Raw genomic sequence first — 72,089 nt, forward strand, 5'->3', positions numbered from 1 at the left:
TGGTTACATTTTCCTTATATCAATTTTTCATCTATTTCAAAACAATGTCAACTAATATTGAAGAAAACTATCTCAATTAAATCAAGATTTATTGATACTCACTAATGTTTTGCAAATGTCTGCCTGTCAGCTATTCAAGATGTAGAGATCTTTGGCTGCAGTTCAACCTGAATCTTTCCTCTCTTTTTGCATTATTACCCAGTCTTGTAATTAATATATATCAATGTATTCACACACTCATGGTGAAAACTAATGGAATAAAATCTTTGAGATAGAGGTTTTACATAAGTAGAAACCTGTGAATACACTAAGACAGTCAAGGTTATGTGCAAATACCTAGCTATCAAAAGCCCTAATTTTATAATTATTTTTTAATCTTACAATACTTCACTTTTTGAGGAATCTGTCATATTTTGAAAAGTTTATAAAGTTTGATTTTGTTTTCTGAATGCCGTAGCAAGCAAAATTCCTGATTACTGCCTTGATAGCTAAGATAGTTTCAGGAAAACACTGATTTGGCTCATGCTTACAGGCAAGGATGGTTTAGTTATGTGGTACAAGTAATAATGAATAGGTGGCTTGCATATTTTCATAACTTCTTAATGTGTGAAATAATGAGTTCCAGATTTGGAAAGTGGTCATTTCAACATTCTCTCTGCGAGTTAGCCAGTGTAGCCACTGCAACACAACACGAATAATTCAAGGCATCTTTTAGCTGTTCTTTGGCTTCTGGGCAGCTATGCTTGACAAGGCAAGGACCCGTCAATCTTTATCATTCTAGTTGAAATAAAAGTAATGGATCTCTTTACTCTTACCTTGCATAACTAAAGTCTAGACTGTGTAATTTTCACCCTTTCTATTTTGAGAAAAATAGCTTGAATTTCAAATGCTCCAAGAACCATTTTCTCTCAAATTCATCTGTGGATCTCCCTTTCCCCCTTTCCTTATTAAACTCAATCAGCCACCATTAGTCCTAAAACATAGAAGAGAGAAGCTCATATTCTTCCCTTCATAAAGCATAATCCTGGAAGGGGCTTTCAGATGAAAGGGTTTAACTTCTGACAGACTTCATTTTTGTCCTAAAGAAGGTTAGCAAGATTTAGCTAAAATCTATGCAAGTTTCCTTTCTATGCTTTTCCTTTCAGTATACTCTGTCACTAAAAGTACTTGCAACCTTTCATTAAATATCCTTGCTACCTCAGGACCTAAGTGGAGAAAATCTGTCAAGATTGTTGCACTTTTTAAAAAGTATATAAGTGTTTCACACCATTGCAAAGTTATAGACAGACAATAGTTCTGCACTGGCTAAAAAAGTTTACCTTAAAACCAGTATCACACATTGGAACATTGGATTTTTTGGAAGAACATCTAATTTAATGTCAGATACAAATATGTAGAATTCATAGTGAAACAGTAGGGAAGTGTTTTCTGAATGAATAAATGTATGATTGTCTATAGCATACAAAAGTGGTATTGAACCTCACAAAATGTAAATAAGAGGTAGAAGGAATGTTCCTGCCCTGGACACAAATTCATTGAGTAGAAGAAAAATTGACAAAATTAGAACTACACATACTTCCATGAATACAAACAGAATGGCTTGAGAATTAACTGATAATTTTTATAGTTGCTTTCCAACGTATCATTACATTTTATCTTCACATCCAGACAGAAATGATTATCCCCATTTTACGGAAGAGGGAAGTGATACCCAGAGATTTAAATTGTTTGTCTTAAATGGTGAGGGGCGGGGGCACAAATCCACATTTCAACTTGGTCCAATCATCTTCCAACTATAGAATATGTTGTCCTTTGACCCTAAAGTATCTGAGAAAAAAAACTGCTTCTTCTCTGGATTCCTTTTTAAGGTAGATTTTTTTTTTTATCATTTTCATTGTTAGGTTTAAATAAAAAATGAATTGCAAAAGTTACACTTAAAACTGAAAAGTATTTTTTCTATTACTTTACAGATGCTTTCAATATATAAAATGTGATTTTATTCTAATAACATTTTCCTCATTATTGAAAACATGAATATATAAAATCACTTAAAGAAAATAACAAAAGTCTCCACAATTCTATCACAACCTTCTCACAAGAATTGAGTATCATATCTTAGTTTTTAACAAACTTTTGCTGAATTGATAGCCAAAATTATACATCTCAACTCTTGTTGATATTGGTGTATTTTTCCTTTGATTACTTATAAGGTTGAATATAATTCCTTTTATTTTTATGGTCATTTGAATTTCTCCTTTTTGAATTATCAATGCTTTTTTTTGCTGTAACTATGGACATGTTTATGTTTTTTCAAAGCTCTGTCATATGCTGTAAATTTCCCCCTTTGTTGACACCTTTGAACTTGTTCCATGATTGGTGGCACTTAAGTTTAAAGTTTATGTGGTTTAACATTTCAGGTTTTTACTTTGGTTTGGTTTTAGTTTCATGAAACCAAAAGTAAGTTTACAACTTTCCATCTGAAGATCAGTTGGATATTTGTTCATATTTTCCAATAGTTATGATGTTATTTTCTATTTAGCCCTTTGATCAAGCTCTAATTCATTTTTATATATCATTTATGACCTTTTATCCCTAAATATTTACCCTATTGTCTTAATACCATGTTTTGAAAGGTCATTCTATCTTCACTTGTAAGAAATACTAAATTTATTGTCTACTAGGTGCTCCTGTTTGCAGTGATAAGTTCTGTTTAGTTTCTCTCTCTCAGTTGTTGCAACACTGGCACTGCCTTTAGATATTGTGAATTGGGCATTATTTTAGCAACTGTATGCAAGGGTTTTCTATCATTCTCCAAAATGTTGTGTATTCTTTCCTGTGTGTTACCCCTTAATGAGCACGGGTAATTTTCTGACATATCAAAACTTTGAGTTTCTTATTGGAATAAGCATTTTTTTATTTGTTTTTTTTTTATTTTTTTTAAATGTTTATTTATTATTGAGAGAGAGAAAGCATGAGCAGGGGAGGGGCAGAGAGAGAGGGAGACAGAGAATCCAAAGCAGGTTCTGCGCTGTCAGCACAAAGTTCAACATGGGGCTCAAACCCATGAACTGTGAGATCATGACCTGAACAGAAGTCACTCAACCAATTGAGCCACCCAGGTGCACCTTCAATAAGCATTCTTTTTAAGTTTATTTATTTATTTTGAGAGAGAGAGTCAGTGCATGCATGCAAGCTGGAGAGGGGCAGAGAGAGGGAAAGAGAGAATCCCAGGCAAGCTCTGCACTGTCAACACAGAGCCCAGTGCAGAGCTTGATTTCAGAAACCGTGAGATCATAACCCGAACCGAAATCAAGAGTCAGATGCTTAACCGACTGAGCCACCCAGGCGCCCCTGGAATAAGCATTTTGAATACATTTAATGTGAAAGGACTAACTGAATTTCCCATGTAGGAATATGATATCTCTCAACTTATTTAGGACTTATTTCATATTGTGAATTAAGTTTTATAATTGACTTTTTATGGGTTCTACACATTTCTTTTTTGGGTTTTTCCTAGGTATTTTATGTTATGGAATATTAATATGACTTATAAGTATTTCTTATTACATCTTCTTGTGCTTATGGCTAGTTCACAGAAAAGTCACTTATTTTTATTCATTTATCCTTATTCTATTTAATGTGACAAATTCTTGTTAATATAAGTGAATTTTTATTCTAACTATTTAAAATAGACAATAATATATTCTGAATCCAAAAATTTTGTCTGCTTATTTTTTAAGCAAAAACAATATATAATTATGTTTATAAAGCTGTTCTACTAGAATTACTGTATATTATTCTCAAAAGTATAAACCAAATAGTGTACCATTGAAGTCTAATGTTATTCTTTAATTTAGAAGTTATTTTGAAGAAAGTGACAAAGTTTTAAGTTTTTATATTTAAATATTTTCAGTGATGCTTATTTTTATTATTATATTGTGACCAGAAAATGTGGACAGCATGATTACTATTTGAGCTGCTTTTAGAAGGTTTTCTTTTTGTTTTATATGTGTTGAATTGTGTGAAATATCACTGCACACTTGAAAGACAGTGAATTATGTGCTGTGTATGACACTAAAAAGCAGTGTATTCATCACTTTTATATTCTTGTTACTTTATGCATGTATTTTATTTTTTTAACTTTATTTTTTATTTTTTAAAATTTACATTCAAATTAGTTAGCATATAGTGCAACAATGATTTCGGGAGTAGATTCCTTAGTGCCCGTTACCCATTTAGCCCATCCCCCCTCCCACAACCCCTCCAGCAACCCTCAGTATGTTCTCCATATTTATAAGTCTCTTCTGTTTTGTCCCTCTCCCAGTTTTTATATTATTTTTGTTTCCCTTCCCTTATGTTCATCTGTTTTGTATCTTAAAGTCCTCATATGAGTGAAGTCATAGGATTTTTGTCTTTCCCTGACTGACTAATTTCACTTAGCATAATACCCTCCAGTTCCATCCACGTGGTTGCAAATGGCAAGATTTCATTCTTTTTGATTGCCACGTAATACTCCATTGTATATATATATATATATATACATATATACTGTGTGTATATACATATACATATATATATATATACACCACATATATACATATGTGTGTATATATATATATATATATATATATATATATACACCACATATTCTTTATCCATTCATCCATCGATGGACATTTGGGCTCTTTCCATATATTGGCTATTGTTGAGAGTGCTGCTATAAACATGGGAGTGCAAGTGTCCCTTTGAAACAGCACACCTGTATCCCGTGGAAAAATGCCTAGTAGTGCAATTGCTGGGTCTAGGGTAGTTCTATTTTTAGTTTTTTTGAGGAAAATCCATACCGTTTTCCAGAGTGGCTGCACCAGCTTGCATTCCTATATTCTTGTTATTTTATATGATTAACTGTTACTTATTTATAGAGATCCATTAAAGTCTCCCTCTACAGTCATTATTTGTCTATTTCCCACTGGATATCCAGCTTATGGGTCTTTTGTATATTGTGGTGCTTGATTATTGGGCACTTAAAGATATATGATTGTCTAGTTTTCCTATATGAAATTTATTTCATCTTTTATTTTCATTGAATTCATCTTATCTGATATTATCCTTCTTTTTTATAGGTCTGCCTCAAATTTGTTGGCCTGAATCATTTTATAGTTGAATTTTTCTTACAAACAAAATATTATTAGCTTTCATCTTTACCTAATCTGGATAGTTGATCTGGGTATCTTTCCTTTTTAATAGGTGAGCTTACCTTACAATTTTAATTAGCTTCTTTAAATATCAGATTCCATTATACCTGGACCAAAAATTTTTCCGTGTTTTCTTATTTCTTCTTTTGTCACTATTTTTTGACACTGATGGATAATTTCTTGATTTGTTTATTTTTTGATATTATAGCCAAGTAGAGTTGATGTGTATTCTATTAGAAATTGATATAGATCATTGCTTAAATTTCTTATCATTTCTAAGATTGTGTGGCCTGATAGAAAGTGAAGGGAACAAATGGTTTCAAAAGAAACTTCTTTCATCAAAATGTCATCATCTATTCCATTTGATGTTACTGCCCTTGCCACAATAAACTTCAGTAGTGTCCAATTCCTTGCTTGGCCAAATGACACATTTCTGGATTAGCATGCCTCTCAAGGCTCCAAGGAAACAGCAGGTATGGGAATAATACCTTCCCTTCCTACCCAAACTTTCTTTTGCTGCCATTACTTTACCCACATGTATGGTATGTCAGATAGAGCCTGCTAGCACTCTCTTTGCTTCATTCATCCCAGATACACAGCTTTTCTGAAGGAGGTAAAATTTTAATTACTTTTCACTATGCCTTCCATCAGATTGATTCACACTATTTCAAGCAGAAATTCCTGAAATTTGTGCCAGGAAGATGTCAGGTATCACTAGTTTTTAACAGTAGCTCAATCATTTTCTTCTTTACTGGTTTATAAGTTATTTTAATATGAACTCAAGTGGGCAAAGAACTATATGCAATCTTGTAAAGAAATTCCTCAAGTTGTGGCTTTGACCCGGTTTATACATCATATGAAGAAGGATAAATTGTAACTTTGCACAGGTGTTATTAATTTTAAGAAGCATTTGGCCAGATGTGTATACATTGAATTCTTTATCTAGCTGAGATAGAGCTTCTGTCAGGTCTTATAAGCTTAGAATACTAAAACTTTCTTATTTTCCCCCAAATGATCTAACTCTTTTTTAATGTACCAATTGATCATAGACTAGGTACTCATATATAATCCTGATTTCAGATACTTCATTAACTTCTCTCTTCTCATAGTTCAAAACGGCTACTTACTTCATACTCCTTAAATTCTCAGTTAGGATATTTTCAGTTATATGTGAACAGGGGTCATAAAATTAGGACTTATCCAACACTCTGGCTTACTGCTTCTTTAAATGATTATTTTTAAATCTTCCCTTGCAGTTCAGTTATTTTTGGATATTCAATAGAGTTCTGTTGTGAAAAAAGCATTCCTACAGACAAGTTCGGAAACTACTTGAATTCAATAGTTCTTGGCACAATGACACATTTAAATTGCAATTTGAAAAAGGAGCAAGGTAAGGTTATGAGTAAATAAGGGGAATAAAGGAAATTGATGGATTTTGTTTTGTAATAGTGGGAAGTCTTTGCAGCATAAAGGATATGACAATAATATTTCAAATGTCAACTGATGAAAACTCAGCTCTGAAAGGTATGTAATAACAAAGGAAAGAGATTAATATTAAAATTATTTTTAAAAATGCTTTTAAAGATTCTGGATGAAAATGTTTGACTAGTGGTGTTCCAGTGAATGTTAATCAACCAACGTTGGGAGGGAGAGCAAGAGCCCAGATTTGTAAAGTTTGCCGATTTTCCTATTGCAAACAGTGTATCATGATCAATTTCTTTTTTTTTTTTTAATTTTTTTTAACGTTTATTTTTTTTTTGAGACAGAGAGAGACAGAGCATGAATGGGGGAGGGTCAGAGAGAGAGGGAGACACAGAATCTGAAACAGGCTCTAGGCTCTGAGCAGTCAGCACAGAGCCTGACGCGAGGCTTGAACTCACGAACCACGAGATCATGACCTGAGCCAAAGTTGGACACTTAACCAACTGAGCCACCCAGGCACCCCGTATCATGATCAATTTCCAACTAATAAAATGAAGTCACTGAACACATTTGGGAAGAAATGTTCCCAATGGTTTTTGGCCAGTGGGAGCTAAGTCCAGCATACCTCTAGTATAATCTTTTTTTTTTTTTTTCAGTATAGGAAGTTTATTGTCAAATTGGTTTCCATACAACACCCAGTGCTCATCCCAAAAGGTGCCCTCCTCAATACCCATCACCCACCTTCCCTTCCCTCCCACCCCCCATCAACCCTCAGTTTCTTGTCAGTTTTTAAGAGTCTCTCATGCTTTGGCTCTCTTCCACTCTAACCTCTTTTTTTTTTTTTTTTCCTTCCCCTCCCCCATGGGTTTCTGTTAAGTTTCTCAGGATCCACATAAGAGTGAAACCATACGGTATCTGTCTTTCTCTGTATGGCTTATTTCACTTAGCATCACACTCTCCAGTTCCATCCATGTTGCTACAAAGGGCCATATTTCATTCTTTCTCATTGCTACGTAGTACTCCATTGTGTATATAAACCACAATTTCTTTATCCATTCATCAGTTGATGGACATTTAGGCTCTTTCCATAATTTCGCTATTGTTGAGAGTGCTGCTATAAACATTGGGGTATAAGTGCCCCTATGCATCAGTACTCCTGTATCCCTTCGATAAATTCCTAGCAGTGCTATTGCTGGGTCATAGGGTAGGTCTATTTTTAATTTTTTGAGGAACCTCCACACTGTTTTCCAGAGCGGCTGCACCAATTTGCATTTCCACCAACAGTGCAAGAGGGTTCCCGTTTCTACACACCCTCTCCAGCATCTATAGTCTCCTGATTTGTTCATTTTGGCCACTCTGACTGGCGTGAGGTGATATCTGAGTGTGGTTTTGATTTGTATTTCCCTCATGAGGAGCAACGTTGAGCATCTTTTCATGTGCCTGCTGGCCATCCTGATGTCTTCTTTAGAGAAGTGTCTCTTCATGTTTTCTGCCCATTTCTTCACTGGGTTATTTGTTTTTCGGGTGTGGAGACTAGTATAATCTTAATAACATTTTAAAAAATGATTACCAGGCTATGTAAGATCTAACTGGTAAAAACAAAGGATATTTTATACCTGGTACTCTCATATTTAAAGTAAGGAACAAGGCAGTGTGATGCAATTCAAAGTGATCAAGACCATTAGGACCAGAAACTGATGGGTTTGAATCCCAGCACCATCACTTAGTGTGTGATTTTAGCAAAATTACCTAATTTATCTAAGCCTTAATATATTCATCTGTAAATTTCTGAATAACAAAACCTATTTCACTAGCATCTTGTGATGACCAAAAGATATAATATGTAAGAATGTAGCTCATATATAAGTAGATATTAAATACTTTTTTCTCCATCTTCTGTACTACTCATTTCCTGTCCTAACTCATTAGAAAGTAGTAAAATGAGGTCAGAATTGATGTAATATGATTAGTAAGGAAATGGTCATGTCTCTAGTGTTGGCACACCTATGTAGCAACCTGAAAAATTGCTTTTATATAGGAGGGAAAATTCTTTTCTTTTGAATGTTTGTTTATTTTTGAGAGAAAGAGCATGAGCAGGTGAGGGCAGAGAGAGAGGGAGACGCAGAATCTGAAGCAGGCTCCAGGCTCTGAGCTGTCAGTGCACTGTGAGATCAGTATGAACTGTGAGATCATGACCTGAGCGAAGTCAGGTGCTCAACCGACTGAGCCATCCAGATGCCCCTAGGAGGGAAAATTCTTGAGAAATGTAGACACCACCACAAGAGAAGAATTACTTACATGTTTTCCTTTCCATTTCTGAAGTGTCAAAATAAAATAAACACAAAACTTTGAGGAATTGAGGGGACACGTGCCACACGGATAATCTTTACAACTTGATGCTGTTGCTTATCATTTTGGAGCCTCTCTGGTGAAAGAAATAGAAGACAAAAAATGTAGAAAGGGTATTGAGTGGATCAACCTGTGGTATTTGCCACAAAAATACAAGTCTGCAAAAGGTAGGAATAATATGTCATGGGAATTCATGGAAGAAAATAACTTTTGGCTATCATAAAGGAGAGACTTAACCTCATATCATTTGAAATGATAGTTGCAGGATTTTGGTGAGTAGAAATTGTCAGATTTGGAGTATTTTCAGTGAATCAAACAAAAAAAATATGAATTGACACAGAAGTATGAGAGATTTTTTAAATAAAAACTTCTGCCCTTTTTTTAAATTTTTTAAATGTTTTATTTATTTTTGAAAGAGAGAGAGAGTGGAGGGGGGAGGGACAGAGAGAGAGGGAGACACAGAATCTGAAGTAGGCTCCAGGCTTTGAGCTGTCAGTACAGAGCCCGATGTGGGGCTTGAACCCATGAACTATGAGATGATAACCTGAGCTGAAGTCGGATGCTTAACCAACTGAACCACCCAGGTGCCCCTGAAAGATTTTTTTTTTAACAGAAAAGTGAGTAACCTAATGTATTTCAGTTGCAAACTAGACCCAGGGTAGGATCAGGAGATACACTACAAAAGTAGCTTGGTACCTAATTAACAAATGAGCCAATGTGAGGTTTTCCATTTCCTATGAAGTTAACATATTTGAAGATGCATGCACTATATTAGCTGCTTTACATATGTTTCTGTTTAATTCCCAAATCAATACTAAAAAGAAAGCATCATCTCATTTTATGGAAAAGGAAACTGCTGCCAAATTGAAATTAGATGACTTAAGGTTATACAACTTATCAGCAGAGAGACATTGAAAAGTTTTGACCAGGGAGGTTACATGATGGGGAGTACAAATTCCTATAGTTATTTGATATTGGCTAATTAAAATTCTTAACTGAATTTTACACCAAATGTAAAATTAGAAGCTATTGATTACTGCAGACACAGAAGCATCATTCTTCAGTAGCAGATGATAATGTCATAGTAGCTTTCCTTATGGAAGCAAGAGTGACCAACCTAGCATTTCACTTCCTCCCTCTTTACAGCATATCATTGAAGGTGTTTTTGTCCTTTCTGGTATATTAAACAAGCTATCTAGGCAATTATTTCAGGATTTTTATCTAAGTTTTCTTTGAGGAATACATTAATCCATCTACTCTCCCTCAATGACTTAGTTTGGATTAATTTTTCAATGTCATTTGAAGACAGCCAAGCCTTGAGGAAATTTGAAACATGACAAAAGCATGTGGTTAAGCAAACAACAACATATGCAAATATATGATTCTAGTGGAGGAGAAGGACTTAGTTGAGTGGCTAGGGAGATAATCATTCTCTGTGGTTGTTCTTACTGAAATCACCAGTGATCTCCAAATGGGTAAATTCAAAAACAACCTTCAACTTCCATCCCATCTTATCACTTGGCAGTATCTGCTATAATTTATAGAAGTTACTTCTTTTTTTTTACAACCACTTCATTGAGGTAAAATTCACATGTAAAAAGCTGTAAATATTTAAAGTATGTATACAACTTGGTATCTTTGGACATAAGTATACATCTGTGAAACTGTCACCAAAATCCATGCCATAAACATACCTGTCACTTCCAAAAGTTTTATCTTGCCCTCTTCATTATTTCTTGGTAATAAGAACACTTAACATAAGATCTACCGTCTTAGCAAATTTTAAAATATACAGTACTGTGTTATTAATATAGGTGTTGGGCTCCTGGGTGGCTCAGTCGGTTAAGCATCTGACTTCAGCTCGGGTCAGGATCTCATGGTTTGTGAATTCAAGCCCCACATCGGGCTCTGTGCTGACAGCTCGGAGCCTAGAGCCTGCTTCGGATTCTGTGTCTCCCTCTCCCTCGGCCCCTCCCCCACTCATGCTCTGTCTGTCTGTCTCTCTCAAAAATAAATAAACATTAAAAAATTTAAAAAATAAATAGGTGTTATGCTGTTCAATATGTCTTTAGGATGGATTCATCTCCCATAACTGAAACTTTGTACCCTTTGACTGATACCTCTCTGTTTTCCCCTCCCCCTAAGCCCTGGCAATCACCATTCTACTCTCTCTTTATAAGAGTTTGACTATCTTAGATTCTTCATATAAAAAGGATCATGTAGTAGTTATCCTTTTGTGACTGGCTTTTTCCATTAAGGTAATATCCTACAGGTCTATTCATGTTGTTGTGAATGGCAGAATTTCCTTCTTTTTAAGGCTGAATAAATAGTATTCCACTGTGTGTGTGTGTGTGTGTGTATGTGTGTAAATATATATATATATATATTTACACACATACACACACACACACACATATGTGTGTGTATATATATATATATATATGTATGTGTGTGTGTATATATATATATATGTATATACACACACACATATACATATATATATATATATATATATATATATATATATATATATTCTTTATCCATTTGGGTGGTTTTGATCTTGGTTTTGTGCATAGTGCTGCAGTGAACATAGGCATGCAGTTATATTTTCAAGATTATAATTTTAATTCCTTTGGATAGGTACCCAGAAATGAGATTGATGAACTATATGGTAGTTCTGTTTTTAATTTTTTAGGTACTCTTCATGCAGTTTCCATAGTGGCTACAACAGTTTATTTTCCCACTGCAGTGCACTAGGGTTCCCTTTTCTCCACATCCTTGACAGATTTGTTATCTGTTGTCTTATTGATAATAGCCATTCTAACAGATGTGAAATGGTATTATTCTGGTTTTAATTTGCATTTTCCTGATGATTCATAATGTTGAGTACTTTTTAATATACCTGTAGACTCTTTGTATGCCTTATTTGGAGAAGCATCTATTCAGATGCCCAGGGTTTTTTGTTTGTTTGTTTGTTTGTTTGTTATGTTTGCTTTTGCTCTTATGTATTTTGGATATTAAACCTTTATCAGATATATGACTTGCAAATATTTTCTCCCATTCCATAGGTTGCCTTTTCATTCTCTTTATTGTTTTCTTGCTATGAAAGATTTTTAGTTTGATATAGTCCCAATTGCCTATTTTTGCTTTTGCTGCCTGCACTTTTGATGTCTTATCCAAGAATTACTGCTAAAACCAATGTCAAAAAGATTTTTCCTTATGTTTCCCTCTAGAAGTTTTAGTGTTTCAGGTCTTATGCTTAGGTCTTTAACCCAGTTTTAGCAAATTTTTGTGTATGGTATAAGATAAAGGTTCAATTTCATTCTTTTACATGTGTATATTCAGTTTTCCCAACACCATTTATAGAAGAGACTGTATTTTCCCTGTTGTGTATTCTTGGCACCTTTCTCAAAGATCAAGTGACACTTATATGTGGATTTTATTTTGGGGCTCTCTATTCTGTTTCATTGGTCTATATGTCTGTTTTTATGCCAGTACCATACTATTTTGATTATTGTACCTTTGTAATATATTTCAAAATTAAGAAGCATGATACCTCCATCCTTGTTCTTCTTGCACAGAATTGCTTTGGCTCTATAGGACCTTTTGTTGTGCCATATAAATTTTAGGATTGTTTTTCTATTTCTGTGAAAAATGACTTTGGGATTTTGATAGGGATTGCACTGAAATCTGCAAATTGTTTTGGGTAGTATGGACATTTGAATGATATTAACTCTTCCAATCCATAACACAAAATGTCTTTGTAGTTATTTGTGTCTGTTTTTTCTGTAATCAGTATTTTATGGTTTTCAGTGCACATGTCCTCTACCTTCTTGGTTAAATTTATTTCTAAATATTTTGGGGTTTTTTATCCTATTGTCAATGGGATTGTTGTTAGAATTTTCTTTTCAGATAGCACGTTGTTGGTACATAGAAAAATGTAATTTTTATATGGTGATTTTGTATACTGCAACTTCGCTGAATTCACTTTTTAGTTCTAATGAGGGTTTGTGTGTGTGTGTGTGTGTGTGTGTGTGTGTGTGTGTGTGTGTGTAATCTTTAGGATTTTCTACATATAAGATCATGTTATCTGCAAACAGAAATAATTTTACTTCTTCCTCTCTCATTTGGATTCCTTGCATTTCTTTGTCTTGCCTGATTGTCCTGGCTAGGACTTCTAGTACTATGTTGAATAAAAATGATGAGAGCAGGCATCCTTGCCTTGTTCCAGATCTTGAAGGAAAAGCCTTCAATTTTTCATCATTGAGTATGATACTAGCTGTGGGATTTCTGTATGTGGTCTTTATTGTGTTGAGGTAAGTTCCTTCTATACCTATTTTGTTGAGGGTTTTTATCATGAAAGTGTGTTGAATTTGTGAAATGCTTTTTCTGCATTTGTTGAGATTATTATGGAATTTTTATCCCTCATTCTTCTAATACAGTATATCACATTGATTCATTGACATATGTTGAACCATCCTTGCATACCAGGGATTAACCCCACTTGGTCCATCTGTATCATCCTTGTAATGTACTGTTGATTTGGTAGGCTAAGAATTTGTTGAAGAATTTTGCATCCATATTTATCAGAGAAATTGGCCTGTAGTTTTCTTTTCTTATGGTATCTTTATTGGCTTTGATATCAGGATGATGCCGGCCTCATAAAATGAGTTTGGAAGTGTTTCTTTCTTCTTCTATTTTTGGATGAGTTTAACAAGGATGAGTATTATTTTTTTTAATGTTTGGTGGAATTAACTTGTGAAGTCATTTGGTCCTGGACTTTTTCTTTGATAGAATATTTTTTATTTCAGATTCAATTTCCTTATTTGTTATTCATCGATTCATGCTATTTTTTCTTGATTCAGTCTTATTGTATTGTGTGTTTCTAGGAATTTATCCATTTATTTTACATTTCCAATTTATTGGTATATAATTATTTGTAATAATCTCTTATGATCCTGTTCATTTCTGTGGTATCTTTTTTTCTTGATTAGTCTAACTAAAGACTTTGTTGATCTTTTCAAAAAAAAACCCAACTTGTTGGTTTATCGTTTTTTATTATTTCTTTCTACTAACTTTGAGCTTAGTTTGTTCTTCCCCTTTAATTCCTTGAGGAGCAAAGTTAAATTATTTAATTAAGAACTTTCTTATTTTTTAATATAGACATTTCCTGACATAAAATTCCCTCTTTATACTGCTTTGCTATATTCTGTAAATTTTTGTATGTTATGTTTTTATTTTCATGTGTCTTAAGATAGTTTCTAACTTCCCTTTTGATTTATTTTTTGATCCAATGGTTGTTCAAGAGTACATTGTTTAATTTCCATGCATTTGTGAGTTTTCTCATTTTCCTTTTGTTATTGTAGTTTTATTTCATTGTGATTGGAAAAGATACTTGGAATGATTTTAGTCTCCTTAAATTTGTTGAGATTCATTTTGTGACTTGGGATGTAATCTGTCTTGGAGAATGTTCTACATGCACTCGAGAAGAATGTGTATTCTGCTGTTGAGCGAAACATTCTGTATGTGTCTGTCCGTTCCATTTATTCTAGTGTTGTTCAAATGAACTTTTGCCTTATTGATTTTCTCCATTATTGCTGGTGGAGTAGTAAAGTCTATTACTATTGTATTGTTGTCTATTTCTCTTTTAATCAGTCAGCATTTGCTTCATGTACTAGGTGCTCCAGTGTTGAGTGCATGTATATTTATAATCGTTATATTTTTTTTGGTGAAATTGACTCTTTTTGATAATATTGCTAAACATTTTGTCTTTCAAGACAATTTTTGGCTAAAAATCTGTTTTGTGTGGCTTAAGTATAGCCAGCTGCTTTCCTTTGGTTACCATTTGAATGGATTATATTTGTCCATCCTTTCACTTTACTCCATGTGTATCTTTAAATCTAAACTGAGTCTCCTATGGACAGCATTCATTTGGAAATTTTTTTCATCCATTCAGCGACTTTACATCTTTTGATTGGTGAGTAATTTGATTGATTTGAAGTAATTTATTGATAGAAAAGGACTTACCATTGCCATTGTGTTGTTTTCTGTTTTGTAATTCTTTTATTTTCCTCTCTTGCTGTCTTCCTTTGTGATTTGGTGGAGTTTTTTGGTAGTAATATACTTGATTCTTTTCTCTTAATCTTTTTTAATCTACTGTAGGTTTTTTCTTCATGGTTGCCAAGAGGCTTGCACAAAACTTCTTATAATTATAACAGTATGCTGCAAACTGATAACAACCTAACTTCAATCATATACAAAAGCTTTACAGTTTTATCCTTTCACACTTTATGTTATTGATGTCAGAATTTACTCCTTTTTATATTGTACGTCTTCAATCAAATTTTTGTGGTTCTACTTATTCTTAATACTTTTAGCTTCAGAAACTCTTTCTTAAAACTCTCTTTGATTAGTTTCTACAACAACACTTTCCTGATTTTCTGGCTTATAAGTGTTATATATTTTATATAATTTGTTAAGTTGTTTAATATTTTGGATAGTACTTGGGAGGCAATAGGTGTGGCAAAAGCAAGGGAGTAGAAGTGATAAAAATCAAGTACTTTTAACCTTTAACCCGATCTAAAGATTCTTCACAGTCTGGCCTCTGTCTACATTTTCAACTTCATCTCTAAACCAGATTAACCTGCCATTCCAAATTTCTCAACCAAGAGCCACTTAGCAATCACAGCCTCAATAAAATCTTCCTAGAGTCTCTCTAGAAATTGTTATTCAACTTACTGGCCTCTCACAGCTCTTATTTGTATGTATTTATAGTTGAACGAATTGTATTTATGTGCAATTATGTATAAAAAAATATCTCCCCCACTCTCATCATGTCATGAGCTTCTGAAAAGCAAGGAATATGTCTAGTTATTGTGTACCCAGTAACTACTGATAAAAATAAGGTTTAAAAAATCAGCAAATGCATATTTAATAAACAAATGAAAGTTCAATGAATTAATACTCCCTGGGCTTCTTATTATTTTCCACAAAAGAACTATAATAATTCTTTTCCTCCTTAAAACTTCAAAATTGTTATATCGAACTAAGAAAACGAATTACAGAAATATTTTTATAAACAAAAAGTATATGCACAAAGTAGACCAATTTGAATGTTATGAGTCCACAGTTCTTCTGATGTTACAAATAGCCACACCCATGTATACAGGCACCTGCACAGAGACACAAATGAAACTAAATGCTAATTCTTACATTTCCCAATGTACAGAAAAGTATCAGTTTTGCTGATTTGGTAGCCCTGCAACTGAATGCTATCAAAGAGGTATTAACTTTGTTCAACATAGCTTTTTTTTTAATAAGATGGTTTATATTTATTTTTTAATTTGAGAGAGCGAGAGAGAGAGTCTAAAACAGGCCCCACGGTTGAGATCATGACCTGAGCTGAAATCAAAAGTTGGACACTCAACCAACTGAGCCACCCAGGTGCCTTCATTCAACATAGCTTTTTGAATTGTCTTAGACTACATTTTATAAATGAGATGCACAGCTGGAATGTGACTTGACCTCTGTTTCTGGCAAGCTTTCAGATGCCTCTACTCCAAGTAACATAAAGGAAGTGTTTGGTTTTTTTTAAGGAAGTTTTAATCTAAAAAGTTAATACAAAGGATAAGATTACTAAGATATTTTAAAATATGCGTCAAATTTTTCATCATTCATTGATTTTGCAGATGTCGCCTCGGTACTATTGCTCATGTTGCTGATGAAGCTATGCTATATAAAGCACAGCTCTGTCAAATTCGAGAGAGTTAGTAGAAAGATATTCTTTGTCAGAAGTTTAATTGATAAGTACATATTCCGTGAAAACTGTCTGATAACCTCCAGAATGTCATGCTGCTTTTGTAGGGTCTCAAAGAGACACCATTATCAGGAAGGAAAACAAGAGTTCTTGTGATTTATTTTTGGTTGCTCTAAAGAATTATACAAATGCAGTAAAACTCTGAGAATTCTGCACATATTTATTGCTTCGTGTTTGAAGAGATCTCACCAGAGACACCTTAGCGTAGATGTAAAACAACCCTCTGAATGAATGAGAGAAACTAGAAAGAGCTGTACTAAATACATGCATATGTAAGACACAAATCTTCAGATTTTTCCCCCAAATATTGACAGTACTGATAACAATTGATACAGAGTCTACAGAACTCTAAAAATAATCCATGTACAAGGCAATGGGACTGAAGGCAAGGTGATAGTAAAGAGTCAAACCCTCTGTTTAGCATAGCAAGGTTGCATATTTTTTATGTGTCAAGAGAAAATCTGGAAGATTCTGTATTTGTGACATTCTGCCAGAACCACACCAGGAAGGCTGCTCACAGAATAAGGTAACTCCAGAAGCAGAAGAATCTGCAGAACAGGAGGAATGGTGGAAGATGACAGATTAGACCTAAATGTCATCCCAGACCTCCACTTGATGCACAGGAGACCTGCAATCCTCTTGTGCCAAATAGTGGCTTTTAGACTCCTCTACCACCACCCTTTCTTCAGCCCCCTATTCCCTATCCCTGCCTCTCTCTAACTATGCTTTCCCCTGTTTATGTATCACACAGACATACCATCGAGCCACTAGGCTAAACCAATCCAATCAGGAAAGGAGTCTAAAGCAAAGTATTTAAGTAGGCATTTACTCTCAGGGCTGTGTATGTACCTCCTTAAATTTTGATCACTAGAAACCTTACCTGTCCCATCTTAGCTCCAGATGTGAGGGAAGAGTATAATGGGGTATCTTAGTTCAGGATGCTATGACAAAGTACCATAGACTGGATGGCTTACAAACAACAGAAATTTATTTCTTGCAGTTCTTGGAAGCTAGGAAGTCTCAGATCAAAGTATTCACAGATGTGGTGCTAGTGTGTTTGTTTCCTGGTTTATGGATGGCTGTCTCCTCTCTTCTAATCCTCCCAGGGGAGGAAGGGAAGAGAGAGCTCTCTGGGCCCTCCTTTTTAAGGGATTAGTGATCCCATTCATGAGGGTTTTACCCTGGTCACCTAGTGGCTTCCCAAAGGTCCACCTCCTAATAGTATCACATTGTGGATTAGGTGTCAACATAATGAATTTGTGGGAGACATACACATTCAGACTGTGGCATAAGGTACTTTTAGAATACTCTCTGTATGCACTGCAGGAGTTTGACTAGCGTCAACAACTTATTGAAATTTATAGAACCTTATTGCTAGATTTATAAAGTTATATATTGGTTCTTGTTGCCTTTCTGTCTTCAGCTTTGGCCTAAAATTCTAGGGAGCAGGAAAAATATCCTTTAACTTCTTGTTACCCATAGAACAACAAAGAGAGTTTACTTGGAGTTTTTCACTGTTATAAACAGTTTAATGAGTTGTCTTATACATGTACTATTTTACTTTATTTAAATTATATCTGCATAATAAATTCCAGCAATGGGATTACTAGTCAGATGTTATAAACGTTTTTGGGACATGTTGCTTACGGCCAAGGTTCTTTTGAAAAGAATTTTACCAACTGTCACTGTAAATTTGTATGGTTGTGTTCACTTCTCCACAACCTGATGTACATATAAGTATTTTAATTGCTAATCCAATTGGCATAAGATGATTAGATTTTATTCTCAGCTCTTCAATATTTTTACCTCGTTGTGTCAATTGTTTTAGTTTTTGGCTTATTTTTATAGGACAGTTTTATTTTTTTATCTGGTTTGTGAGTTTGGATTATTTAAATTCATAGAAGAATGCTAGTATTTTAGTAAATTACCTAATTTTAACTAGACTCTTTGTTATTATTTTTTCTCTTCTTTTTTTTTCTTTGACATCACCATTATAGTGCTCTTTCTTTTCAAAATATCTTCTGATTTCCCCCCCAACCCATTTATGCTGGGTTTGGTAAGTTGTATAAAGAAATAAAACTGGAAAATTAACTTATTTATTGATTAAAAAAACTTCATATTGACCAGTATCTCCATCATGCCAACATTTAAGATCATAAAGTTTTAATGTATATAAGATAATAAAAGAATATTAGCCAATATGAAGTTAAATGTTTTTGTATTTTATAAATTCCCTAAAATGAGATTTAATATTAATTAGTATTTCAATCAAAATCTATGCTTAATATTAACAAACTACAGACGTTAGTAAATTTAGGAAAAATTTAATATTGAATGTGAAAAATTTAATTCAAACTTACTGGACCTCTTTTCAAGGATTTTGCACTGATAATTATAGTTGTGTGTGTGTGATAATTTTAATTTTTAACTTTAACATTCTGCTTTTTTACATTTCTATATGGATATTTTAATTTGTTTTTGAGCAGTAGAAATACTTCAACCCAACTTTGGGAAGTAGTAATTATGAGCAAGTCTAAATCTTAGAATCTGATAGACAAAAGCAAAATAGATAGACATGAGTAAATATTTCAATAACATTGGTTCCCTAGAATTATGAACCACTTTACCATGATTTATACTTGTATGCAGAGAATTGGATGCATTGCTTACTGCCTGTCTCTAAGAGAAATATGTAATAAGATGGTCACATACCATCAAAGATGCAATTAGATACTTGGGAATATAATAATATGTTGTTTTAGAATAATTACTTAATAGCACTTCATAAAATGATGGGTTGTATTTTTACATTCTTTAAATTTAAGAGGTAAATTTTAAGTAATGAGTTTGAGAGTTGATACTGGTACACTTGGTTAAAATCAATATTATAAATTTGTTACTATTAATGTTACTAGTTTTCTATCTTGAAGGCAATGGAACAAACCAAAAATGAAGTGGCTAAGTCTTACAGGTTTGACTAGCAGTAGTATTTATGTTTTGTAAGTTTTGCATGACCATGTGAATACTAACTCCAGTTAATCAAATTTTAAATTTATTTTGAATGATGCTAAATATGACCAAGTCAAAAGTCCATGTACTCATGGAACATGTCAAGCAAAACAATTAATTTTTTAACTGAAAGTGATGTCCATTGATTTCCTGACTGATCTAGACAAGCCGTAGAAAGATTCCCAATGAGTAACCCAAAGGCTTAAAATAAGTTACATTTATACAATCCTTATATCTTCCAAAGTATGTACAAGTACATTATTTTCTTTGATTCTCTTATCAACTCTATGCATTAGGAAAGACCAAAATTATTAGTTTCTTTTTTTTTCCCATGAGATGTTGACCCCAGCTGACATAGCCAGCAATCTTATGGTATTCTACCCTTAGTCCCACAAAGAATGACATGTAGTATGCTACTAACTTATTCCATATTAAATGTTAACAATTTGATGTCCCATGCCTACTAGAAAAGGGCTTTCACATAACGCCTCAAATCTCAAAATATTTGTGATTGCCTTTCAGTTATTGGTAAACACTAGTTTTGCTCCCCAGGTAGAATAAATTTTGTCATAATATTGTAGAATAAATATGTCATATTGTCATATGACCATTCTCCCGAGTGTCATAATGAAACTTGCTCGCAATTCTCTAATTGATTCTTTAATTGTCTGGTAGATATTGATACATGTTAATTACAAAAAGAACTAGCCAAATATCCTTATTTAGTTAGTATGCATTTCATAACACAGCTATTACAGTTTATATTCATACACACACACACACACACACACACACACACACACACACATCTTTTCTTCTTCTTTGACTTCTAAACCTGTTTCACTTAAAAGTGGCTATGAGGGAGCACCTGGGTGGCTCATTTGGTTGAGCTTCAGTCTCGGTTTCAGCTCACTTAATGATCTCCTGGTTCGTGAAATCGAGACTCCCCACTGACAGCACAGGACCTGCTTGTGATTCTCTCTGTCCCTCTCTCTCTGCCCCTCCCCTGCTTGCTCTTTTTCTCTCTCTCAAAATAAATAAACTTGAAAAAAGTGGCTATCGGTAGCAGAGGAAGAGCTACAGCTGCATCAGTACATCAAAGTCAGCGTGTATTTTGGCCGAAAAAGTTTCAAGAGAATAAAAAAGAAATCATTTGTTTCTTTCTTTTTTTCTTTCTTTTTTTAAGGATGAGCTAAGAAGAGCCAGTGAGATTAAAGTAGACTGTGAGCCTTTGGCGGACTTCTCACAAGAACAGGAACTTGAGGAGGCAGAGTGGTGATGAAAACCGATCATTTGATCTATCACAATATGGTGAGCATTCTCAGATTCAAATCATGAAGAAAAATAAGTTGTAAGTTAGGGAAAATATGAAGAAAACAATGTGGCAAATCAAGGAACTAAAAGCAGAAGTGGCAGTGGGGGGATGAAAGTCGTGAGTACTGTTTCCAGAAAAAGCCACCACCATTGACTAATTGGTTCACTAGTGGCCAGAGGTTTAAAGGTGAGGGGAGAATAGGTCTAAGAACCTGCTGGAAGAAGATAAGGTAGAAACTTAGAAATGTTGGTAACAAAACACTTGAATAAGTGAACATGAATCAAAGAAAAAGTGAATTAAGAGAAATGCTTCTAGAAAATGAAAAATGGACATTAAATACTATACTGAAAGAAAACCTGCAAAATTTCAGATTTAGCAAAGAATTTTAATAATCATCAAGACTTAGAAAATTCAATTTTTCATTTTTATTATTTGGAGGGATTATAATTATCTCTAATAGAATGACAAATCATTTTTACCTCTTATCTCTCCATGTTTCTGAGGCTATTTGACATAATAGTCAAAGTAAAGTATCATTTTAATCACAGTCACTGCTTATCTTGTTCAGGCTGCTTACTGCCCAGTGTGAAGGGGCCATTCATAGATTACCCATGCAGGACACAATCTGCACAACCCTTATACATGCCTCTGATTCTAAGTGTAAATAAGAAATCAAACTACATAATAAATGGTGGGATCCTGGGAAGAGCAAAGGATTAAGAGCCATAACTTCCTAGTTCAGGTTATATACTCCTACCTGGAAGACATTCTTCAAATCAGTCAACCTCTCTGAATCACAGTGTGCTTATTAGCAAAACAATGATAATAATATTTACTTTCCAAACCTTATACAGTTGTCTGAGATCATCAAAAAATGTTTCATAAAACATCAAGTTTTATAGAAATGCATATTATTATTTAGGATAGTAATGTAATCATAAGGTAACTCTGTTGCCGTGTATATGAATTTTAATAGTTATTAGGAGACAGCCTGGCATACTGTATCATGTCAGCTACAGTTCCAAAGCTAGAAGTAGTTGTTTAATAAATGAACTATTTCGTGTATGTGTGTGAAATGGATACCCAAAATGTTACCATCTGTGAAAAATACTTTTAAGTTTAAATTTTTTTAAATTTTTTTTTCAATATATGAAATTTATTGTCAAATTGGTTTTCATACAACACCCAGTGCTCATCCCAAAAGGTGCCCTCCTCAATACCCATCACCCACCCTCCTCTCCCTCCCACCCCCCATCAGCCCTCAGTTTGTTCTCAATTTTTAAGAGTCTCTTATGCTTTGGCTCTCTCCCACTCTAACCTCTTTTTTTTTTCCTTCCCCTCCCCCATGGGTTTCTGTTAAGTTTAAATTTTTTTAACGAGAGAGAGACAGACAGACAGAGCCTGAGTGGGGGAGGGGCAGAGAGGGAGACACAGAATCTGAAGCAGGCTCCAGGCTCTGAGCTGTCACCGCAGAGCTGGACGCGGGGCTCGAACTCTCGAACAACGAGATCATGACCTGAGCCAAAGTCAGATGCTTAACCAACTGAGTCACCCAGGCTCCCCATAAATACTTTTAAGTTTGTACTAATTTGTAATTCTCTATATTAGACTTAGAAATCCTGGTGGTCCCCATTCTCCTTACTATTCTTTTTAAAAGGCTTTTATTTTCCCAGTGCATTGATTCACAGTTATGATAGAGAGTATCAACAATTTATAAGCTGTAGTGGATTGCCAGTTTGAGTTTCAGAGAAGTAACATAGAGAGCAGAGGTGTTCTGTTGCAAAAGCCTCTTGCCATGCAGTCTATTTTCCAGATGGTGGAATGCTCTAGGAATTTCAGCCCTCTTCCCTTCTTTATCCACATTCATATTGTCTCAACTGTTCCCATGGCTGAAAAATTTTTCAATGTTTTCCGATTATAGTCCCAGTCCTGAATTTCCCATGACCTCTAGACTTAGCTATCACATGACTCTGCACCATCCTTGTGTGTCCAACCTACATCTCCAGATCACCAGATCAACCTCTCAGTCTACCTAATTTGTTTCTCCCCAAATTTTCCCTATTTTTCTTATAGTGCTACTAAACCCTTGGTTGCTTAAGTCAAAAATATGGATGTCATTCTTGACCCCTCCTTTTCCTTCTCATCCTCATCTAGTCCATCAGCAAAAGTCCTATTGATTCTACTGTAATATATATACTTTATCATGTCCTGTAAAATGCTATATGATCAGATCCCTGGCCATTATTTTAAGCTCACTCATCTATGTAAAACAGGCCTTTTTACTTGTTACTCTTCATAGCTCAAAGCCCTCTTGGAAATTATATTTCTACTTATGTGTTTATTTATTGTCTGTCTCCCCTGTTAGGAAAGGACTTGTCCAGTTTTATTCACAGATCTGTACCTACAATGCTGCCTATCACAATACTTGTGAATGAATGAATTCATAACCATAGTATGAATCCATCAGTGGAAACGGGCTGGGAATCCATGGGAATCAGACTAATAGCTACACATGATCATCAGTGTGCTAGATGTTCTTCCATAAATGCATTCTTTGTTAACGAAATACATTCTTGGCATTCCTTTTGAATACAGAGAGCCAAAAATATCGTATTGATTCAAAGAAATAATTCTACCTATTTTCAACTCAAGTTAATTCTGTAAGAATGGAAGCTCTAAAAACTAATAAAGGGAAAGTCATTTTTGTTTTTGTTTGAACTCTTCATCTCTCAAACTTCCTTCCCTATATCCTGAATGTTTATACTTAGGAATTCATTTCATCTTTCCTCCCATAGTCAAACATGATGTTCAGACTTGATGATGGCGATCATAAGAAGTAATATTATGCCAAATCCTTTCAAATTGTGCAATAGCTAAGGCACATAAAAATGTGCCATGGTGGTAAATCTGTTTTTCTACTCTTCAAATGTCTTATTTGCCCTAACAACTTTTCAGACAATACCCTTAATCGATTAACTTTGCAGTGTCATTTACATATCTCTTACCAGAAAAGTAATGTCTGCTTCAGATCCTAAAATTGCATTTGATATCTTTAAATGATCCCAGATAATAACCCTCAGAGTTCTCTGGACCTGACTGATAATGAATTTTATAGTCCACTATAGTGTTCATTTGCTCGGGCTTGCAATAAATTAACTACCAGGAGATGTATGAAATGTGCTGTTGTAAAATCTCTGGTTTTTCTCTCTTGAATTTATTTGAATAATTACTGAAGTATGTCTCTTTTTTTTCAGGTCAAATTTAAACTTCTAATCATGGAGTTTATACCTTCTCCCATATTCTATATGTTGGTTGAAGTTACCTTCTTTTATCTACTCTCTCAAGCCAGAAGATTCATTTCTTAATGCCCAGCTTTCCTTCATTTCATATATCAGCTGGGTTACCAAATCCTCTCAGTTCTGCTTACAAAATATCTCTGGCACCTACTCCTTTTTGTCTTGAACTGTGACCTCTTTGAAAGATTGACCCATTCTAGCCTCACAGAGATGTATTGACCTGGTTTCTGACTGTACCACACCTTCCCCGTAAAACCAGAGTTAGCTCAGGGTCATGTCCCAAAGCCTTCTCCCTGCAAGGCAGTAAGATTTGGCAATGGTGGGTTGCAGAGATTCTACTTTGAGGTAGGAGATTCTACAAAAAGAGTGTTAAGAGGTGGTATCAGACAGGTAGGGCTTCAGATCCTGTCTCTGCCTCTACCAGTGGTATCATCTTGGGCAAGTTCACCTCTCTGGAACTTAATTTAACCATATGTGACTTTGAGATAGTAGTGCACACTTCATAGGGTTGTTGTGAAAACTACATAAGATCGTGTTACTTAAAGATATTTCCTGACGTGTGTTGGATGCTCACCGGATGCTAGTTCTCTTACTGCATTTTCCTGCCACTCTGGGCACCATCGTATGTTACCCACAACACACTTGCAGAAACCCTGCATTGTTTCCTAGGCCTCTTGTACTGATCTCTTTTGAGTAGCAAGGATTTCCTTTTTTTCTCAACAAAGATAATGGGACCTAATGAGACCCTATTCTGTCTCAGGGAAACTGTTTCATTCTATGCTTCTGAAAATCCTCATTCTAGAATAGCTGGAAACTATTTCCCTTCATGCTGTCTTCTTGTTTTGATATATACATCAGTGACTCTTTTTAGATGAGAAACAAAAGTACAGATTTTTTAGCCTTCTCTATCCTACTCTTGCACATGTTTCCAAACTCAGTTCTGACGCTCACTCTTTTTCACTGTTTGGCTTTCTCATGAAGTTCATCTTTTTTCATTCCTTTGTGCCCACATGACCAGTCTCTCCGATTAGAATGCCCATCCTCACTTGTGCTTATATGTTTGGCTAATGCCTGATAGTTTTTGCTAAAGTCCTTTAGAAAACTTTGTCAGCCATGGCCTCATCTCAGTCAATTTTTCTCAGCTTAGTATTCCCCTTGAACTTTCGTATGTCTCTGTAAGTATGCATCTTGTCATATTTGTGCTGTTTATGTACGATTTGTCTTCCCCACTATCAAATAAACTGTTTGAAGAGAGGTAGTACCACAGCACCTACAATATGCTTAAAGGTCCATAAATAATTACTGGCTAATGGAAGGTGTTATTATCATTTTTCCTATTGCCCTTACCTATTTAAAAATTTCTTTCCAAGATTTTATTTGTCAAACTGTACTACCATTTTGTACCCTATGTCATAAACAAATATGATTTTTATGTAAATCTATTTTCATGTACTCCTGAACATCAAGATTTAAAAATCTAGATAAATACTTTAGTATGTGTGCTTTTCTCATTTGTATGAAAATAACATTCTGCAATTGAGACTTTAAGCTGAAATATTTCAAAGCCTTTTTCAAACAAAATATCAAATCTTTAGAAAAATTAATTCTATTTTAGTCAATTTATTAGATAAAGAAATTGGAAAACAATGGAGCATAATTTCATCAGCCTTCAAAATAAGCACTCTCCTTTTTCTTCCCAAATTTATTTTATATTACAAAATGGTGCACCAAAGTATATTTACCGTGATAGCCCTGAGAGAAACTCCTTACTTGAAAAAGGATGAGGAGATATGGGAATAACCAGTATCCAGCTATTATACACATTTAACCTCAAGACAGCCAGGCCATAAGAAATCACACTCATCCAGAATCTGTATCCTTCTCTCCTGGGATAACTTAATGAAATTCTATGGTTCTCTGCATGGAGTCTTCACCACTAAGGGGAAGGTCAGAGAGAGCAGAGCATTTGAACATATAGCCGGTAAGCCTACTCTATGGTAGATCTAGACCAGATCTAGAAGGCTTGAAGATTTCTCTAATTTTATCTGAGGGGGGGGGAGGGTAATTGTACTGTCTCTTTCCATATATGTACTGTCTCTTTCTGTATATGTGATATATTATTTACATTATTTTAAGATCTTTTAATAAATTTTGTCCCATCTCTTGAGAAATTTGGAAGGTAATCTATATCTCTACAGTCTTCGGTCTTGTGTATGAGAATTTTCAAGTACCTACTTCGTAAAATAGCTGACAGTGGGGAACTTGTACTTCTTGACAGAACACGAGTGGAGAGTGTCATTCAAGTTTGATTAGTTAAGCATTAAAAAAATATTAGTCTCATGCCTGGGGAAAGATAAGAATATCTTTAGCCCCTTTTCATTACTTTAAAAGGAATTTTCTAACAAATTCAGTTTGAATACAATGTCTGTAACAATGGGGAATGGAAAATTGAAACCTATAGATAATACAAAATTTTATTTTAAAGAGCACATTAAACCTTTGTCCCCAATGAGTTTCTTAACACTTAACATTGCTCGGAGTTGAGAATTAATTTGTGTGGATTCTGCCTCTTTATTTGACACCTTACCCACAGAGGAGGGGTTGATCAATAGTAAATTAGGCACTCAATACAGAGTAGCCAGAAAAGATTGAAATCAGAAACAAAAGGACTTGAGTCAATGACAAAATTCATATCTAGCCCTTGAAAATTTAAAATAAAATAAATCTTCATTTTGGTTTTATTATAACAATGGACATTCTAAGAACTAAATGCAAAACATTTTGAGTGTGTGAATTTTCTGGAAAGGATCATCTCTTATCATTAATATCTTTGATCCAACTTTCTGGATCAAAGAGTAAAATAATTATTTCACATTGTCTCGAGTCCATTCCTTCCTAAACAACAAAACAGAGAAAAAGAAAACGTGTTTTTTTTCAAGTGCTTTTTATCAACAGAAAATCATTTGTAGATGTGGTCCCATTTCAAAGGTAGATAAGTAATAGTTTTTATTTGTGGTGCCAAGCCAGCATGCAAACAAACAAACAAACAAACAAACAAACAAAAAACCAATAAGATCTGTCCTGAGGCTATGTTTGGTTCTCCCGTTCCTTTGAAAAGACTGACCACCCAGCCAGCCAGTACAGTCCAGCAAACCCAGCAGCAACCACTGACAACTTCCTCCACAGGCTCACCAGCACTTCCTTCTGCCTATTTCACGACTTCGGTTTTGTCTCCAAACTCTAATAGTTTGGTTGTGTGACTTCGTGAGAATTATCCACTAATTTCTAAAGGGATATTCATTTTTTATTTACAATCATTTGAGGATAAGTTAACATTCTTTATTTGTATGTAACATGCAGAATCTGAAAGCCAGCACTGAAATTATCAAACGAAGCCTAAGTAATTTGTTGGATATGCCTAAACAAATAGGCAGGCACCTGGGTGGCTCAGTCGCTTAAGTATCCAACTCTTGATTTCTGCTCAGGATACGATCCTCTGGATCATGAAATAGAGGCTGCGTGGGGCTCTGCACTAGCAGCACAGAACTTGCTTGGGATTCTCTCTCTCCCTCTTGATCTGCCCCTCCCCTGCTTGCTCTCTATCTCTCTCTCTCTCAAAATAAATTAGCATTAAAAAAATTGTTTAATCCCCAAGTCATCGTTAGTCTAATATATATGATGGTATTCCTCTAATTTAAGCAAAACTTAACTTTTAGTCTTATTTGCAAAATAAATGGAGTCATATTATAAATATAAACATGAATTTTTTATTTTGAAAATAACTTGGCAGAGCATATAAAAAAATTCTCCCTGAGCATTTAAATATTTAATGTAGACATAATTTTTGTAGTGTATTTGTTACCCTAGAATATAATTCTAGAGGGATTGTAATCCCCTTGAAGTGATGTGCAAAACTGTATGTCCTTGCATATATTATTTTTGGAGAAAAGATAAAATAGCTTTCCTCATAACCATGGCATAGAGTAAAATCTATTTATTATGTGTTAATTCTTCTGTGTGTGTGTGTGTGTGTGTGTGTGTGTGTTTAAATACTAAAATATGCCCATGTGTATGGACTCACTGAAGTGTATGAAGAATAGCAGAGTCCACCAACATATGCACATAGATATATTTTCAGAACAGCAGGACTCTTCTTGGTCATAACATAAATGATATGTGTTATAATGGTGCAATTTTATTATTCATTAGCTCATTTTATTACGCTCTGGTTTGTCATCATAAATATATTAATTTCTCATGATTTCTCTTGGGTATGGAAAATTTTTCTTTATCGAGAAACCAAATACCTTGAAACTAATAGAAGCACAATAGATTTGAGAGGATCTATTTAATGAAAACACAGTGAAGTGATACCTCACTAAATTTTGGTTGCTTTATTTTTTTAAATACAAAAAACTATTTTGGATTTTTAACAAGTGACCATGCAGTAGAGAGCTGGAAAGGTGAGCACCGATGTTATGTTGCCACCTATGTCTTGAATTAGGAGACTGATGGACTTGCTCCAGACAATTCAGGTTGTGTAAAAAAGTTTTTGGGTAAAAACTGGTGTCACTTCACAAAAATGCTTTTCCCTGGTTGTTTTTCTAATCAATGTGTATGGCACATTTGAAGTAGAAATGGATTTTAAATAAATATTATGTATACATTTGAGATACAGTTTCATAAAAGAAAGACTGTGTCCTATTCAGTACAGCATTCTCTGTGTCTGACATTCAATCAATAATTGAATGAAGAAACAATCAATCCATTGGACAGTATATACAGTAAATCCATAGTTATCCTGCTGTTTCCTGCAAGTTGTTGGCACATTGTGTGACCTCAGGAATAACTCTTTAGATGTTCTTATATATATGAGAGGAATTTTCTGTTATGATGGATAAGCATGATACAGAAAAGTGATAACCTAGTTGTGGTGCACAAACATTTTGACCTATAAAGTATAATAGTGATAAAAATATTAGTAGCTAAGTTTTATAGGGTCCTTGTCCCTTAAAGGATATTAATAAAAATTATATAAACAAGACAAGAGAGAATGCTTTTAATATCTAACAGGCACACTCCAAATTATTTAATAATCTAGAGAATATGCTTTGTTAAATTCACTGTTGCTGAGGAAAAGTCCAGACTTAGTTACATGTTACTTTGCAGATATTTTTCTAACACAGAAATAATTTCTTTCCAGGAACAAAATAAACCCAACTGGCATAGATTATTACTCCATAGAACATTAATCAGTATTAAATCTTACCTAGATCTTGTACTAATAATGTTTCAAAATGACTATAAATACCCAGATCCTCAAAATGCTATGGGTCAGCCTTGCCATCTGATTGGCTTATCCATTAATTAGCACACTGAATAAAATCTTTGACAAATATTTAACATATATTTGTAAATGAGTCATGTTGTTAACTTTTTGAAAATTATACTTACACTATGTAGGGATGATTGTATTCTTCATAACCACATGAGCAACGTACTAAAATCATCTCCTTGTACTGTTATTATTAACAGTGATTGGTACTGCTGTCATCCCTGTGAGGAAACTGAGAATTAGCGAGACTAAGTGACTTGCCCAAGGTCACACAGTCAGTAAGGATTACAGACTCTAATGTCATAAGCCTGTCCTCTTTTTTTTTAATGTTTATTTATTTATTTTGAGAGAGAGAGAGTGTGTGTGTTGGGGGGGGGGGGGGGGGGGACTCGGTAGCTGAGATCATGACCTGAGCCAAAATCAAGAGTCAGCCACTTAACTGACTGAGCCACTCAGGTGCCCCCTCAAGGCAAAAACTTTTGTCTCTTTTGCGGAATCAAGGCAAACCTTTTTCTTTTTCTTTTTTTTTTTTTTTAATTTTTTTTTTAATTTTTTTTTAACATTTATTTATTTTTGAGACAGAGAGAGACAGAGCATGAATGGGGGAGGGTCAGAGAGAGGGAGACACAGAATCCGAAACAGGCTCCAGGTTCCGAGCTGTCAGCACAGAGCCCGACGCAGGGCTTGAACTCACGGACCGTGAGATCATGACCTGAGCCAAAGTCGGCCGCTCAACCGACTGAGCCACCCAGGCGCTCCAAGGCAAACCTTTTTCAAATCACCCCAGGGTTTCACATTTGACATTATCAAGAATTGATATTATAGCAAAATAATGATATTTGAAAGTTATATTTGAGATCTTTGAAAATTTTATCAAGAGTCCCAGGAATAAAAAGCCTTTGGATGTTGGATGAATACAGAAAATATTTGCAAAGTTTTATTTTTTTTGCTGTTTTGTTTTTGTCTTCAAACTGGCAAACTTCAGACTTGTGTGACAGGGTTTAAGTGTCTTGAAATCACCATTCTCTTACCTGAACATTCTTCTTTAAGATGTGAGAGTCTGAATCAACAACACTTTTTCTTTAGCTGTTAAGGAAAGGCCATGTATGAGAGATTTTTGCATCTTTAGACTTTTTTTAGTTGCAAAGATAACAGTTTATCTTTGTCTGCAGTGTTCTTTATCCTGGCTGTAAACTGTTTGGAAAATTGTCATTGTTTCCACTGGTAAACTCTGCTTCTTTGAGAGTTATATTCAGATCAAAGCATATAGAGTGAACAGGGCTCTGCCTCTCTTAGGTGTCTAGAATGTTCTCAAACTGCAACAAGGAAAAAATAAAAATAAAAGCCTTAACTGTTTGCCCTGAGCCTACTACATCAAAACACCCTAATCTACCTGTTAAAATAAAAGTATATTTCTTGGCCTCCTTCCTGACCTACTGGATCAGAACCTCTGAGCTGGGATCAAGAAGATAGTATTTCAACAAACAATGCAGATAACCCCTGCACTCTATAAAGCATTAAAAATAAATCCTCTGTATATTGTTATAAAGCTTGCACTTATACACAGATTCTTATCTTTTTAATCAGAAAAAAAATCTACCTACACTTAAAAAAAATTTCTTAATGTTTATTTATTTAGAGAGAGAGAGAGACAGAGTGCAAATGGGGGAGGGGCAGAGAAAGAGGGAGACACAGAATCTGAAGCAGGTTCCAGGCTCTGAGCTGTCGTCACGGGGCTCGAACTCACAAGTGGTGAGATCATGACCTGAGCCAAAGTCAGATGCTCAACCAAATGAGCCACCCAGGCACCCCTACTTACATTTTAAATAAGTAGTTTAGGAATCAGAGTTCACATGCTAAATTCTGATGAAAGGAAAGTTATTTTGTTCCATTTTTGAAAAATATATAGATTGGCTGCTAAACTCAGGAGGATATTTTGTTTTATATATGGCAAGTAACTACTTAGTAGGATGAATATCCTCTTACAAATTAGCTAATCATGTTCCTAATTCAGTGATTTTATTTCTGGGATAGAGATGGTGTACTTGGATGTAAAACCCAAAGTAGGAGTCCTCTAATCAGTAAACTCCATGTGATAAATGATTGAATTCCTAAATTAGAACTGTAAGATGTTGTGTGTGAGTGTGTGTAAACAGATGTATACATATACATACACACATAAGGTAAGCATAATACTTATGTGTATGTATACACATATGCATGCATGCACACACACACACACACACACACACACAAATACATTGGTACTCTACCACATAAGCAGATACAGTGCTTTCCCTACTTAAAGAATCTCTCTCTGCCAAATTTATACAGTTATGCAGTATTTGATATCTACTTCAAATAGTTTAGAAGTCAATAGACCACGCATATTAAGCAATTAGCAATGTTTTGGTTATTTTTCAATTTTCTGTTCTTCCTTTCAGAACTGATTCAAAAAGACTATCATTTCCCAGTTCTTAAGTTGAAACCAAATTCCTTCCTACCATGAACTTCATCTATGACTAGATCATACATTCTCCTAAAGAGAGATCCAAATTAGAAGTAAATTGAACCATTAGTGGGACCCATTTGATTCCCCATGAATAAGTCTTTCCCAGAGCACTTGTTACCTGGTCTGTATTCTCTGGGAATGAGCCTTCTAACGCAAATGAGAAACATTCCTCAGGGCACTTTCAGACCTTTGAGTTAGTTGTAGCACACCAGTGTGAAGGATCCTAGCTTGATAATTTTATGGGCACAAGCACTAAACCCAAACCAACACCTTTACTGCTTGTTCTGATTATTCTCCAGATTCTAGCCAGCAGAAAAGTAAATATCATTGATTTCCCCTTACTATCAGCAAAGCAGGTCAACACCTATTTTATTGTCTGTGGGTCGATATACTGCCCCTTTGGTCAGATGGGTTCCATACTAGCGCTTAGCTTCTTTTGGAAGTCTTTGTGGTTCTGTGCAACCAACTCACAACTTTAGGAAGAACGCAGTAATTCCATTATTACCACAGAAAAGTAAGATTCTGAATTAACTCAATGTCCTCATAAAAGTACTGTTAGCAAAAAGATTGTCTCTCCCATTGACATGATTGTTTTTAATACGGAGAAGACCATTTCCTCTTTTAGTTTTTATTTTTTGTGCTGAGTCACACAACAGTGTGTCCTAGTAAATAATAATTCTCTGAAGATTTTATTTGTTTTCCATAGTGAGCCATATAACTATTTGGAAATATTTTGGTATCCACAAGGGGTTTGTTTTGTTCAAACAAAACGAAAGAACAAAAGAACAAAAGAACGAGTCATTTGCGTTGGATAATAGAAATATTCAGTAAATGCTGAATTAAGGTGAAGCTACAGAATTCCTTAATACTTTAAACTTAACCTGTTTGCAACTTATTAAGGACTGATATTCATCGATATGTTAATATAGTCCATCGAATTATAATTCCAAGCTATATTTGCAATGCCCCCATCTCTGAGAACCTGACAGCACTATACGCAAGTAATTTGCGATCCTTTTGGGACTCCAGTATTTCCTCATTCCTATCCTTAGCTCTATAATTATAAATTAATGATGATGACTTTTAACTTTGAATTATTAATACAGTATCATTACAACAAAATGATACTTTGTAGATTATAGGGAAAGCATTTCATACAATTAAAATCAATGCATTAAGTAGCACCTTTTTTATGCTATTTTTATGCTATCTCATTCTTTTTTATTTCAAGTATAATTAACACACAGTGTTATATTACTTTCAGCGTACAATAGAGTGATTCAGCAATTCTATATATTTCTCACCAAGGGAAGTGTATTCTTAAACCCCTTTATCTGCTTCACCCATCCCCCACCTACCTTCCCTCTGGCAACTACCAGTTTTTCCTCTGTATTTAAGAGTCATTTTTTTGTTTGTCTCTTTTTTCCCCTTGTTTTTTTTTTTTCCTTAAATTTCACATATGAGTGAAATCATATTGTATTTGTCTTTCTCTGACCAACTTATTTCACTTAGCATTATGCCCTCTAGGTCCATGCATGTTGTCTCAAATGATAAGATTTTATTCTTTTTTATGCCTGAGTAATATTTCTGTAGGTATGTATATGTGTGTATGTATATATACATACATTTCTTTATTTATTCATCTAATGATGGACACCTGGCTTGCTTCCATACCTTTGCTATTGTAAATATTGCTGTAATAAACATGGGGTGCATGTATCTTTTTGAATTAGTGTTTTTGTTTTCTTTGGGTAAATAGTAAGGGAATTACTGAATCAGATGGCATTTCTATTTTTAATTTTTTGAGGAACCTCCTTGCTGTTTTCCACAGTGGCTGCACCAGTTTGCATTCCTACCAATAGTGCATAAGGGTTCCTTTTTCTCCACATCCTCACCAACACTTGATATTTCTTATGTTTTTTATTTTGGCCTTTTTTTTAGTTGCAATATCAGGAATCCAATCAAACTATCCCCTGTTAATAAAGTATTTGTTAATAAAAAGAATTTGACTTACATAACTGAATACGCCATGAGTTTAAAGTCACACACAATGTCACAAGGGCTTAGTGTTTCTCCATATTCTCAGCTCTGCTTTCCTCTGATAGCTTCATTATCAAGCCTTCATTATCTTTATAGAAATAGGCACAACTCCAAGCTTTATATTTTACTAGCCTAGCAATACCAACAGAACAGAAAACCTTTTTTTCCAATAGGTCCAGCAAAACTCCTGATATTGAGCATCATTGCAATATTTTGATTAGCCAACCTGAGGCATGTTCACAGTGTAAAAGCTAAGAGTACATGGCCAACCTCTCCTGAATCACAGGGAAAAGGAATAAAGAGGAATGGTTCCCTAAGGAAAATCAGTTGTTCTTCCTGGGAATGAAGATAATGAATTCTTCATAGGGAAAAACAAGAAGTATTCTCCATAATCTCTAGAAATGGATCCAGGGGGAGACACTTGACAGGAGAGGGCATGGAAGCTCTGTAGCCTTGTGCTATGTATCCAGCTGACTGTTCCTGAGTCACAGTCTTCTGATAGTAAACCAATGATCTAAAATATGGCTACCCACACCTTTCTGCAGGAGAATTTCTTCATGATGAAAGGAAGAACCCAGATTCACCGTATGGTGTACTCATTCAAAGGCACTTTAATGATGGAAATATTGGGACACCTGGGTGGCACAGTCGGTTGGGCATCTGACTCTTGATCCCAGCTCAGGTCATGATCTCACAGTTCATGAGTTCAAGCCCCGCATCAGGCTCTGTGCTGATGTCATGGAGCCTACTTGGAATTCTGTCTCTCCCTCTCTCTGCCTTTCCCCTGCTTGTGCTTTCTCTCTCTCTCTTTCTCTCTCTCTCAAATAAATACACTTAAAAATAATTTTTAAGATGAAAAGATTGTGCCAGGTGAAATAGCCATCAGTTTGTAAAAGAGGGAAGTAGATCAGACAATGGCTGCCAGTGCTCTGAAGAATAAACTCTTGATTGATGGCTTTCCAAGACATCAAAACAACCTTCAGGTTGGAACAAGACCATGGATAGGAAGGCAAATGTATTTTTCGTTCTGATTTCTGACTATAATAATGAGACCTGTATTCAACGATGTCTTGAAAGGGGAAAGAGTAAAGTAGGAGTGATAACAACAGAATGAAATGGGGAGAGTCAAGGAAATAGATGCTTCTAAATCTGTTGACAAAGTTTTGATGACGTTGTGAAGATTTTTGACAAAGAAGCTAACTCTAAACCTGAAAGCATTCTTGAAATCATGCTTAAATATTGCCTTGATAACTGCTGTTACAACCCATTTTTAAGGCAATTTTAACCTTTCATAATTACATCTCAGTTTATGGCTGAAGTGTGTAGTAAGACAAATTAAATTTTTTATCTTCAATTTTTTTTCGGTCATAAGAATAGACAGTGAATTAGGATCTAATATTCAGCTTAGTTATGGTGCTCACAAAACAAAGAAAGATATCAGCTAGTTCTTTGTTTTTATTCAAAAAGTCTATCCCTTTTATAGTTTGTGCCTTCTGTGAGCAAAACTTTTTAGTGTGTGTACATCCCTTTAGTAATTACAACATGTTAGGACTAGGGATTCCCCACTTCCTCATTTTCTTGTCGTTTTTACATTTCCAACTTGTTAAGTGAATTTTTGGACCAAACTCCAAAGGAACACTTTGTAGCCAGTTCTTGCAACATGTGTTTGGTAAACAAGCTTATAAAATGAATTTTTAGAAGTGTTTCAGTATTTATAACCATTTTCTATAGAAAGGTGAGAAAACTTAGGCTGGTTTTATTACAACTTATACAAAGTTGTGTGACAGGGCATCTTCTTTGCTTCCAGGGATTGGGATGGGGTCACTGGGGGTTCAGAGAGCCTGGGAGGATGGTCAGCTTTATTCTGACATAAATCTGAAGGTAAGAAGCAGGGATCACATCTAATGACATATGTCCCTGTGGTCTATTATATAGTGCTATTAATGATTAAACTGATCTTAACAAAATCCCTAGCAGTAGAACCTTGAAATGCATGTACTAGGTTTATAGTAAAATGATTTGGGTAGCATTTTAGTAACTCTTCATTCAAAGTTTTTTCTTTTTTTTTTTTTTATTTTCTAGACTCAATGTAGGGTTGGTATGAAGTAAAGAAATCTAATGGTTAAATTTCCCCTTTGTGTTTTATGTTCTTGAATACTTTTTTTCAGTTATTTAAGGAGATTTAAAAATCATTGCACTTTGGTCAGAAAAATAATAAGTATATCTTATAAATGTTGAAAAAAGAAATGAATCTTAAAGACTATAAATTCTTTCTGAGAACTTATTATTAGATTATTTTGAAAGCATATTATATATTGGCTGACAGTTTTCTAAATTGTTGCCTCTCTTTTGTAAGTATGACATATTTTTTTAAATAAATGGAACTTAACCTATTACCCTGGATTAAGTTACATTGAATGTGTTTAGACCCTCCCTTGAGTTAAGGCAGATAAAATGTTGTTGTTACCATGTTATAACTGAAGAATCTTTTTATTTTATCTTGTATCAAAAATCAATGTGTTATATTTCTATTTACTTGACATTTCTCTAGAATTTATTTTATCTGTGAGAATACTATCTGGAAATAATAACTGTGATTGTTGAACCATTCCTTTCAGAAAGCAAAGGTATATATCTTGAGATCTCTGGGAAGAAAACAGATTTAAGCATCCAAAAAGGTCCACTCAAAAAGAATCTTAATAATACAATAATTCCTAATAAGAACTGACTCAGAGAGAAGAGATGTTAAGGGTGAGTTAGTGGGGGATGGAGAAAGCCACTCCTACTAATCAAAACATCAAACCTACAATTTTCCGTCACCTCTCATTGGAACAGGGCCCCATTAAGAGCCAGGATAAATATCTTCCCTTTCCTCCATATTCCGTTCCTTCCTGCCACTTCAGAGACTTTGATCTACCAACCTGACACCCTATATATCTCTATCTTCAATCTCTCTGATGATCCTTTCTCTTCTGTGCATAAGATTTCCCTCACTCTGTATCCACAGTATGTTTTTTTTCTATTGCCGCTCTGCTTTCCTTGGTATCTATAACCCTGAAACTGATTTCATGTGATATTTTCCACTTTTTCATCTTTTATTTATTCCTCAACTGTTACTACCATTAAACTCAAACTGCTTTTGTCACAATTGCCATGGCCAAGCATCTGCCAATTCCAGCAGATGCTGTGATCTTCATACTTTTGAACTCATTAGGTATTTGGCTTTTTAGACTGAATACTTAACTTATTATTGAATCCTTTTCACCTTTTTCCCTCCATAAACAAGGATTTAACTGTCCCTCTGACTCCATTCTTTTTTTTTTCTATTTAGCACTCAATCTACTTCAAAGTAACTTTTCCCTCTCCCTTTATTATACCCAATGAAATCACCAAGCTAGCAAATCTCACAGCCAGAAGTTGAAGACAGTTCTGTTGGTCCAAAACCCAAGCTGTTTCTATTATATTACTCTGTAGAAAATGTAATGTCACATTCATCATTTTAAATTCTCAATCTATGGAGGGAATTTAATAGAGAAGATAAATTGCTATGGCCCTTTTTATTGAATAAGATACAAAGGAATTTTTAGAAGTCCATGCATAAAAACCCAGTAAAAATCCATAATACTACTGTAGACCTTTTCTCTGTTCTCACTCTGAAACTTCCTACATGATTTTGGCTCATACATTTATTAGAATCAGTTTTCTTGAGTTCTGATTCTTGCCTTTACATTTTGAAAGTTTTAATTTGTTACTAAAATATGATATGCAGGGGAGGTAATTGAACACAAAAGACATTTTTTTATTTTATGAAAGACATACTTTAAGATTTCAAATTTGGGTTTATTTGATACGTAATATATGACAAAATATTATAAAACCTATCTTAAAAATGAAATCCATAGGTACAAGTTTCAAGTGATTAAAAGATGTTGATTAATTGCTAATAATTAGGGTCTTTTAAAAATTTATTCTGAAATAACTAATAGATTCACAAGAAGTTGCCAAATAGTACAAAGGGGTCCCAGGTACCCTTCACCCTGTTAAGCTAATAGTTACATTTTACATGACTGAAATGAAATATCAAAGTCAGGAAATTAGTTTTGGTAAAATGCACTTACCTATTTCTGTGCCATTTTATCAAATGTATTGATTTGTGTAACCACCACCACCAACAGGATACAGAATTCTTCCATCACCACCAAACTTCATCTGCATGCTACCCCACACTCTCCCACAACCCCAAACCCCAGGTGCCCACCAGTACTTTTTCCATCCTTTTCCACTTTGGAAAGGTTATATAAATTGACTCATGTAGTATGTGAAGTTTTAAGATTGGCTTTATTCCGTCAACATAATGTCTTGAGATCTGTCCAAATAACTGTGTGTCAATCAGTTGTTCCTTTTATTTCTATGATTGCCTTTAGTGCTTTGTCGTTGAAGCATTTTAGATTTAAATTGTTGTAATATCACTTAATAATAGACTGAAATGAAAACCAATTGAACTACACACACACAATATGGAAATAATATATAAGAAAAGGAAACAGAATTGGGATAACTCCACCTTCTTAAAGTCCAAGAGTCTCTTCAATGGGAAATTCTGGAAAGGATCTAACCTATGCTTACGGTGCATGGCTTGCTGTGTGCCATAATCTGAGTGGGTCTAAAAGCTTCCTTCCTAAAAACAAATACTTCTCTAGGTTTGCCTTAGTCCCTGAAATTTCCATCATTGGTCAATCCTTTTGACTATACCTGGCAATGAAAACTCTTCTTTACTTACAATTGCATTTTTGAAAGGGCATAGATTAAATTATAAATCCATTATCCCATTAATTATTATAGCAAGTATATGGGAGTACAGGAGGAACCACTAGTTTGAAGAAAATGTATTCTTTCTGTATTATTTGGAATTCTACATTTCTATGAAACTCAATAACCTAAGAAACTAGAATGAAATAACTGTCATGTTTTGAGGATTTCCCAAGAACTGCTGCTCATACCTCGCTCCTGGTCATTTTTTTTTCTCCTCATAAAATTAAAAGTTGATTAGATTGTGAAAGTATCTCTCCACTACCATTAACTTCTGGAAGTTGAAGAATATTTTAATATTAACAATTCAACAATCCAAAACAATAACTTTTATAAAGAGGCCCAATACATTGAAAGGAATAATAAAACATCATTTGAGCTATAACAGAATTTCAAATATCTAGGATTTTGTATCAGTAAAGTAGTTTCTGGAAAACAAACTCTAAAATAATGGCAACTGCCAAGTAATTTAACTTAGAGAAATTGTAATGCAATATTACTGCATATGTGATGGCTCTAAAATTTTTGTACTAGACAGTACCCCAATTCTTTCTGGAAAAATAACAAGAAGCTGGCAATCTCTACAATTAGAAAACTTTGTAAGACTTAGTTCTTAGCAAACAAACTTGTGGCACTTAAGTCTGTAGTGTATCAGGATATCTGCCTCAGGAGGAAATACATTTCTCCACCAGAGACCATAATCAAGTAATTTTTAAAAGCTGAAATATTCCTCTAAGAACCATACAACAACAGGCACACATTCAACTATAGGAGTCAAAGGACATGCTGTATAGATGCTGTGGTTGGCTCTTAGTAAAGCTGAGTGTTATGATCAAGGTTTCCAAGTTCAGGCAAGTTATGACCATTTAGGTCAGAAGCATGGCTGGCAGACTCCATTATTCAGGTGAACCGGTATAATTGAAGCCCCTGATGTTGTATTTTCACCTATGTATCTGGAATGATGCCAGTAGTTTCCTATAAGTAGTTATAATTTATGTTCATTCAAGAACAATCTCGGAAATAAAAATATTAATAACAGCAAAAGTGAAGATAACTTGCAAAGCCTTTTTGTTTATGTTAATGGTATCAATAATATAAACTAAACTTACTTTAACTTCTTGAGGTAACATTGATATATCTAGGTGGATTCTGTTTATGATGTTATTTCCTTAATATTTTGTTTTTCTCATTCTAAGATATTAAATGTGAATTGTGTTCTTCCTGAGTGTACTTTACAGTTCTGTTTGATTTTGACATTGTATTCTTTGAAGTACGTGTGACCAAACGTAATACATTTCTTGCCATCGATATTGCATAAGCTTATTGCCACTCTTTCACTACCTGACTTTCTTTCTCAAACAAAGAAAGTTCTACTTACACAAGAAAAAGGAAAAGAAAAGAAAATCTGTTTCCATTGCTCGATTTCTCATTACCTGAATTGTGAATATATTTATCAGATGATTTGGACATTTTATATGTTATATTTCCCATTTTTAAGTTCTAATTTCTTATTTAGAGATGGAATATATTCTCTTCTCTGAAAAGATTATTTTGGCATTTTCACTCAGAAGCTCATCCAGTGGATTATAAATTCCTTATGAGCATGGGTTTTATTCATCAAATCCCTAGCACTTAGCACACAACAGACAACCAGTTCTTTTGACATTTTTTAACGGAATACTCACCGTGCACCTGCACTCCTCTAGCTGCTAGGGATAAACACTAACTCAAAGTCATCACTCTTGTGGGGTTGACAATCCACTGGGAAAGGAGACAGCAAATATAATCACATAAATATACAGTGAGTTACATAAAGGTGATACTGAAGATACAGCAGGATAAGTGAAAGAGAATGCCAACTTTATAATTTAATAAATGAGAAAAATAGGCTCATAAAAGGTCAGATGACTTACCCAAATCACCCAGCTAGATAGCAACATAGTCAGCGTTCCTTTTTTTTTTTTTTTTAATTACAAATCCAACTTTATTTTCATGATTGAATACTAACTTTCAACGTTCAACTGGGAGGAAGATGCTGCTCTGTGATATTACAGACTCCTCCTGAGCATAAAGTTTGAATGAAAAACTTCCTGATTAAATACAAATTCTTCATGGATAAAAATAGAATTGTATCTTAACTGCACGAGATCATTGATAACTTTTGAAATGGAATTTCAAGTTTTTCACACTGGAGTTTAATTTTATAGGAGTATGGTAGGAATTTCCTAGCGGATAGTGAAATGTCACTTTGTGGCTAATTACCCTGTTAATTTTTTTTAATAAAAAGTAAATAACCACATGATAATTATATTCAGAAATGTCAATTTTTCCACATAGGTACATTATTCTTTTATAAGGTGTGTAGCACACACACAAACAACCAAATCCAAATGGGAGAAAAACCTGAATATAAAATTCATTAAATAAAATATACAAATAACTATTTAACATATGAAAAATGTACATCTTCACTCAAAAGAAATGTAAATTAAAACATTAATGAAATGCTTTTGGGGGGTTAGGCTTTAAATTAACAAAGATTTGTAGACAGTATTAATGATGTTTTGAGGGAGGCATTTTCATCTTATACTTTGTCATGAGAGTTAACTGGCACAAATTTGCTATAGTTCTCTTTGGCAATAAGTATCAAGTATCTAGAGCTTGGACTAAGGAATTCCACTTCAAGAAATTTATTCGTAGGAAAAAAATCGTGAAATCAGAGATGTTTTATTATTCATTGCAATGTGTTGACTCCTCTTTTGTTTTTGGATTTTGAACAGTTAATATTCAAAGATTCCTTATTTTCTATGAGAGACTATAAATATAACCTGAATGGGAATAGAGAGATTCTTTCTCAAGCTAATCAACATCGAATTTTAGGAGAACCGGGGGGGGGGGGGGGGGGGGGGGGGGTGGGGGGGTGGGGGGGGGGGGGTGGGGGGGGGGAGGGGGGAAGTGACCAGGAATGAGGCATGAGCAGAAGTTCTTGGGAAATCTTCAAGTAATAAAATTTTTTTAGTTTAGTGTTTTACATTATTAAGCTTCATAGAAACTTAGAATTTCAAATAATATATAAAGAATGTTTTTTTAAAGCAAGTATTAGGTACAAGGAGATACTTAGAATTACCAAAACAATCTAAATCTTTAAAATGAGAAAATGATTTAGCAAATCAATAAACTATGATATTCATCAAATGTCAATATGAGAAATATTTTCAAAGATTAATGATACAAAAACTCTCACAGTATTTTATTAAGCAAAAAGCATAAAGAAAAATATATACACCCTGAAAATGCAAAATGGCATGTTTTAATTTTGCTTACAAGCTTCATTATTATACAGGAACAGAAAAAAAAAACAGAAAAAATTAACAATGATGTTAGGTATTTCTGTGTTCTGGAATTAAGTGATTTTTGTTTTCTTATCATTGTTTTCTATTTACCTAAATTTCTATAGTTGTCTATAATATGTACACACTACTTTTCTAAAATTTGCCTTTATTTGATTATTTTGAAAGAAGTGAAACAGAATAGTAATGTTAAAATGCAGTTAACCATTTCTACCTACCTCCCAATATCCCACCTCTGCTCTTATCTCACCAAAGTAAGAATATTAACAAGCCTGAGATGCATCTTTCCACCTTTTCTCATAGCTGATACAAACATACATTTTTTTTATTTATTAATTTTATTTTAATTTTTTTTAAGTAGGCTTCATGCCCAGCACAGAGCCCAGTAGGGGGCTTGAACTCACAACCCTGAGATCAAGACCTAAGCTGAGATCAAGGGTCAGACATTTTACTGACTAAGCCACCCTGGCCCCTAAATATACCTTTTTAAATACTTGTTTTGGATGTCTTGCCTACCAAAACAAAATTCTATTATACCTATTATTTTGCCATTCTCATTTTTCACTTAACAGAATATCATGATCATCTAACAAGCAGATAGATCCAATTCCATATTTTTATTTGAATTTCTTTCTTATTTTTAAAAAATTTCTTAAATGTTTATTTATTTTTGAGAGGGAGAGAAGGACAGAGCGTGAGTGGGGGAGGGGCAACGAGAGAGGGAGACACAGCGGGCTCCAAGCTCTGAGCTGTCAGCACAGAGCCCGATGCTGGGCTCGAACTCATGATCTGTGAAATCATGACCTGACCCAGAGTCGGACACTTAACCGACTGAGCCACCAAGGTGCCCCATTTAAATTTCTTTATATGTGTATCATTTACACAGGTATGATTTTACTGAAATTAAAATGTGGCTTTATTATTACTATCTTTTTTAACATTCACTCAACTCTGTGAGCCTCCAAGTATTTCATTCCCACTCCCAGATAGTAACCAGTCAAAGTCTACTTACATAATTACTCCATTTACAAGGGGTTTTATGTACTTTTAAAAAATACAATGGTATATACATTTATTTGCATCTTTTATTGCTTAACACTTCTTCAGGGGAATCTTCAAGGAAATGATGCTAATTCATTCTTTTTTTTTTTTTTCAATGTTTTTTATTTATTTTTGGGACAGAGAGAGACAGAGCATGAACAGGGGAGGGGCAGAGAGAGAGGGAGACACAGAATCGGAAACAGGCTCCAGGCTCCGAGCCATCAGCCCAGAGCCTGACGCGGGGCTCGAACTCACGGACCGCGAGATCGTGACCTGGCTGAAGTCGGACGCTCAACCGACTGCGCCACCCAGGCGCCCCTAATTCATTCTTTTTAATGACTGCCTTATATTCCATGTTGTTGCTGGGTCATATTTGATCCAATTATTCCTGTATGGTGTTCTTTTTACAATGATATAATCAACATCCCTGAACATCTCACCTAATGAATTGGTGCCTCAACTGCTATGAGATAGATTTACATAAATGGCATTACCAGATCTAATGATATGTCTTTTAAATTGAAATAGTGCTAGATTCCTCCCACAAACACAAAAAGTGTATATATATATATATGTGTGTATATATATATATATATATTATACACATATATATATATACACATATACACAAAAAGTATATATATATATATATTATATATATATATAATATATATATATCAATGTACACTATGAGTATTTCTACAAACAATAGTTTGAAAATCTATTTTTTGGGGGGCACTGGGTGGCTCAGTTGGTTAAGCATCTGACTTCCACTCAAATCATGATCTCACAGTTTATGAGATCTAGCCCCACATCAGGCTCCATGCTGACAGTGTGGAGCCTGCCTGGGATTCTCCCTCTCTCTCCCTTTCTCTCTGTCTCTCCTTCTGTCTCTCTATCTCTCTCCCCCCTCCCCACCCCGCGCTGGGGAGCATGTTCTCTCTCTCAATATAAATTAAAAAAAAACTTGAAAGAAAATATATTTTTCTCAATATTCTCACCTGCAATAAATATTTTTGCTAGTCTGATGTGTATGAAATGGCATTTTATGGCTACTTTCATGTACATTCCCCTGACTAATAATGACTTACACCATATTTTTTATATTAACTGACCTGTGGATTTTCTCTAATGTAAACTGAGTTTTCATATTTTTTTCCAGTCTAAGTTTTACATCTTGTCTTCTTCTTGTCAATTTAACAATTTTTTATTGAATTTTAGCCTTTAACCTACCATTCTTACTATAAATTTTGTAGCAAAAGGTGTCTATTTTTTTAATAGCTTATGCACTTTTCTTTCTGTTTAAGAAGTCTTTCCCATTCTTAGTTTTTGCATGTAACCTCCGAGGTTTACTTTTAAAACTGCTATTCCTCAATATATTGGAAATTTATTTTGCTTATGATGTAAACTAGGGCTTCAACTTAGTTTTACCCTGAAATAATACCCAGATATATTTATTAAATAAATCATATTATCCCCCACAGAGTTGATACTATTTCACACATTAAATTTTCATATTCTGTAAACAATTTGTAGAATCTTGATTCTGCTACATTGATCTCTTTTTATCCACATACCACAACTATATGATTTATTTTTTAACATTGACTGTTGGCCAAAGCAAATTTCACCTTGGTAATCTTTTTTATATTCACTTGGCTGTTCTTAGACAGCTGATCTTCCTTGAGAAATGTCTACTTGATAAAACAAAGCCCCATTGTGATTCTAATTACAATTTCCTTCCCAAAAAACTTGGTATTTCACTGCTCATATTTTTATGTCCTTTCATAAAGTTTTATAATTTTTCCATAATCTGACAAGAGTTTAAGTAATATGTTAATGCCTGCCTTTTGAAAGCTAGTAAAATTTAGCTATGAATCCATCTTGATGCCTTTTTAACATCTTCACATTCATTTTTACAGTAATTAATCCATGTAAGTTTGTCCCTTCTTATGTTAATCTTAGTAATTTCTGTTTTTTTAGGAAGAAATTTTCTGTAGGATTTAAACTCCACTTCCAGAATGAGACGTGTATTGTTCCCTAATGATTCTTAGCAATTCAGAGGGTAAGAACTCTGCAATGGCTTTTTCTCCAACTCCCTCAGCCAGTCTGAATGACAGGCTCAAAAAAGGTAATGAATTTACTCTGACATTGAGAATGGGGAGGAAAGTGGAGTGCAGTTAGCTGCCACATTCTAGAATCCTCTTTCTCCATCCATTGCATTACCTACAATCAGAATAAAGTTAATATGTCAAAATTAGGCATGGAGGGCAAGGAGTATATGTAAAATCTCTGTACTTTCCACTCAGTTTTGTTGTGAACCTAAAACCACTCTAAAAAATAAAGGCTGTTTTCTTTAAAGAAATGAAATATGTAGAAGTAAGTGTATTTGAACATGATTTAAAAGTTTAAGGTATCCCAAGGGACAACCCGTACTTGTCTTATATGACATATATTTGACATTTGTACCTGTTCTTTGGGGCATACACAAAACGAAACTGCTTTCTGCAAAGAATTTCTTCCAACATTACTGAAGAAGCTAAACCTCCAGCCAGTGGCTAACACACAGTTATTAAACCAAAAAGGTTAAATTGAAAAAAACCTTGCAGATATGCAACTAACCAATTTTCTCCTAAGTATGTGCCAATGTAAATGTGCATTTAGAAATAGTAATATATAGAAAATAGTGCAGTCTGTATCACACCTCTAAGAATGGAATAAAAAGCTTATCACTGCTATCATAAAGTTAAATCTGTACATTCTCACGTTAAATTTTTGCCCACTGAGGACACAGTCCATGGGCATTATTAGCATGTGCATTAGCTTCAGTTGATTCTGGTAACGCTTTCATGCAGTTTACAGACTGTTGGTTAATTTCTCCAAACTTGTTAGTGTTTTCTGAGTTTTGCTCTTTTCCTTTACGATATTGCTTGGCCTAAGGCTATTTTGCAAAACCAAGAAATTATTTTATCATGTTCACTTTTGCTGCTTGAAGAGCACGATGAGGCAGAATGGAGATGAATAGGAGAAAATTGTCTGTGAATGTTCCCAGAAATGCAACTTCCCAAATATTTTTATGTAGCACCAAATTAAAATATTTTCCAATAAACAGAGAAAATTCTAGGCAGACTTGTCTAGTTCTGGTAGAGAATACATATTACTACATCATCATAATTTATATTCCATATGCAGACTATAATGAATTGGAAGAATATCAAATGCATGATCCATGCTTTGAAAATTAATTTAATTAATTCCCTATCTAAAGCCAATCATACAGATTTATAACACATGACAAATGCCTTCCAAAAGAATGATCCTACTGATTTTTTTCCATCATAAATAGACCCAAAATAAAAAAAAAAGAGGGTAACTAATTTTGAAGAAGGTATTTTAATGTCTTGTAAATGTCCATCATCTTCAATCCAGTTAGAAGAAGGTAGAATCTCTTAAAAAGCCTTCCAAAATTGTTCCTGAATGGAGCAAGATAACTCAGATTCTGGACTTCAGAGTCATGCAAACTTGGCTGCAAATCTTGACTGTCAGTGGCTCTGAAACTGTCAGTTTCTCACCCTCTATTCCATTATCATTGGAAAACTATTCCTTAAGGTTATGTCACAGGTACTTTTCCTTTCCCCGTTGGTATACTCTTGCTTTATTTGTCAGTGACTCCCAGATATATTTCTCAAGCCCAAGCCTGTCTTCTGAATTCCAAATCCATGTATCTAATGGAAATTCACTTTCCTTAATTGGACGTCTCAAAGACATCTCAAACTCAATATATCTAGCAGAACTCATAATACTTTTTCTCAAACAAACATCTCCTGGAACATTACCCTTCACAATGAATGGCTCCATGTTCCCTGATGCCAGAATTTTAAAACTACTGTTTGACTCCAAATGCCCCATGCCAAATCAAGTCCATGCCAAGCCTAAATATTTCTTGACTGTATCACATTCTCAATCTTCATTTCTGTTGTTCTTCTCTGGTGTACTATGGCCTATTAATTGTCCTGGAAAATGCCATACTGTCTCCTCTCCAATCCATTTAAACTCTTGAAACCAGGGGAATACTTTAAAATGTGAACATTTTCAAGCCACATGCTAGTTTAAAAATCCTTCAATCATTTTTCATTGTTCTTAAGATGACACCCAGGGACCTCTCTGTGCCCACCTCTTCGACCTCACCCAGACACTTCTTCCCTTCTCAGTCATTCTGAACTGGTGTCAGTTGGTGAAATACTCTTGGCTTTGTCTTTAGACCTGCCTCCATGGTTAGTATTTGCTCAAGAAAGTTTTTCCCCCACCCAACTTTCCTCACTTCTCACTTTCCTTACTTCATTCTAGGTCTCATCTAGGACATTGTATCTTCAGAGAATTCTTCCCTTAACTCCTGGGCCACATGCTGATCTCTGTTTTACAGGCCAACAGCATTCTGACTTTTCCTTTCTGTCATCCATCACACTTTTTTTGGAGTGTTTATTTATTTTTGAAAGAGAGAGAGTGGGTAATGGGCAGAGAGAGGGAGACAGAGGATCTGAGGCAGGCTCTGTGCTGTCAGCTCAGAGCCCGATGTGGGGCTTGAACTCACAAACCATGAGATCATAAGCCAAAGTCAGATGCTTAACTGACTGAGCCACTGAGGTGCCCTCCTGTCACACTTTTCATTATGTGTTCAATGCCTTTCTTTTCTGGCAAAATGTTAAGAAGATTGGGAAAAAGTTTATGTTGGTGTCACCTTTTTTTAAACCATTATATCTCATCATTTAATACAGCATTTTACATATTATAGATTTTTAATACTTTTTATAAAGTGGATGAATACATGAGTGAATGAATAAAGGCTAGACAAATTATGTTTCTTCATCTTTAAATTGAGGATATTAATACATATCTCGTAGGGCCATTGTAAAAGATCACTATAAAGGGTAGGGCTGAGGTAAAATAATTTTGTATCTATTTCTTTTCTTCTTATCAGACTTGATGTATTCATTTTCAATTGTTGCCATAACAAATTATCACAAACTTAACAGCTAAAACAACATAAATTTATTATTTTATAGTTCTGTAGGTGAGAAGTCCAATACAGACTACACTAAGTTAAAATAAAAGTGTCAGCAGGGCTGTGTTCCATCTCCAGGCTATAGGGAAGAATGTGTTTCCCTGCCTTTTCCAGCTTCCAGAAGCCACCCCCATTCCTTGGCACCTCTTCCTCCATCTTCAAAGCCAGCAACAGCAGACTGAGTTCTCTCACACTTCAACTTTCTTCTTTTTCTGTCTTATCTATCTCTCCCACTGGAAAAAGGTTCTCTAAGATTACACTGGGCCCACCCAAATAACCAGGATAATCTTCCTATCTCAAAGTCTGTACCCTTAATAACATCCAAAAAGTCCCTTTTGCCACGTAAAGTAACATATTCACAGGTTCTGGGGATTAGAGTACAGACATCTTTGGGAGTTATTATTCTGCCTACTACAGGGTACGATGGTAATATAACTCTTATTTTTTTATTAAACTAAATTTCTTCAATATTCTAATACCTTAAAGGCAAAAAAAAAAAAAATGAAAGAAAAGAAAAATGAAGAATGGTGAAGGAATGTAGTGGTAAAAGGAGAAAGAGAATCATAACCTATTCTGTACCCCCAACCCAAACTACAGGCCCTGGTCAAATTACTTTTAACAAATCTCAAAATGTTTTTTGTGGATAAAGGATTTTAAGGCTTGATAAATACGCTCAACATGTAGAGTGTAAGTAAGTACACAACTTTCACCAAGCAAAGTAATATACACAACATTGTCAAAATTTGTGTAGCTAAGGTATATGCCCAGGCCCGAATAGGCCTATCCCATTGTGGCTTGTGATCTCCTATGAATGTCTACTCATTTTTAACTGTCTGTACTGGGCTTCAATAAAATAGTATTGTATTCAATATATATCTTAATGTACAAATACTAAGATATATATTAAAAGTATAGTAAAAGCTTCACCCTCAACCAGCATATTGCATCGGTTAGCCTGAGAAGATAATATTATCTTTTGTTTGTGCTTTGCTACTCCTCGGATTTGTCTTTTTACCAACATGAAATATCAATCTACCTTTCTGCCTATAAGTATTTTACTTTTTAAAGATATTTTCCAATTCCACGTGCTCCATGAGCTTTCTTAAATGTCATTATCTCTATTTTGGAACCCTGAGAACCGTATTTGCAAATGTGGCTCTGGCACTTTCAAGGACCTACAATTGCCTATAAAATTAATTTTATTTGAGAAAGATGGATGTTCTGTGTTTTTTTTACAACAATGGCATATTTTGTGGACAGTTCCTCCTTTTTACTAAAACCAAGCATATCTTTACTAAGAATGGCAGAGAAATACTTTACCATAGAAGTCAGCACTTACTTTGTATTGGATCAAACCATTTTTAGTTCCTTTGCAAATCCAGGCTGTGAAAGTCACAGATCTGAGACAAGTGGTTACAACACTTGGGGTTTTATGTATTTCCCTCTTCAACAGTGCATTTCCTTCCTGAGTTTAAGAAGTTTTGTCAAAGGAATGTGTCATTGCTATTCATTGCTGTAGCACATTAGTCTCACATAAATGGTCAGTCTAAAAAGATACTAAATTGGACTGAGTCAGGTTTTTGGAGATGGGCCAACCCAACCAGATGGTATCTTAGCATGCAGGATGTCATTCCATATACAACAGGAATGAGGTACTAATAGAATATTGCTTCTAAAGTAGAACCACAAAAAGCATCCTCCCTACAGTCATATGACATTGATTGGTTTTCATAGCTACAATGCTAGGGAATCAATAGGGCCACTAATTAAGGGAAGCAGACTTTTTTTTTCCATGCTTGACACCAAGGGAATGATATCATCTGTTGCTCCTATATTTATCCCTAAAGAGTAAGTTCCTGACTAAAATAACATTTAATAATTAATTAAATTTATTGATTAATTTAATTAATATGCCAGACAGCAATATAAATTTATCTTTTTGGAAAGGATGAGCTGTAAAGGGGTTGGGATTTATGAAGTACTCTAAAGTGTGGTCTAAGGGCCCAACACCATTGACAGCACCTTGGAGCTTCTTACACATGTAGATCACTTATGCAAAGTATATATTTGACATTGAAGATAACATAGAAATTTCAAAATGCAATACATAGATAAAGAACTTTACTAAGAAATGTTTGTCATAATAATCTGAATATATTATTTTGTATTAACAACATTTTAGATAACATGCATTTTTAAAGTGAAAAATGGAAAACATTTCTTGAATATAGGTAATTGTGAAATTAGTTCTCTTGTCTAGAATGAAAACAATAACTTTTTTTTGTTTTAATTTTAAGTTGACTCCTTGCCCAACATGGGGCTTGAACTCATGACCCTGAGATTAAGAGTTGCATGCTCTACAGACTGAGCCAGAAAGGCACTCTTCAATAACTATTTTTTAACTTACTGTACCAATTGATAAGTACAAGGGTATTTCTATAATATGTAAATACATAAGTGCCATTAAATACTGGGTTACAGTTTGTGTTATTATCTGAGACATAACACACATTGAGCTGTAACTTTTGGAGAGCATTAGGTTGAGTTAGGGATTCTTTCACTGCCCTTTCTCTGTGGAACTCTGACATCAGGCCGCATCTGTACCCAGACGTACTTCCTTCTTTGGCATTCACTGCCTCCCCTTTTTTCCTCTATTGATTTTTATTATTTCTTAGATTCAGAATCACTTTTGGTTGCTTTGATAAACCAACCTATAGACTGAATTTTATATTAAACTTTCTCCTCTTATCATTAGTGAAGTAATAAATATACACAGTGAGATATCCAATTTTTCAGTTTTGTTAAGATCCAGGTTTAGAATCAGAACAGGATATTAAACTTATCTCAGTCACAGTTCAGCATTTCTTTGCTTGCCCACGGACATGACATAATAATTGGAAATTTTTAATGCTTTCTTCAGAAACCTCTAGACTCATAACAATTGTAAGTGAAAAGTTGAACAAATAACTATGGAAGAGAATGCCAGAGTGCCTTCCTTTCACTTACATATAAAATAATATTATCAACTCAGAACCCATTGTGCCTAAGAAGGTATGAAATTTTTGCTTTGGCTTGTAGGTAGAAAACTGAAATAGTGGCTCTAACTGGTTTTACCAGGAATTATGTTCACCTATTAAGAAAAACATTTTTTCACCATCCTAGTACTGTGAATACTAAATCTATTATGAAGGAAGTCTAAATAATTAAATTTTGTTTTCCTAAAACTCATTGATAGCCATTTATATCTATTGGTATTTTTTTAGTGTACTTCTTTGAATTACTTTTAAATGAGTTAAGGAATTACATCAATTAAATAAAGAATCATATCCTTAATTTTTCACATTCTAGTTGCAGTTAATATAGTACTATTGTACATAAAATATCAAAACCATGTAACCATGTAGGTCTGTTTACTCCCCTGTCCTTTATGTTATTCATATCTATTACATTTATATATGTTAAAAACTCCACAATCCAGTGTGGAGTAAATTTTCCTTTAAACAATTATTTATATTTTAAATAATTTAGAGAGGAGAAAGAACAACCCCTTATATTTACCGACACATTTACTATTTCTGATGTTGTGCTTTATTCCTTCCTAAAGATTTAAGTTATCAAATTTGATCCTTTTTGCCTGATAGTTTTTCTGTAACTTTATCTCTTTATTCTCACATTTTACTCTAAAAAGCAAGAAAAAACAAGCCGCAGCTTCAACACTTTGCTTGGAAATTTCCTCAGTTAAGTATTCAATTTTGTTACTTACATGTTCTATTTTCCATTAACTGCAGAACACAGTTCTGTTAAGTTCTCTGCCACTATATATATTCCCCCTTTCCAGTTTCCAAAAGCATGTTCCTATTCCCTTCTGAGTTCTCTCTAGCAAGCTTATGAACATCCATGATTTTACTAACAGTCTGTTCAAGGCAATCTAGACTTTTCCTATGATGCTTCTCAAAAATTTTCCAGCTTTAATCCATTATCCAGTTCCAGGGCCACTTCCACACTTTGGGGTATTTGTTATAGCACCACCCTACTTCCAGTACCAAAATCTGCATTAGTTTTCTGTGGCTTTTGTAACCAATTACCATAAGCCTAGTGTATTGAACAATACAAATTTGTCTTACGGTTCTGGACATCAGAAGTCTGAAATTGTTCTCACTGAGCTAACATGAAGATGTTGACAAGACCGCATTCCTTTCTGGAGGCACCTGAGGAAGAATCTTTTTTCTTTTTCCTTTTTTCTTTTTCTTTTTTCCTTCTTTCCTAGTGTCTTGAAGCTGCCTGAGTTCTTTGGCTACTGGCTCCCTTCCACGTTCAAAGCCAACGGTAGCAAGTCTACTCTTTCTCTTATCCCATCACCCTGACACTGACTCTGCTGCTTCCTTTTTACACATTTTAGGACCCTTGTGGTTACATTGGCCCACAAACATAACCCAGAACACTCTCCCTTTTTCATTTAAGATGACTAGCAACCTCACTCCATCTACCTTAATTTCCTTTTGGCATGTAATTTAATATATTGGCCAGTTCCAAGGATTAGGACATGGACATCTTCCGGAAGTTATTATTTGGCCTGCCATACATAGCCACCTTAACCCTGAAACTGTCCTTGCCATGGCAGCAGCCCAAATCACATGTCATTCTTGTAGCCTTAGATGTGCTGCTAGGAGTGTGCCCTGCATATATGTTGTTCAGATCAGCTGAAGAACTAGTTAAAATTGATATGTGGAATTCAGAGCTCCTCTTAGGCTCCCTCAATTTTGGGAATCTCACCTGCTATCATCCAGTGACTATGGTTGACTCAAATTCTGTCCTCAGGTTCTTCAAGCCAATAAGATTGTGAATTTTCTATTGAAGTTTTAGACCTGTGGTGTCATCAGTTGAAATGTGGTGAAGACCTGTGCTTGTCATCAGTTGAAATGTCATATGTATGGGAAATCCACTCTGTGTGATTCCATTCCACCCAGTGTTGATTTCTCTCCAATGTCTGTCTACTTTTGGACACTATCTAGTGCCTTCAGATAGGTTTTCTTTTTACTTCAGACATGAAATGTAGTTGTTATCTGTGAGAAGGTTGGTATTAGTCAAAGAGTTGGTCCAAGCTCTCTAACCATACCAGAAGCTTTGATTTTCATTTTTCAAATCACCGATGACGTTGTTTATTGTGTCCATATGTCAAATTCCAATTTTTTTTACCTTACTTCATCATCTGTATCCCTTATCATGAATAATATTAACTGTTTCCTTGTACCTGATGCATTCTCTGCTGCTATCAGATATTTTCAGAAAAACAATTTCATTGAAATTCAAGATATAATAAAAAAAAAGAACAGATCACAAGTATTCTACTTGATGAACTTTTCTCAAAGTAAATACACAATGGTAACCAGCATCTAGATTAGGACATAGAGTACTATCAGTTCTATAGAACTACCTTATGCCATCGCCCAGTCACTATAAACTTTCTCCTCTAAAGCTAATAATTATTTTGTCTTCTATCACCAGTTAGTTTTGTTTGTTTTAGAACTTTATATAAATGGAATCACACAACTCATAAGAAATAGTTGTGTATCTGGCTTCTTTCACCCAAAATTATTTTTGTATGAATCATCCACATTTGTTATGATGAGCACTGAGTGTTATATGTAAGTGATGAATCACTAAATTCTTCCCCTGAAACCAGTATTACGCTGTATGTTAACTAACCAGAATTTAAATAAAAGTTTGGAAAACAAAAGATTCATCTACATTGTTTACATATAGCAATAGTTCATTTATTTCAATGTGTATATTATTTCCTCATATGAAAACATATATAATTTATTTATCTGTTCTACTTTTGGTGGATATTTTGGATCATATCCAGGTTAGATATATTACAAATAGACTACTCTGAACATTTTAGTGCAGGACTTTTAATGTTTATGTGTAGAAATTCCTGTTACAGTTATATCTGGGGGTAGAACTATTGGAACCTGGGGTTTACATATGGTCAGATTTAGTTGTAGCTAACAGTTTACCAAAAAGTTGATAAATAAGCAGTGAATGAGAATTTCCTTTGCTCCACATCCTTGCCAATGCTTAGCTGCTTTTATGATGGAAACCAAGAAAATATTTCCAATTAAGTTTTCTTGCCCTAGTTTGATCCAGGCAATTTCTCAATAAAATGAGGACTAAATAATTTATAAAAATAACATCAATAAATCAATAATCCAGTGTCCTAAAAGAACATCAATTGATTGGCCACTGCTTCTAACTAGAATATTCAAAATAAGAGCCTCAAATGCAAAAGCAAATAATTGTGTACCAAGGTGTTATCAACATATGTCCAATCAGAGGAAGCATCTGAATATTTATGTAATTGGGCAGAGATTTAAAGCTGCTAGTACAGAACTTGACTGTAGATTCAGAGCCTTAGGGCACCTGGGTGGCTCAGTTAATTGAGCGTCCAACTCTTGATTTCAGCACAGGTCGTGCTCCCGGGTTGTGAGATTGAACCCCATATCGAGCCCCTTATCAAGCCCCTCATCACACTCCACACTATGTGCGAAGCCTACTTAAGATTCTCTCTCCCTCTGCCCCCTCCCCAATTCGTGCTATCTCTAAAACAATTTTAAAAGTAAGTCAAGCTAGGTGTTTAGGTTCAGAGCCTTGCTGGAGAGAGACTAGTTAAGGAAATTAATTTTGTTTATAATGCATCCATAAGCAAAATCATAAATACTTTGAACAAAAAAGCAACCAGTTGCTTCAGAATGTCTTTTGAGCATCTAAGAACACATCGTTATCTATACTACAGGGCATCACCAGATTTGACTGTATACTATGACCTTCACATTTTAAGGAAATTTAGAAATTGACCTAGAGAGTCACTTCAAAAAACATGGTGTTTGCTAGATTCATTATGATTTCTACTGTTTTGTTTCTTATACACAAGATTTCTGTCTCTGTACTTATAAACAAACAAGCAAACAAAACTTCTAATGGTTTTCCTATAAAATATGGTGTTTGATTTCTTATAATTATTCAACAGAATTTCTCTTGGGCCAGTGATTTCCATAAGGAAAGAAAATTGTTTGGGTTAGGGTTTATTTCAGAGGCATGCAAACCACAAGTATGTGTGTGTGTGTGTGTGTGTGTGTGTGTGTGTGTGTGTGCGCGCGCGCGCACGCGCGTGCCTATGTGTGCACGTGTGTGTTCTCAGGTAGTAGAGTAATTGAGGTGAAAGGAAGGTACCACTTTTATGGATTTCTTTATCCAAATCCTGAGCACTATTTCTGCAAGAATCAGTAGCTTAACTTGAAATGAAAGCTCAGACGATAGTATAAAAACAAATTATTGATGCAATATGATTTTTGGAAGAAGTAAACTGCATTAGGAGAAGTGTTTTGATATAGAAGACAACAAAAACAATTCAGTACTAGCTTGTAATTTGTCTGAGTATTTTTTAAAACACTGGGCCATGGAATCTTTCATACCTTAAAAGGAAGTATCCTCATTTGAGCTCATCTCAACCTGTGACAGCACTTTTTACGTAGGCCAGTGATGCTGGCTTAACATACTTTAGCATTTTCCCCTTTGCTGAGAATGTGGTGATAAAACAACAAGTTCTTAGATAAAATAGGAGTCTCAAACTTTTAAATTCTCTCACTGTACAGTAAAATTTTCTGTCTTGCTCCCTCTTTCCCTCATGTTCTCTGTTTTCTCACACACTCACAAAGAACTCTTCCAAGCACTTAAAAAAGGTGGGGGGGATGAAACTCATATTTTATTTGCTGTGCCATTGGATAAAATCTTTAAGGGAGCAAACATTTTTAACTTTTATTCAGAAGTCTCTAACTAAAATAGATTATCCAGGAAGATGAATTATATCCTGTATCTCTGAGCCACCCCAGTAAACCAAAGTATATATGTTCCAAGGACTATGCATTTATTTCTGTAAGAAGTTGGACACGTACTATCTGGTGAAAGTTGGTTAATTCTTCTAATGCAACTAGGAGTTTCTTTGCTTAAAAAATATCAAATTCTATTTCATGCATATTACCATAGGTGTTCTCATTTTACTCAGTAAAGAAAATGCAGTATGGTTGAAATTTAAAAATGGTACCACTTTATTCACATAATAGGGGCTTTGAAATATACTTTCACTAGAAAACTTTTCCACATCTGGATTTGATTTCATAGCTTCCCTTTTCTCTTGTGTAAATCATTAATTAAAGACTTACATCTAAATATTGGCTCTGCTGCACAAACAAGATAAACCACAGGTCCAAATAAATGTAGATATTTTGTTATGGTTTATGATCTAGTTTCTTTCTTAGTTTCATTAGTTAGGTCTCCTTTTAGTATTTTCCTCTCTGGTGCTCCTTATGGCACTGCTATAGTTTGCTCTTTCCTCTCATCTTACAGGGTTAATCAGCCACATCGATTCATCAAATAAAGTATGTACAATTTCTGACACTTTCTTTAGAAGATGATTTTGTTGCCATGGTGGCTTTTAGCTCGGAGATTTCTGACATCTGTTGGATCTCATTTCTTCTAGCCCTTTTCTCTTTTTTATACTAAAGTAAGTGAATTTTGCTCAAATTAACATTTAATAAATTTACAAAAATTATGATTAACTAATTAGATTAATTCTAAGTCTTTTTTCTCTTGTTGAGATTGGGTTAGCATGTGATTTTTTTTACTGTGTTAGATAAGTAACCCTTGTGAAAAGATCTGCTTAGAAAAGGAGAAACACATGGCTAGCAAACACATGTTTAGATAAAAGAGTCAGTGCAATACAAATCTTGGGAGCAGGTTTTCTTAAAATATTTTTTTTTATCCTTACTGACTTTGATGTTCTGATTATATTGTGTTTTATTAGGTGAAGTGTTATCTACTTAAATTGCTATAAAATGATTAAAATTTCTCTAAGCATTACTCTTTTTTATATAAAGAGTAAATAAAATCAAACTCAAATAGATTGCCTTATCAGAGAATTATAGAAAAGCCTCTGTTTGTTATTAAGCTTGTGTCTATAAAGTACAAACAAAGCTTTTATTTATTGTTAGCATTTTCTACTCTATAGAGTGTAGAGTTCAATTAAATGCATTTAAATAACTAGCATTCCCTACAGAATTAGCATTATTGCATTGAGTATCTATGCACACTTACTTGCAACAAACATTCTGGTCCATCATCTGAACCCCATACAGTCTTGTCTTTTTAAATTATTACTAAACCAGGATAAATAATTGATATAGGTATATCCAGCAAACTGTCTTTCAAAAATGAAGGAGAAATAAAGACTTTTATGGATAAATTGAAGCTATGTGACTTCATTACTACCCTTGTCTTATAAGAAATGCTAAAAAGAGTCACTCAAGTGAAATGAAAGGATGCTAGACAGCAACATGAGAGCATGTAAAAGTATAAAGCTCTCTGGCAAAGGTAAATATGTAGATAAAAATAGAATCCTATAACACTGTAATGGTAGTCCATAAATCACTTTAATTCAAGCATAGAATTTAAAAGATAAAAGCATAAAAAATAACTGCAACCATATTACTAGGTTAGTGGATACAAAATTTTTTTTTAAAAAAACCTAATTTGTGACATTGCTGACATAAAATGAGGAGCATGCAAAGGAATAGAGTTTTTGTGTGCAACTGAAATTAAGTGTTACCAGTTTAGAATAGACTGCTATAATTGTAAGATATTTTATGTAATCCCCATGATTACCACACACACACACACACACACACACACACACACACACAAATTCCTATAGAAGATACACAAAAGGAATCAAGTATGTCAGTACAAAAAAAATTAATGAAATACAAAGGAAAATAAAAGAGGAAAAGAAAGCAAAATAGCTATACAATATACAGAAAACAACAAAATGTCAATAGTAAATCCTTACCTATCAGTAATTATTTTAAATATAAATGGATTAAACTCCACAATCTAAAGATACAGAGTGGCTAAATAGATTTTAAAAACAAGATTAACTCTGCTGTTTGTAAGACTCACTTTAGATTTAAGAACACCCATAGACTAAAAATGAAAGAATGGATAAAGATAATCCATGCAAATGGTAACCAAAAGAGAGCAAGTTGAACTTACTTTTATCAAACAAAATAGACTTTAAGTCAGAAACTGTCACAAGAGACAAAGAAGGACATTATATGATAAAAGGTTCCATTCACCAGGATGCTATAACAATTTAAATATTTATGCAACTAACACTAGAGGTCTCAAATATATGAAACAAACATTGACAAAATTGAAAGAAGAAATAGAAAGCAATACAATAATAGCAGGGGATTTCAATACCTTACTTTCAATAATGGATAGATCCTCCAGACAGAAAAGCAGTAAGGAAACAGAGAACTTGAAAAACACTGTAGACCAAAAGGACCTAACAGACATATACAGAACATGCCATTCAACAGCAACAATCACACATGGAACATTCTCCAGGATAGATCATATGTTAGGCCACAAAACAAGTCTTTTAATATTTTCTAATATTAATAATTTAACAAATTTAATATTAAAATTATATCAATGGAATGAAACTAGAAATCAACTGCAGAAGGAAAATACATAAAGAAGTGGAAATTAAAGAACACACTCTTGAACAACAAAGAGGTCAAATAAATCACAAGGAAATTAGAAAACATCTTGAAACAAATAAAATCAAAAACATGGTATAAACAAAACATGGGTTATTGCAAAAGCAGTACTAATAAGGAATTTTATATTAATAAACATGTAATTAAAAAAAGAAGAAATATTCCCAATTAAGAACCTAATTTTATATTTCAAAGAATTAGAAAAACAAACTAAGCCTAAGTTAGAAGGAAGGAAATAATAAAGATTCAAGCAGAAATAAATGAACTAGAGAATAGAAAACAGTAGAAAAGAGTCAGCACACGAAGAGCTGGTTTTCTGAAAATATTAACAAAATTGACAGACCCTTAGCTAAACAAACTAAGAAAAAAAAGAGAAGAACAAAGATACTATTAGAAAAGAAAGCTAAAAACCAATATCCCTGATGAATATTGGTGCAAAAATACTAAAAAAAAAACTAGAAAATTGAATTTAATAGCACATTAAAAAGGTTATACATCACAACCAAGTAGAATTTATTCTTGGAATTCAAGGGAGTTACAAAATATGAAAATAAATCACTGCAATATACCAAATTAACAGTATAAAAGACAACACTATATCCACATGATCATCTCAACTGGTGCAGAAAAATATTTTACTAATTCAACACCCTGTCATGGTAATGACAAAAACACTTAAAATAGGAGTTGAAGGAAATTACCTCAATATAATAAAGTCCACATATGAAAAGCCAACAGATAACATCATCCTCAACAGTGAAAATCTGAAATATTTCCTTCAAGATCAAAAACAAGGCAAAGATGCCTACCCTGCCTTTCTTTCCACATAGTATTAGAAGGTGTAGCCTGAGCAATTAGGTAAGAAAAAGAAATAAGAGACATCCAAGTCAGAATAGAAGTAAAATTAGTTCGCAGATATGTTGCTGAAAGAAATTAAAGACATAAATAAATGGAAAAATTGAAAAACATTCCACTTTCATGCATGGATTGGAAGACTTAACATTGTTAAAATGTCCATATTACCCAAAGCAAAGGTTCAATACATTCCCTATCAAAATCCCAATGGTAATATCTTCCAGAAATAGGAAAAACTCAATGGATTCAAATGGATTTTTAAGGAACTTGAATAGCCAAAACAATCTTGAGAAAGAAGAAACAAAGCTGGAATTCCTGATTTCAAAACATTTTACAAAGCTACAGTAATCCAAACAGTATGGTACTTGCATAAAGACAGACACAGACCAATGGAACAGAAAGAAAGCTCCCAAGTAAACCTTCACATACATGATCAAAGGACCTTCAACTAGATTTCCAAGATTGCATAATGGGGAAAGGATAATACCTTCAACAAATGTATTGGGGAAACTGGATATTCCAACTGTGGGAAAAAATGAAGTTGGACTTACCTAACACCCTATAGAAAAATTAAAATTAATTAAAGACCTAAGTATAACACCTGAAACTCGCTCTCCTAGGAGAAAATATAGATGAAAAGCTTCATGATGTTGGATTTGGCAATGATTTCTTGGGTATGACAACAGCACAGGTAGTAAAAGCAAAAAAATAAGCAAACAGGACTATGTTGAAATTTACAGTTTCAATACAGCAAAAGAAACAATCAACAAGTTTTGTCAACAAGTGAAAAGGCAACCTATGGAATGGAAGAATATATTTTTCAAACTATATATCTGACAGGGCATTGATAGTCAACATTTATAAGGAATTCCTACAACTCAACAACAGCAACAACAAAAAAAGCAAATTAAATCAAATCAATGAACAAACAAACAAACCTGATATAAAAATGGGTAAAGGATTTAAATAGACATTTTCCTGCAATACACACACACACACACACACACACACACACACAAATGGCCAATAAGCATATGAAAAGATGTTCAACATCACTAATATTTAGGTATTTTAGGAAATAAAAAATAAAAATAGTATTGATGGGATGTGGAGGTATGGGAACTCTTGTACACTGATGATGGCAATGTAAATGGTGTAGCTGCTATGGAAAACAGTATGGAGATTCCTCTGAAAATTAGAAATAGAACTGCCATATGATTCTACAATACTATATCTTGATATTCATCCAAAAAAACTGAAAACAGGATTTTGAAGAGATATTTGCACCTCCGTGTTTATTGCAGCATTATTTACAATAGCCAAGAGCTGGAAACAACCTACATGTCCATGGATGGATTAATAGATAAAGAAAATATGGTAGTTATATACAATGGAATATTATCCAGTCTTAAAAAAGAAGGAAATCCTGTCATATGCTACAACATGTATGAAACATAAGGACAATATACTAAATGAAATAAGCTAATCAGAAAAAGACAAATACTGCATGTTTCCAATTACATGATGTATCTTGAGTGGTCGGACTCAGAAACATAAAGTAGAATGGTGGTTGCCAGTGGTTGTTCAATAGGTATAGACTTTCTGTTTTGCAAGATGAAAAAGTTCTAGACATCTGTTGCACAACAGTATGCATATAGTTAACACTACTATGCACTTAAAAATGGTTAAGGAGGGAAATTTTATGTTTTAGTTTTTTATCATAATAAAAAAGTCAGATGTCCAAAAAGTAATTTTAGGTCTAGGAATATTAAATATAATGTCTAAAAAGGTCATGAGAAAGCATCATTTTTTGGTGGTATTAGTCCATTGATTTCAGTTGAAAAAGAAAAACTGATGAAGTAGAAAGAATAAAACATTTTCAATGACTTAAAATCTCTGGAAAGTAACCATAGTTTTGCCCTGTACAAGCTCTGAGACATTAGCCAAACTATATTATGTCTCCAAGCTGTTTTTCTTCTCTGTAATGAAAGCAAATAGGATAATGTGACTGCATAGTATATTATAAGAATTGAGTGAGATAATGTGCGTGAATTATCTAGCCTAATGTCTGTCCAGAGTAGATAATGAATTTTCTCATTCCCTTCCCTTTTCCTTCCAGTTCACTAAATATCGATTGAGTGTCCACTGATGCATGGCACTGGAAAACCATTCCAAAAAGATAGGTAAAGTATTTTTAAATTATGTGACAAATTATTTAAGAAAATATTAATTTTAATGTAAAGTATTAATAACATAACATTAATTATAAATGAAGAATATAAAACAATATTAAGTTATTGCTAGGTGCCAGACACCATAAATTCATGATTGCCTTATATCTTATCATTCTGACAACAATATGAGGAAGACACTATTATTAGTTTTATTTTACCAATAAGGAACCTGGGGTTTATAGAGATTTTAACCTATCCAAAGCTCCAACTATTATAGGCAGAGCATGACTCCATGTCTGACTCTCAAATTCAAGCTCCCAACTGCTACTGTACAGTACCGTGTATAGAGAATGAGCTCTAACGTGGAACAGCCTTGCCTAATAATTCAACCAAAAGGTAATAGTCTTTTTCTTAGCTAAGGATAAGAGAAAGGGGAGAGGAGTAAGCAAACCTCCTTCCTTCCCATAGACTTCCAAATTTCTACTTCTTTCCAGACCTCAAGTAAAATGAATTTTATGGTTTCCCCAATTTCTCTCTCAGTTTTATTCTCTTGGCAATTAAGTCTTTCTAAAATGTTTCACAAATGGGAAACAAACATGGACTTGGACAGTTGATCCTAGTTTTAATGGAGGAAGAAGAATGAGCCTTGAGAAATGAGTGAATTTTGAATAGACTGAGAATATAGGGGAAGGCTAAGAGGTAACAATTAGCAGGACATTTTGTGGCCAATAATAAGATTAGTCATTCTAGAGCAGAGGTTTTGCTTTGAAAGATTAAGCTGAAACATGTATGGAATTTTATTAGACCATTCACATATTAGATTAGACCATTCATGACCCAGATTGTTGGTTATCAAATCACCTTGAAGAAAAGTAGATATTACTAAAGACTGTGGAAACATTCCCAGTAAAAGCCTGGTAGACCCATTAAGTAACTGCTAAATCATTTGACTGGTGCAAAAGGTATAATTGACCCAGAAATGTTGACAAAAATGATTTTCCATAGGATAGGGATATAACAAAAGAGGATTTTTGCCTTCCCCAGCTGGATCAGACTCTTTCTATTGCTCATAGTTTTGTTTCAGGTAGAAGTGTAGGATAAGGCAGAGGCAGTATCTTTTTAAGCTTGTTCATTTTCTCTGAGTAAAAATGAGTCGTTGTGCTTTCAGATCTACTCTTGTGTATTGATCTCAGTCTTTACATACACACGACATAGGCATACACATGCAAACAAGAACAGACAGAAAAATAAAAACAGGGAAAATACTTGTAGGCTATTACCAGCCATTATGTAAAAGTTGTTAGTAGTTGGTTTATACCTTTCCCTAGGTCTTTGCTTGAACTTGAGTTTTATTCAAAGTCTATTGTATAAGTGTCATATTATAGTTAAGAAAAGCAGTATTCAGTTTGTTAATGCTATGAAATACAGGAGAAAGTCTGCTATTTTTTTCATCTTTCATTAGAAATATGTCATAAATACCATCCCAAAATGTTACATGAATATAGATAGAAATATAAATATTTTAAAGTAGATAGTGAAAAACAAGTCTGGATTTGTGCTTTTTAAGTATGCATGCAGTAATTATATAGAATCATTTGAATCATATATGCTATGGATATGTTCTTGGTTACCTGTAGATTTCAACAAAACTGTTCTTTTTTCTTTAAATTTAAAAGTATGCTGGGGGTACCTGAGTGGCTCAGTCGGTTGAGCACCCGACTTTGGCTTGGGTCATGATCTCATGGTTCCTGACTTCAAGCCACACGTCAGGCTGTGGGCTGACAGCTCAGAGCCTGGAGCCCGCTTGGGATTCTGTGTCTCTCCCTCTCTTTGCCCCTTCCCCGCTCTGTCTATCTCTCTTCTTCAAAAATAAGTAAAAATTAAAAGAAAAAAAAGTATGCTGGAAGTAAAAAATGGTGACATTATCTATGTCACATCCTGGGTGCAGCCAGCACCCAGCCATTGCTCAGTGAGACCCTCCCCCAGAGGATCTGAGCAGGTCAAAGCCGTAGTCCCTCAGAAGCAAGGGGTCAGGAAATAAAGCCGCATCTGAGATAAAACTCAGGAGGGAGGTGCCGCCTGGCAACGTGACGACTTGGTTACAGACAGTGTACAAGCAGGGAGTGGACAGAAACCGAAGACAAAGGACAGGTGCATGATTGCTGATCAAGGAGAACAGAGTTCTGATACTAGAGACTGGGAGGCTGGGTGACACCATTTTCACCCCTCCCACGCATGCACATATACACCTACAAGCGCCACAACAGTCCACCCCAGTAAGCTAAGCAGCACCATCTAGTGGAGAATGGAGCTGTTACACTAATCCCTGCCTAACTGGGCCAACCTCGCTCTTCAGGAACACCACAAGTCTCTCTGCCTGCTTACTTTATGGACTATGAAGTGCTTCATAATTTGACTTCTAGGGGAAAACGATGTTATTTCAATTGTATTTCAGTCTGTTTGCCACTCCATCTATTCAATTTTCTTTTTTTTTTCTTTTTCATTTCTTTTCTTTTTCTTGAATACAGAAAGAGGAAAAATTTGTTTTCATTTTCAATTTTTATTAAAAAGGCAGGAAGCCATCAAAATCCTCCAGGAGAAAGCAGGCAAAAACCTCTTTAACCTTGGCTGCAGCAACTTCTTATTCTCCATGTCTCTAGAGGCAAGGGAAACAAAAGAAAAAATGAACTATTGGGACCTTATCAACATAAAAAGCTTCTGCACAGTGAAGGAAACCATCAGCAAAACTAAAAGACAACCGATGGAATGGGAGAAGATATTTGCAAATGACAGATAAAGGGTTAGTATCTAAAATCTATAAAGAACTTATCAAACTCAACACCCAAAAAACAAATAATCCAGTGAAGAAATGGGCAAAAGACATGAATAGATACTTCTCCAAAGAAGACATCCAGATGGCCAACTGACACATGACAAAATGCACAATATCATTCATCATCAGGGAAATACAAATCAAAACCACAATGAGATACCGCCTCACACCTGTCAGAATGGCTAAAGTTAACAACTTAGGCAACAACAGATGTTGGCGAGGATGCAGAAAAAGGATCTCTTTTGCATTGTTGGTGGGAATGCAAGCTGGTGCAGCCACTCTGGAAAATAGTATGGAGGTTCCTCAAAAAATTAAAAATAGAACTACCCTATGACCCAGCAATTGCACTACTAGGTATTTATCTAAGGGATACAGGTATGCTGTTTCAAAGGGACACACGCACCCCAATGTTTATAGCAGTACTACCAACAATAGCCAAGTATGGAAAGAGCCCAAATGTCCATCAATGGATGACTGGATAAAGAAGATGTGGTATATATACACAATGGAGTATTATGGGCAATCAAAAAGAATGAAATCTTGTCATTTGCAACTACATGGATGGAACTAGAGGATATTATGCTAAGCGAAATTAGTCAGTCAGAGAAAGACAAATATCCTATGACTTCACTCATATGAGGACTTTAAGATACAAAACAGATGAACATAAGGGAAAGGAAGCAAAAATAATATAAAAACAGGGAGGGGGACAAAACATAAGAGACTCTTAAATATGGAGAACATACAGAGGGTTACTGGAGGGGTTGTGGGAGGGTTGATGGGATAAATGGGTAAGGGGCATTAAGGAATCTACTCCTGAAATCATTGTTGCACTATATGCACTATATGCTAACTAACTTGGATATAATTTAAAAAAATATATTAAAGAAAATGGTAAAAAAATAAAATATTTACCTTGGTTTATATTTAACCATATTTCATTTCCTATTTTCACTTATACACAGTATAATTCTTAACATTGATATATGTCATGATATTAAATATCATTAATGTCTTGTTATTTCACTGAGTATTAACCCATAATCCTCCATAACTTTAGAGTTGTCTTAAAGGTTAAATTACTTTATTTAATGTCAAGTTGGTAGTTCAATAGTCAACCATGGCCCCCAACACATAGACTACACACATACACACACACACACACATACACACCCCTCCTTAGATGCTATATTTAATTAGATTTTCTGTAATAGTGTCATAACAACATTCTGGAATATATAGAACCTTTCATTAAAGAAAAAGATGCCAATTTCCCAAGATTCTCAAAATTTCAGTAAAAGAAACAGATTTCTCATATTATTCTAATGTAAAGTGTTACCAACATTTCCATAAAATGAATTATTCATTTCTTGTAGAGCTTAGCCAATATATTTATTTGTATGTAAGATTTAGTTACATAAGAAAGACTTATTTAACCTCTATATTTAAAACATCTATATTTAAAACATCTTATTTCTCACACTATTAATAATATATAAATTTTAATGATAGTAATTTTTTTCTGTTATCTAACCATAACTTTAAAAATAGGAATTTCCTTTCCAGGGATTCTGATATATCCCATTATTTTTAAAAGAGATATAAATCTTAACATTTAAAAAATATTTTTCATATATCTATAAGATGAAAATTTGAATATAATTTAAGGGTTAACTCCTAATAAAATTAACTTTACTATGTGTTTCAAACGATTTCTCTCTTAATTCAAGAAATATTAATAGATTTGCAATCTTAATCATAAAATCACTTTGTTCAAAACAAATATATATTCTGTAACCTAGTTTCATATAAAACTTTCATCAAAAACCACTTAAATATACCTTTATTCTAAGTTGCAAACATGGATAACATAAACATAAATAATCATTCTAGCTAAATAGTAGTGTTCACACACAGGACTTTGGCTTCCAGAATGGCAAAAGAGGAAGGTTTTTTACAGATTCACACTCCTGCATATAACAACTATAAACTCTGGACAAAATAGAACAATAACAAAATTAAACTAGCAACCGGAAAGCTCTGGACTGTGAGCAAAGACGTGGAGACCTTTGCAGGAGAGCTAAAATTTGAAAGAAGTTTCCAAAATGGTTTGAATTTCACACTATTGTAGATTTGGTCCAAGAGCAGGCAATAGTTATACAAGAAGCCAAGAAAGTCACCTGCTGTCAAGAAGTAAACAATTAATAGAAGCCAATTCCAAGATGTACCAGAAGTGAAAAATATCAGAAAAGGACATTCCACAACTACTGTAACTATATAATAAAGCAAAGGGAAATATACTCATATTGAAAACCAACTTAGAAAATCGCAACAGAAATATGGAAAATATTTCTAAAACCCCCCAAAATTTTGGAATTAAAAAATAAAATATTTTATGTAAGTGGTGAATCACTAAATTCTATTCCTGAAAACATTATTATACTATATGTTAACTAACTTGGATTTAAATTTTAAACTATAAATCAATCAATCAATCAATCAATCTTGGGGTGCCTGTGTGGCTGTCTGTTAAGTATCTGACTCTTGATTTGAGCTGAGGTCATGATCTCATGGTTGTGAGATCGAGCCCTGCCTTGGGCTTCTTACTGAGCATGGAGCCTGCTTAAGATTCTCTCTCCCTGTCCCTCAGTCCCTCCCCTGCTCCCTCTTAAATAAATGAATAAATAAATAAATATAAATAAAGTATCTTAAATTGAAAATTCAATAGATATCTATCTATAATAGGATAATGGAGATGACAGAAAAGAATCAGTGAGCATAAAAGATAGATGGTGGATATGATCCAATCTAAAGAAAAGAGGGGAAAAAAGAAAAACATAAATTTTCAAGAACCTGTGGGAAAAGATGATCAAAATAAGTAATTAATGTGTACTTACTGTCCCAGAAGAAAGGAAAGAGAAAATGAAGTAGAAAAATTATATGATGAAATCATGACTGATAATCTCTCTAGTTTGGTAAAAGATATAAATTTAGAACTCCTTAAAGCCCAGTAGACCCCAGGAAACATAAATGCAAAGAAAGTCATGCCTAGGAACAATATACTCAAACTCCTAAAAACAAAAGATAAAGAGAAAATCTTGAAAGCAACCAGAGTAAACAACATACTACATTTGGGAAACAATTCCTCTAGCTTGCTTTTTTTTAAAAAAAAAAAATTATTTATTTACTTTAAGGCAGAGAGGATAAGCTGGGGAGAGGCAGAGAGATAGAATTTCAAGCAGGGTCTACACTCCAGTGCAGGGATACAGGGCTGGAACTCACACAGCGTGAGAGCATGACCTGAGCTGAAATCTAGAGCCAGACTCTTAATCAGCTGAGCCACCCAGGCACCCCGCTCTAGCTTTCTTAATTGGAAACCACAGAGGCCAGAAAGTGGGCAGTGGGAGGGAGTGGGGGGGTGGGGGGGAGGGTTATTTAAGAGATGACATTAAAAAACAAAAAAACATAATAACAAGAAAATAGTTAACTCACAATCTCTATTTTCAGTGAAAACAACCTTGGAGTACAAAAGTAAACAAAAATATTAGTTAAGAGAATTTGTTGCCAGCAAACCTAGACTATAAGAAATGCCAAAGGAAGTTTTCATGCTGAAGGGAAATGTTTTTTTGAGAAGAAATGAATAGCACTGGAAATGATAAATATCTGGATAAAATAAAAGAATATTTTCCTTAATTTAAAATTATATAACCATTTGAAGCAAAAATTAATATTATAATGCAGATGTAACATGTATTGCAATTGTAACTACAAAATCCTCATCTGACTGAGGAACATATTTTAAAAATAGCAAGATGGTAGGTCTAAATCCATATCAATGACTGTGTTAATGGATTAAAGATTATAGTCTGATTAGAAGGTGAAAAATTTCACAATAGATGTGAAAGCAATACCCAAATATACTGTTTATGGGAGATACACTTTACATATAAAAACACAGGTAGCTGAAAGTAAACAGAAGGAAAAAGATCTATCAGCATAAGAAGGTTGTAAATACTATATTAGTATCAGATAAAATAGGCTTTAAAATACTGCCTGAGGTAAAGGACATTTCATAATGATAAAAAGATCAATTCACCAGAAATACATAGCAATCATGAAAGTGTACAATAATAAGACAGCAAAGATGACATGAAGCAGATGGAGGCATAATTAAAGGGAGAAATAAAAGGTTCTACAATCTTTGTAAGAGGTTTTAACACTCTTTTTTCAGTAATCCCTAGAACTAGGAAAAAATATCAGCTAAGAGGTAGATAATCTGAACAATACTCTATGATCTTGACATCACTGAAATTTATACATTATTATATACAACTGCAGAATACACATTTCAGTCACAAAGATTCGCCACGTGACAGAAAACACAAGTGTTATTACACTTAAAAAGATTGAATGCATACAGAGTATGTGCTGTGACCACAATTAAATAACCCAGTACAAACTAGGCAAAAGATTTGAGAAGACATTCTGCAAGAGAAGATGACTGACCAATTAGCACAAGACTCTCAACATCATTAGCATTAAGGAACTGGCGTTAAAATTCATGAGAAGATAACACCACACGCAAGGATGGCTAAAATTAACAAGCTGACAACACCAAGTGCTGGAGAACATGTGGAGCAAACAGAACTCTCAAACACTGCTGATATAGAGGAAAAATGAGGTAATAACTGGAAAATTGTCCTGCAGTTTCTTAAAATTTTGAAGATAGACTTATTGTACTGCCTAACCAGTTATTCCACTCTTAGGCATTGAATCCAAAATAGTGAAAACAGAGTCTTGTAAATGAATTTTTATAGCTTTTTTATTCACAATACCCCCAAACTGGAAACAATTCAAATGTCCATCAGTCAGTGAATGGATAAGCAAGGTGTGTTATAATCATACAATGGAATATTACTCAGGAATAAAAAGGAGAGACTATGAATACATTCAACAGATGGATGAACCTTTATTTTCATTTATACAATGTTTATTAAGATAACAAATTTATAAATTAAAGGACTCAGAGGCACATAGTTTAAAAGGCCAATACCATGGGAATAACAAAGTCAACACAGAAAAGAAGATACACACAGTTACAAACAATACATGATGTTTTTAAAAGCCACATCCCCCCAATTAACACGTCATATGAATCATCCTTCACAATTACCCTGATAAAAAGTTATTTCATCATATGAATCACCCTTCAAAATTACCGTGATAAAAAGGTGGAAAAATAACTCCACCTAATGAGCATAGAAAATCCTATTTATAATGAACTGTCCTGCATTTCATCAATACTGTTTAATATGGCCTCTTCTATTCTGCTATTAGAAGTATTGAAGATGTTATAGCTATTGTATTTTCAAATGCACATTATACTTAAATTTGCTCTTCACTGAGAACAATCGAGTATATATTTAATCAAATCACAATACAAATGCTTTCGTGTTGAAAACTCATTTTGTGGGGACAAGTGTACAGGGAGGAAGTATATGTACAATTATGTTGTTTCTGAAGGACTACTCAGAGATGGATGAATCTTGAAATCACGATGCTCAATGTAAGAAGTAAGGCACAAAAAAGTACACAACATATGATTCCATTAGTATAAATGTCTAAGAAATGCAAACAAATTTATACTGACAAATAAATAAGTGGTTGCCTGGGCTCAGGGCAAAGGGAATGATGGACTACACTGGGACACAAGGGAACATTGGAGAGTGATAGAAGACTTCCAGATCTTGTGGTGTGGTTTTCAGGTGTGTATGTCTGTCAAAAATGTATCAAATTATTTATTTTTTAAGTGGACACAGCTTACTACACATAGGTTACACCTCAATACAATTGATTTTTAAAAAGATATGCTTTTAACCAAAATTAGTACTCTTTAAAAGACATCATCAAGGAGGCTCCTCGGTGGCTCAGTCAGTTGAACATTTGACTTTGGCTCAGGTCATGATCTCACAGCTCATGAGTTCGAGCCCCACATCAGGCTCTGTGCTGACAGCTCAGAGCCTGGAGCCTACTTCAGATTCTGTCTCCATCTCTCTCTTGCCCTTGCCTATTTCTCTCTCTCTCTCTCTCTCTCTCTCTCTCTCTCTCTCTTTCTCTCAAATATAAATATTTAAATTTTTTTTTCAAAGACATCAATAAAAAGACAATGTCAAAAATTTAAGTTGAATAAATAAAAATTCATTTTCATTTGATAAATTGTGATTATTGAAAACCTGGTAAGAGTTAAAGTTGATTTTAGAAATGTTAACTGGATTACTCCATTTACATTGTAGTTGCAAAATGAACAAACCTTTTTAAAAATTTTAAAGAGAAAGGAAAAGAGTTCTACTCGAGCCTGAGATAGGACTACTGCCTATGATTCACCATCTTCACAAAGAGACCGCTGTGGGGAAGGAACATTTGGTGCAGGGCTGTATACTTTTCTGCATAAAGAGCTACAAATCATCATGATGAAGGACATTCTGGAAAACTACAGACTTTATCTCATGTTTTTAGTATGTGCAAGGTTGTATGACTTTAATCTTATGAGAACCAGGGAGGTTTTTTTGTTTTTCTTATCTTTATGTTTGGAATCTCTGTTTTGGTTATTTTTTTAACTAAGATGCACAATCAATATGTTTTCAGGACAGAAATAGAGCCCATGACTTGAGGTTTTGTGGAGTCATTCTGACCTTTGTAAATGGTAAAGTATAGCTTCCCTGGGAGCCTAGGAGCAGGGCTCACAAGTGTTGAAAGATGAAAATTCCCTTTATCAACAGGGAAATCAATATTTCTCCAATTTATTGATTGGTACCTAAAATTAAAATCCATAACTAACTCTTAAAATGATTCAGCCAATGGCGAGGATGTGGAGAAACGGGAACCGTCTTGCACTATTGGTAGAAATGCAAACTGGTGCAGCTACTCTGGAAAACAGTGTGGAGTTTTCTCAAAAAATTAAGAATAGAACTACCCTACAATCCAGCAATAGTACTACTGGGAATTTATCCAAAGGATACAGGAGTGCTGATTCATAGGGGCACCTGTACCCCAATGT

The 72,089-nt window shown here is 34.3% G+C and overlaps 1 long non-coding RNA gene across 1 annotated transcript; it reads left to right on the top strand.

The window, feature by feature from the left end:
* Nucleotides 1-8,872: 8,872 nt before the first annotated feature.
* Nucleotides 8,873-34,695, top strand: LOC122230014. The gene is made up of 3 exons (XR_006207249.1): nt 8,873-9,133; nt 20,978-21,102; nt 34,463-34,695. It is a non-coding gene; the product is annotated as an uncharacterized LOC122230014 (long non-coding RNA).
* Nucleotides 34,696-72,089: the final 37,394 nt, after the last annotated feature.

Source organism: Panthera leo, chromosome C2 (assembly GCF_018350215.1).
Source record: "Panthera leo isolate Ple1 chromosome C2, P.leo_Ple1_pat1.1, whole genome shotgun sequence".
In the NCBI taxonomy this organism is placed as follows: domain Eukaryota; kingdom Metazoa; phylum Chordata; class Mammalia; order Carnivora; family Felidae; genus Panthera; species Panthera leo.